General features: G+C 38.7%; 3 protein-coding genes across 3 annotated transcripts; all 3 read left to right on the top strand.

Moving 5' to 3' along the window:
* The first annotated feature begins 28936 nt into the window (after window positions 1–28936).
* LOC110933888 lies at window positions 28937–30258 on the top strand. Its single transcript, XM_022177091.1, has 3 exons — window positions 28937–28994; window positions 29120–29218; window positions 29297–30258. The coding sequence occupies exons 1-3, from the start codon at window positions 28937–28939 to the stop codon at window positions 30256–30258; spliced, it is 1119 nt and encodes a 372-aa protein (XP_022032783.1).
* Window positions 30259–62066: 31808 nt separating this feature from the next.
* LOC110937239 lies at window positions 62067–63595 on the top strand. The gene has a single exon (XM_022179635.2). It carries the CDS (start codon window positions 62716–62718, stop codon window positions 63172–63174), a length of 459 nt encoding a protein of 152 aa, XP_022035327.1. The 5' UTR covers window positions 62067–62715; the 3' UTR covers window positions 63175–63595.
* A 1670-nt stretch (window positions 63596–65265) lies between these two features.
* On the top strand, window positions 65266–66084 carry LOC110935049 (CLAVATA3/ESR (CLE)-related protein 5-like). Its single transcript, XM_022177657.2, has one exon. The coding sequence runs from the start codon at window positions 65266–65268 to the stop codon at window positions 65515–65517; it is 252 nt and encodes an 83-aa protein (XP_022033349.1). The 3' UTR covers window positions 65518–66084.
* The last annotated feature ends 6005 nt before the right edge of the window (window positions 66085–72089 follow it).

Here is a 72089-nt window from a genome sequence, read left to right as displayed (position 1 = left end):
TGGATTCACGACGAATAACAAAGTATAGACCAAGTCGGGCGGCACTTAAACATTCATCGGATTCACGACGAATGACAAACTATAGCCCGAGTCGGGTAGCACTTAAACATTCATCGGGTTGGTTTCAATCGATCGGATAAAGTATCGTACCAGTGATTAGAGTTATTACCCTAATAACGGGCAGAGTTTCGGGATTTAGAAGGTATAATCCCGAGCTACTATTTATTATAATAAAAGCTGAAGGAAAGGAAAGAATTGAGCAGTTTGAAACGTAGCAGTGATCGAGTTAATACCATGTATCCGCGCCAGCGTTTCCCTACGTGAAATTGTGATTTTAAGCGGTAAACTTCGTTTTTGAAAGAAAATTTCGAGCACCGATAAACTGCTCATGGCCTAGCCTTTTATAGCTGATTTTTGGGTTTTACGCGGCCCGCTAAACCCACACTTAATCTTTACGCGGCCTGCGAGGGAGTTTGGATCAGATCGGAAGTTGCTGAGTCATCAGGGTCTTGACACGTGTAACGACACGTGGCCTTGATCGTTATCCGGTAATTGCATTGCTGTCGCGGCCCGCGTAAGCTTGGCCTAACCCTTACGCGGCCCGCGAGCAAACCAAAGATCTTGTTTTTCTTGATTTCTCGAAGCACGAAGGTAATTTGGGTTCGTTTCTCACATTCGGGGTGTATTTAAGAGCGTTTAGGGTTACGTTAAGGGTCCTAGGAGACTCGTTACAATTATGAAGCTTGCTACGTAGATTAATGGTTTTGTTTGTTTTGAAAAGTCTGTCGGAATGAACCGACGGATTTGATATTAACTAAAATTTGTGATTACTTGGACTTATACTAAAACTTGATTACTTGACTTAGAACAAAACACAATTGGGTTGTAAACAATGATTAGAACAAGGATCACGCCTGGTTTGATAGTTGCGAGACCTAGGGTTCCTACACATTTTAACATGATTCAATTGAATTCGATAATTAACGCATTTAGTGTCACGTGGCTTAGATGCCAAAAGCTATCAATGTTACAAGAATGGACCGTAGTGCACTTCTTTACTAAGAACTTGTAAGTCCTAATCTATGATAAGACATAATTACACATATTTATTTCACGAAGTCAACATTCATAACTGAATAGAATATTCGTAAATTCAATACGAACGTAAGTATCATAAACACCAAATATTCAAACACAAATTGTCACAAAATTAAATCAAATACAAAATCTTGAAACCCTAGAATTCTTACATAAATCTACACCGGGGTGAAACCCAAGAGATTAGTTGCTCGTGGTTTGCGAATCACGAACACCGGGGATCACATGAATGTAGACATGATCTTGAGCCCTAAAAATGATGATGGATGATGGTTAGGGTTTTGGTGGATGATGAAAGTGGAAAGGTTATGGAGAGGATAGTGATTGTGGATTGGATGATGTTAATGGTGGTGGTGGATTAGGGTTTTGATTTAGGTTGATGAAGATGGATGTGTGATTATCAAGGTAGGTTAGAGATGGTGTGTGTGAGGTATCTTGGCTCCAAGAATGATGGAATGATTCAAAAGATCGTAACCCCCTTTGTTATCTCCAAAAATTGGGTTCAAAAAGAAAAATGAGCAAAAATCAGCGAAGTCGACCAGGAAGTGGCGTCACCGACGGCCCATCAGGGCGTCGGCGATGCGACGTGTAAAATGGGTATTCTGTCGACACTTTGTTCTACTGTCTATGGTCACTTCCAGCCGATGTAGTGCGTTGCCGACGACCCAGTAGGGCATCAGCAACGCGATGTCCAATATCGCTTTGTTGTTTTGTTCATTTCTTGCTCCTGGTTGGTTCCAAACGCTTCCCGATGCTCCGTAAAGCTTCCGAATAGCTTCTTAAACTCTGTTAGACCTGCAAAACACCATTTCTATCAAAGTAGGCCATTTGAAACCAAAGTTTACGTAAAAACACAAACTTAATACGGTAAAGCAACGGGTTTACAACCGCGTATCATAACCGAGACATACAATTTAACACCCAATAATATTATGAAGGGCTAATTTTTATAAATTAGTAAAAATAATATTAAACATCTTATACCGCTTATAAACCTCCAAGTATTACATCCGCTTGTTAGATGTTACCTACTAAAACACATTATGTGTATATGTATGTAGGGGATGGATCATGAGAAAACTCATTTAATTGAGAAAACTAAAAAACTACAAAAAGTTAGTCTCACATGAACCCTACCCTATATATGGTGGGGTATATTTTTTTTTTTTTTGGGGGGGGGGGTGGTTGTTTAGGTTTTTGGGTGGTGGTGGAGTGGGGGGTTCATTTTTTGTTTTGGGTTTATTTTAATTGTGTTCACATTGGTTCTCATGGTTCTCGCGCTAAAGTTGGTCTCACATGAACCATACTTTATATATACACACATACATTATATAGTGTAAGTATTGCTATGAAACTCCCATTTAGTGAGAAAACCTAACAAACTCCCATGTGTTGCCATGGTTGTTCCGCATCAACACTTTTCAAGACTAATTTCTTTTGTGTTTAAGGGCATTTTGATCTTTTGCACCCACTTGTTCCCTATCATCCATCACCACCTCATCTAATAGTACACGTCACCTCACCCTCTTACCAACTCATTTTTCTCTCTTTCTTGAAAAAACAACAACAGTACCTTTTCTATTTGAAATCACCAGATCTGAAGAAACCATTCTCAAAAACTAAATCTACATCTCTCTCCCTCAAAACTTCAGATCTCTCTCTACCTCAACTCTTCAACAACACGAATCGACACATCTGATCAATAGGCGGCAGTGTTTTTTATTCACGTTGTTTCTGGATGGCGGCGCTTTTTTCTCATGGTGGCTAGGGTTCAAAATCGTTACAGATCCATGTCTGTTCCAGATCTATATGGCGAAGGCAAAATTAGCGATCCGGTATGGCGACCAGGGTTTTCTTAGGATGAAGGTTTGGTCAAAATCATTCTAGATCCATGTTCGTCCCAGAATCCAGCTTCCGGGTGAACGTCCAGCAAGAAAAGAGAGACCCAGCAAGATGAAAACTCTAGATGATGAAAACTTCAATTTCAAGAGGAAAAAGATTCTTGTATCTAGCATTTAGATGATGGAGAAGCTTTCTGGTTCTGGTCAAGAGGAAGATCAAATGGATATGCCTCCTGGATTTTAATTTGCAGATGTGGATATGAACAAAACTGAGCCATGGGAATTGCCTAGTGAGTTTTTTTTTTAACTTCCAAATTTTATTTTCTTTCTTTATTTATATCTTTTTGGTAATCTTATACTCCTTTGTTTTTATTTGAAAAGGGTTTGCGATATGTGATGTTGTTTGATTTTATTTTTTCTTAAACTCCTTTATTTTTCTTTCTTAGTATTTGTTTTTCATAAACTCTTTACATAAACTCATGTTTCCTTGGATTTTTTTAATGATTTATGGGTCTTTTACTGCCTGTAGGTCCCCTAATCCGTATGGATCTTCACAGAATCGTCGATCCAACCTAGAGTGCGAAATCCTCTAGATCAAATTTTAACAGAAATGAGTAGAAGACGAACACGATGCACAATACTTTCAATCCGGTCTTCTATTGATTATCCAACATGAAGTTTACAACTATTCAAGACCCACAAGAAATCTCTCAGCCACTCTCTGTAGATTTCTCACTAAAACTCTCTAACCTTCCTCCCTTAACCCTAATGCACAACATACTTATATACCCATGTTTGCATACTAGGCTTTGGTCTAGGCGAGGCCATTCTCCAAGCCCATTACAACAAATAACTCCCTAACCAATAATGCTAAGCCCAATATAAAATATCCAAAGACTAAATACTTATACTACTAAGTTGTTGTCACAGAATATGCACCAACAGACTCCCCCTTAATAATAGCTTCATAGTGTACCTTTGTCTTCAAATATCTTGTAATCTTTTGGTCTTTGGATAGCGTCAGCTACACAGTTTCTGACATCAACAAACTCCCCCCTTAGCTGATGCTTCCAGTCTCTAAAATTTTCATTCGTTGTAGATCAGTGAACTAGCAATATTTAGTTAAGTAAGTAAACTTTAACTCTTCCATATCTCTCACTGTAATATAGTAGAAGGATCCTACCATGCATCTTCCCACTGATGCGTGCAAGTGTGTATATGTTTTAGATGTATATTTTAAGCCCTTTTTACACTTTTAGCCAAGTTTTAAATTTATAAAACATGATCCACTAACACTAAACACACATATGGGCAAGTGCACCCATCGTGGACGTAGTATAGTGTTGGTAAGATACCGAGGTCATCCAAGGACACAAGAGCTTTTAATACCGGTTTATCCTCAACGTCTAACCAAATCAAAATGTTAGAAAAGATTTTTAAACTAAGAAAATAAAAACTAACTAAATGCTGAAAATAAAAAATAAAAGTAAAAACAGATAGACAAGATGAATCACTTGGATCCGACTCGTGTATTAGTATAACCTTTGATTATTTTCGCACTTTTGCACTTATTTAAGAGATTATCTTAGTTATTGTAGTAGGCCCCTCTTTTGAAGGCGACGTTACCCTCAACCCAGTAGTTTGAATCAGCAAGGATACAATCCTAAAGGGTCGGATTATTGAAAGATAATGAATTAAGTTATTAATGCAAATTATGGTAGGCCCCTCTTTTGGAGGTGACGTTACCCTCGACTAAGTAGTCTGAGTCAGCAGGGATACAGTCCTAAATAGCTGGGTTATAGTATTAATAGTAGTTAACTTATGAGGGGGTCAAAGAGTTTGGATCCCCGCCATCCAATACCTATGGGTATTGAAGGAGATCCTACTAAATTTGACCCAGGTCCCTTGCAGGACCTCTAAACGCTGAACAAGGGCAAGACTCTTACCAAACCGTTCCCTTAACCCCCGACCAGGTAGCCAACATACCTCCATATAGACCGTGGAGATATGAATGGTGAAAATCTTTTATTTTATATAGACAGTAAAATAATGCCAGGACACCACGGACAAACGATAAGGAAAGCTCACCTTCAACATAAGCAACTAGTTATTAAAGTCATTAATACAAAACCAAATAAAAAGTGCAAAAGATTAAAAATAAAAAGTATTATACTAAACACTTGTCTTCACCAAGTGATGTAAGAGACTTAGGCAAACATGGCCTTGATTGTCAAAAACTCTTAGGATCAATCTTGGATCCCGAGACGACTCACACACTCTATGATGGACAATGGATATGGTGGTGGATGATGGTGTTATGGTGGTGGTGGGTGGTGGATGAAGTGTGAGAGAGGTGGTGTGCCAAGGGATGAGTTGCAATGAAGCCAAGCACTCCTATTTATAGGTTGAACAGAAGGCTGGGCACGGCCCCGTGTCCGTTGGGCACGACCCCGTGCCTGTCTGACAGTCTCTCTCTTCATTAATTGTAATTCGCAATTACAATTAATGCGCCTGCAGTACTTTCGCCACGCCCCCGTGTTCACCGGGCACGGCCCCATGGTGGGCAATAGAAGCTTCTACTGGTTAGTCTTTCCTGCTGCTTCTTGGGCACGGCCCCGTGCTGGCTGAGCATGGGGCGTGTTCAGTTCTTCTGCCTTCTCTATTCTGCTTGGGAGGATGCTGTCGAGGGGTCGGGCAATCCACTTATGTTCCTTTTCTTGTATTTATGTTAGATTTAGCTGTCTTTTTGCTTCTTTTGTTAATTTGAGCTCATTTAATCCTGAAAATACAAAAGGAAGACACAAACACTCTTTTTCCAACATTAGTACTTAAAAAGGGTTAGTTTTATGCCTCATTTGATGTAATTTATATGTTGCATTTTACACACATCAAATACCCCCACACTTGAATCTTTTCTTGTCCTCAAGCAAAACTCTTTAATATGTGGCTTACACTCCCAAATGGAATGGGTAGAAGAGAAGGTTTTGGCTTGTCATAGAGTGTCGGGAATCCAAGATCTTTATTGGGTTTTATTTTTATTTATTTACAATCCTATTCATTATAAATTATTTAGAACGTTTCATAAAAGAAATTACTTATTTGGGCATAGCATGCCTTTTTAAAATTCCATTTATATACAAGTTCACATACCTCACGGGAGAAATCACTCACACTCGGCCGAAGGTGTATTTTTTTAATGAATCACTCGAGAGCGGCATGGAACTTATTCCTACCATAGGCCTGCCAAGCAATCAATCCTCCTCCTTTTTAACTTTTTACCTTTTTAAATATCAAGAGGACTTTTTGGGTAAAGGCTTGGGCTAAAGGCGGGTAGTTGGGTTAGTGGTTAGTAAAAGGGCGAAAAGCGTAAAAAGCGTCGGTTTTTGTAAAACATTTTGTTTAAGTGACTTTTTATTCTTAATGAAGTGTTTCTTCAAACAAGCTTTTGTTTTAAGAGCTTTGTTTATTTATTTCTAACTTCATTCATTTTTTTTTAAGTCACACGAAAACCGAGCTTGTTACTAAAATAAAGGGTAAAAATAAAAAAGGGTTTTTGGTGGGTAAAAGAGGTTTTAGGGTAAAGAAATGAAAGGTTTAGGCTCAAAGGGGTTAACTAGGGGGAGTTTTTGGGTAGGTGAAAAGAAAAATAAAAATAATGGTTTTGAAAGAAAAAGGGTTAATCCTAATGCCTCCATCATTTACTTACTTGGGTTTAAGTTGGTAAGGACCGGGAATGAATCGTCGTGGCAAGTTCTAGAGTCGTAAGAACCAAGCGGCTATTCACACAAGAAACGAAAAATGAGCATTTAGCGTAAAGATGTATATTTGTATGCTCAATAAAGGCTCAAAACTCACTTTTTGTGGGAATGGGTTTTTTTCTATGTGATCAAGTGTATATAATCGAATTTTAACTAAGCTTGTCATGCCGTTTCATAATTTTCTTATGTTGGTTCTTTTTATCACGACGCTATCGGTTGTAAATTTGTAAAAATATAACCTTGTTAGTCTTAGAATTCCCAACTTAAACTTTAGACAAGTAAAAAAAATGAAGATTTTTGAAAAAAATTGGGGTGATTAGCGGTTCCAATAGAGTTTTGTGTAAGGCTTGTTATTAGGACTTGCAAAATTTCAAGGTTTTAGCATCCCCCCCACACTTAAATTACACATTGTCCTCAATGTGTCCCAAAAATAATTTTTTAGGTTGATTAGATGTGTAACATGGTGTTAAAAGCAAAAATTTATGTTACTGGCACTCTGGACACGGCCTCGTGTCCGTTGGACACGACCCCGTGGTGAACTGCCAGTAATGAAAACTTACAGAAGATGGACACGGGGGTGTGTTGGCTAGACACGGCCCCGTGTCTGGCAAAAATCTGCAGGAAAGTAACCAAACAGTAGGTCTGGGAGGTGAGCACGGGGGCGTGTCGGCTGGACACGTCTCCGTGTGGACAGTCTGTAAGCCTAAAAATAGGTTCCTTCCTCCGTTTTTTTCCATCCTGGCCTTATGAGTGCTAATGCTTAGCACTCTAAGCCTTGTTTTGTACCTGTTTCATCAATACATACCACACCAAGTAATACCAACATCCTACATTACCATCGTTAATTGTTCAAAGCATAAAGTAAAAGAAAATAAAAGCAGAAAATAAAAGTAGTTAAGGAAAGTAAATTGTTCAACACTTGGCACGCAGGCCACAAACTGTTTTGATAGATAAAGGGACTTTAACCTGTTGGCTCGCCATCAACCCGCTCCTGCTCCTTCAATCCCCTAGTCCATGTCCTCATCGCTGTCATCACCTCCATCCCCATGACCCGCCATATACTCCCGGATGCTGCCGATATCGTCTTGTATATCGTTGATGTTTTGCTCTATATCTCCAACCCGGTGGTATGTATTGTTGGCAAGGTTGTAGGCGTTCCTGGTGCACATGAGGTTTTCCTGCAAAAGATCATGTAAAATTTGGAAGTTAGGAAAACCGCCTCCTTGTGAGGAGGATTGACCCGGATCACCATGGGGTTGATACTGGTAGTGAGGAGGTGGTGCGTGAAGAACTAGGGCCTTCTGCGGGTTCCATGCATGGCGTTGCGTCCTTTGGAAGCTCACTGACCCGTTTTCCGCCTCATAAAGCAAGTTCATGGCTCGGCAAATGTGATAGTCAACTCGTCCCGACCATGGACTTCTTTCAAAGGACCTGGCGATGTGCGTGAAATGCTTGAAGAGGCGGTACACCCACCCTCCAAAGAAGATAGGTGCTGGAGCACGAGCAAGGCGGTTCAAATGCATGTTTTGCAGTAGGAGATAGGGAACATCAAGAGGCTTTCGGTTGTGGATGCAGTGAAGGACAACCAAATCTTTCAACCCTACTAACGCCACTACTGTCATGATGTTGGCTAAGAGAGTAGGTGAGGAGCCTGTGAATGTAGCGATAGAGTGGATCCCTCAGCTTAGTACTCTTGGTGCTGCTAGGGTTGTAGATTCCTTCACCAATTTGAGCCCATGCAGCTTGACGTTCATTTTCGTCCAAATCTCGTAATCCCCCGGTATTTTCCTCATTCCCCGATTCTTCTTCAGCGTACAATCCCACTATTGCTCCGAACTGTGCCATGGAGATCGAGTACCTCGTTCCACCACATCGAAATGCTACCCTTTCATTGTCGAACGGGTCACACCTTGAAGTGAAGGTAAAAGTACTATAGAACTCCATGGTGCATTGATGCACCGACCGAAGCCGAGTGGTCAATGCAACCCTTAGTGGTCCCGTAACGATGTTGTTGAATCGGTCCAGCTGGTTTACCAAGGTTAACAGGTCCGTGCATACTCGTCTGGGGTACTCCTCGGGCCTTGTTTGAAGTAACTCGTATCTTGCCCTAGCATCGAGCTCACTCGAATTGAACCTTGTGAGAATATACCAAAAGTTAGCATGAAACAGTGAGATTTTGAAAAGAAACTGCAAACAGTGGGCTGGACACGGCCCCGTGTTCAGCGGGCACGACCCCGTGTCCAGGCGTCTGTTACTCAAAATCTTCATTTTTCTTCCCGGTCCTGAAAATCTGAAAATTTTTAGCCAAGTAGGAGCGGTTTCCCCCGAAAATGAAACCCCAAGTGCCGTTTTTCCCAAAACAACCCGTTTACCCTTTCAATTCTATCCTTTTCGGTTGAGAAACAAGGGTTTGAGGTTTCAGTGAGAAACCGGGCAAATCTATCAACAATACAAGTGTATTTACTTCCCATTATACTAATCTAAACTAATACTAACAGATTATATCAAAAATTTGGAGTTCGATCCGGATGAACTTGAAGAACCCTAGATTTTTCCCCAAATTTTTGATGTTTAACTACATGCAAGTACCTAATCTAACTACTAATGATGATAGAATCATACCTTGATGTTGTTAAACGTGGAGGTAACGTCGGAAATTTGTGGAAAATCGCCTTGAACCAGAGCGTTTTCGGCAAAACGGGGCGTGTGGAATGAGGTAACTGTTATGAAAAGAGGGTTTTATCCCGACAGTTGCGTCGACACGGCCCCGTGTCTAGCGGACACAGCCTCGTGCCGAGCAAAACTTTAAATTTTTTTTATGTGCTCGTGTGAGTGCCCGTTTTTTTTCGAAAACATGGTTAGAAGACTTACCGGTTTCGATGTATACTCACTTGTTCGTAACATGTCGGGTATGATGTGGATGCTTTTTATTCGTCAATCGTATGAAGTGAGATCTCCTCCTCTTCATCCTCAATGGATCCTCGGTAGAGTTTCAGCCGTTGGCCATTGACTTTAAATGGAATCCCATTTCGAGCTTTAATTTCTACTGCACCGTGAGGAAAAACATGGGTGACGGAAAAAGGTTCTGACCACCTAGATTTTAGTTTGCCAGGAAATAATCGAAGTCGTGAATTAAACAACAGAACTTGGTCTCCTACTCGAAATTCATCAGGCTTAATATATTTATCGTGTAATTTTTTCATTGTTTCCTTATAAATTTCGGAGTTAGAGTATGTATAATTCCTTAATTCGTCTAATTCATTCATTTGACAGAATCGATTTTTACCTGCAGTTTCTAAGTCTAAGTTTACACTTTTTATTGCCCAGTAGGCCCTGTGAGCTATTTCTACTGGCAAATGACAACTTTTTCCATAGACGAGCTTATATGGGGTTGTGCCTATAGTGGTTTTATAAGCAGTTCGAAAAGCCCATAAAGCATCATCTAATTTATCAGCCCATTCCTTTTTATTTAAACCTTCCGTTTTTCAAGTATTCGTTTTAAACCTCGGTTAGTCACTTCGGCTTGTCCATTTGTTTGAGGGTGATATGCTATTGAGACCCGGTGTTAGACCCCATACCTTGTTAAATTTTTTTCGAGTTGATGATTGCAAAAATGGGTACCTCTATCACTTATCAAAGCTTTTGGTGTTCCAAAACGAGAGAATAACTTTTTCAGAAATTTTACCACTACTCTTCCATCGTTTGTTGGAAGAGCTTCGGCCTCTGCCCATTTAGACAAGTAATCAACAACCACAAGTATATATTTGTTTCCTTTTGACGGTGGGAAAGGTCCCATGAAATCGAGTCCCCACACATCAAAAATCTCACAAACGAGAATGCCATTCTGAGGCATTTCGTTTTTGGAAGAAATATTACCTGATCTTTGGCAGCATCACATGTCTTTATAAGATCTTGTGCATCTTTGTAAATGGTTGGCCAATAAAATCCTAAATCTTTCGCGCGGTACTAGCGGCACCATGATGTCTTCCGTATGGACCTTCATGACAATGATGGAGAATTCTTCGTGCTTCGTTACCATGGACACACCTTCGGATGAGTTGGTCGGCACACATTTTGAAAAGATAAGGGTCTTCCCAAAAGTAATGCTTTACATCAGCAAAGAATTTCTTTCTTTAATGATGCGGCCATCCTTTAGTGACTATACCGCTAGCTAAATAATTAGCATAGTCGGCATACCATGGTTCTTGTCTGCTCTCCACCATTTCCAAGGATTCTGTGGGAAATTTTTCGTTGATCTGTTCGTCCCTGGTTGCCTCCAAAGCTGGGTCTTCTAGGCGTGAAGATGATCTGCAGCAGTGTTTTCTACTCCTCGTTTGTCTTTAATTTCAATGTCGAATTCTTGGAGGAGTAGAATCCATTTGATCAAACGGGGTTTTGCATCTTGTTTCTTGAAGATGTATCAGATAGCTGCATGATATGTATAGACTACAGTTTTAGATAGAACAAGGTAAGAACGGAATTTATCAAAAGCAAATATCACAGCTAGTAATTCTTTTTCAGTAGTTGTGTAATTTTCTTATGCATCGTTAAGTGTTTTACTAGCATAATAAATTGGGTGGAAATGCTTTTCTTTTCTTTGTCCCAAGACTGCTCCAACAGCAAAGTCACTTGCATCACACATGATTTCGAAAGGAAATTTCCAATCAGGGGCTATCATGATAGGTGCATTGACTAGCATTTCCTTGAGGGTTAGAAATGCTTGATTGCATTCCTTGTCAAAGATGAAAGGTGCATCTTTTTCAAGTAATTTTGTTAGAGGTCTTGAAATTTTCGAAAAGTCCTTGATAAACCTTCTATAAAATCCGGCATGCCCTAGGAAACTTCTGATTGCTCTAACGGAGGATGGTGGAGGTAATCGAGAAATAGTTTCTATTTTTGCTCGATCAACCTCCATTCCTTCGCTTGAGATTTTGTGACCGAGTACTATTCCCTCTGTTACCATGAAATGGCATTTTTCCTAGTTAAGGGCGAGGTTAGTTTCCTCACATCGGGATAGCATTCATTCAAGGTTATCGAGGCATTGGTCATATGAGTCTCCAAAGATAGAAAAGTCGTCCATGAAGACTTCCATTGTCTTTTCTATCATGTCATGGAAAATGGCTACCATACAACGTTGGAATGTTGCAGGTGCATTACATAGACCGAATGGCATGCGTCGATAGGCGAAAGTTCCGTAGGGGCATGTGAAAGTCGTCTTTTCTTGGTCTTCAGGTGCTATCGGGATTTGAAAGTAACCTGAAAAACCTTCTAAGAAACAGTAAAATTTATGACCGGATAATCGTTCTAACATTTGATCAATGAAGGGCAAAGGAAAGTGGTCTTTCCTTGTTGCTTCATTTAATCGTCTATAGTCTATACAAACTCTCCATCCTGTGACGGTTCTAGTCGGGATTAATTCATTTTTTTCGTTAGTTATTACCGTCATGCCTCCTTTCTTTGGGACTACTTGGACGGGACTTACCCATGGACTATCGGAGATAGGATAGATTAGTCCGGCGTCAAGTAGCTTGATGACTTCGTTTTTAACCACTTCTTGCACATTTGGATTTACTCTTCATTGTGGTTGTATTACTGTTTTGTAGTCATCATTCATTAAAATTTTGTGCGTGCACATGGAAGGATTTATTCCTTTAATATCTACAAGCTTCCAGGCGATCGCATTTTTGTGTTTTTTTAGAAGATTAACTAATTTTTCTTTTTCTACGCTACTTAATTTAGACGAAATAATTACAGGTAAATTACCCCCTTTGTCTAGAAAAGCATATTCCAAACCCTTAGGAAGTTCTTTGAGCTCAATGGGTGGGTCTTTAGTAGACACCTTATTTTGTGGCTCATCTAGCTCAAGAACCTTAAAGGTTTGTTCTATGGCGACCTCTTCTTCAATAAAGTGGTCATCTTCTTCAGTTGTATCGGGTGGCTCATCTTCATCTTCAATTAGGGGGTCATTGTTGCCAAAAGGATATTTCATTGAACGCTCAAGATCTATGCTCCTTTTGAATGCCCCTAATTGAAGAGGTAGATTGTTGAATTTTCGGTTTTTCAAAGCTTCATGAGTTTTTACAAAAGGTTTTCCCAAGACTAGAGGAGCGTCATCGAGGATGACAAAGTCGGTTGGAATAACCAATTGATTTGCTTGAACCAAGACATTCTTAACTACACCGATTGATTTTATTATTTTCCGATCGGATAGAAAAATGGGTATTTGAAGTGGAGCAAAATCACTAATACTTAGCTTTTCAAAAATGTAGTTAGGCATTATGTTAACACAAAGATCTTTATCGATGGTGATATTACTAATAAATGAATTTTGAAAGAAACATGGAACCGGTGTAATGTTAATTTCAAAAGGGTCTTCTTTGATTAGCGAAGTTTGATCATTAGTTAACTTAATACTTACCATCTCTTCAATTTTACTGTTAGTGTTTAGCTCTTTTAAAAACTTAGCATGAGGGGTTACTAAAAAATGATTTTCAAAAGAAGGTGACAAGAGATTAATTTCTTCAAAATTAGACTCTTCTTGTAATTTAACGTTATCGACCTCACCTCTTTCGTTGTTTAACTCATGTGTCGGTTTTTCACTTATTTGTTCTTCCATTTTTAACTCTTCAACTATCGTTTCTTCCTGTTTTAATTCTTCTCTTGCACGGGACTCCTCTTCCCTTGCGCGAGACTCTTTTATGCATCGTTCGATAGTTTTAATGTGTTCTAATATCCTATCGGTCACTTCGGTGATAGAGAAAGGATTGGGATCCTCAAAGCTTGAATCCGGTTGTTCGATCCTTGGTTCCTCATAGGACTTATATGAAGTCGATAGTTGACGGGTGGTCCGTAGGACAACCCTTAAGTGCCTTATAAAGATTAAAATCCCATGCTTTACACGTTTAATTGTTTGAACTTGGTAACTACTAGTTGTTTGGACGTGCAGGTGCAAATAGAGCTTAAAAGGGAAGTGATTTGGAGCATCAATGAAAAAAATCAATTTTTGGAATTGAAGAATTAAGAGGATAGCATGATAGAGGGCGAAATTACGAGAACGTAGGCGAAAACGGTGAAGAAAACGGAGTTGAAACGAAAAAGTTATGCCGAAAACAAGTTTTCATGCTGAAGCCTGCCGTAAGCTACGGCAAGGGCCGTAGCTTACGGCGCCGACTGACACTTTTTGTCACCGTATGACAGTTTAAAGCCACCGTAAGCCATTCCAAGCCACCATAAGCTACGGTGGCCACCGTAGCTTACGGAGCTGACCTACGTAAATGTGTAACTTACACCTTTTAATGGGGATTTATGATGCCCTTTCACCTCTAATCAATCCCATTCGGTTACACAACAATTAGGGACGATTTTCCAATTTTTCTTTTTAACACCATGAAATCTCTTTTCCAATTTTTCATTTTTCAATGTTTTTATATTTTTTTATTTTAACTTAACTTACTCCCCCTAAACACACTCATTAACAAAACTTTTTTTTTTGCTTAGGGAAATTTCTCCCCCTAAAATTTTGTTTTTATGGAGTCTGTTTCAAAAACACAAGTTTTAAAAACACAGTCAGACTCCTACTTTAACCTGACAAAAGTTTTTCACTTTAGAAGTTTAGAATACTCATAACAATCACAGAATTAAATAGTTCGTTACCAAGGTTAACCTACTATTCACCTCAGATGCTTTACAGGAATAACCAATGTTAAACACATCAACCGGTCATTCTTGCTCATCCTGCACAATCTCAACAACTCAGTTAGACTTGAGAACCCAAGCCTTACCGGTTTTGGTTCGACCATGTAAATCCATATAAGATGCTTATAACGAATATCCATCACACCTTACTGGTGTCTTGGATGTTTTACCCGTTGTTGAACAAGTTGATAATTTCCATTGGGTCTTTGATTGCGAGAGTTCCAATAAACTCTCGGATTTTCTGACCTTTGAAAATTATTATGTTGACACCTTCTTCTCCCATTATCATACCATGAATTCTGAAATAATTTTGGATGTTGTTGAACATTTGAGTTACTAAAACCACTATGTTTGTTTTTCTTCTTTGAAAATTTCGATTACCAAAAGTTTGGTATCGATTTTGATATCCAAAATTTCTATTTTGAGACTGATTTGATTTACCACTAAAATGACTAAATTGTGGAGAAATGCTTCTCGGTCTATCAAATCTTCTCGATGTTGAAGGTTTAGATTGAAATTCAGGTTTATTTATCTGAAAACTTGATTTTACACTACTGTTTGACCCAACCTGATTCCCATTCTTAACCGCATCAACTTTTTGTTTACCTTTCTTCAAAGGACAACAACTTGCCACGTGTCCTTTGTTGTGACATTTAAAACATGATCTTTTCTTATAACCTTTCTTTTTATAGGACCCCTTTTTAAATGTTTTGACATTTTCGTCTTTAGTTAGACCCAACAGATTCTTTCAAAGAAACTGGACTAGTAGGTAAGTCCACAGCTATCGGATTCACTACTACTTGTGCAGTGGGTACAAAATCAGTTAGCTCATCTTTATTTGGTAAAAAGGAGTAGTCTTGATTTTTAGAAGATGAAGCTTTACTAAACCCTACTCTTGTTTTATCATTACTCTTTTTCAATTTTTCTTGAATATGAGTCCTGACTAACGAGGATTTTCCAAATTTGTCTAACTTACCTTGAAGTTCTACAATTTTGGCTTGTGCATCAGCCAATTCTGTGCACTTTTCTGAAAGCTCGTTAGTCATTTCTTTCACAGTTTCATGAGCCAAATCAATGATCTGTGACTGTTCGTTAACTTTGCTTGTTAAGCTGCTAATTTCGTGTTCATTTGATTTGAGTTTATATCAAAAGAACATTTGACTCTTTTATCTTTTCTAAAAATGCTAACATAGTTTTGTTTTGCTCCGATAGTTTGTTAACTTTACCATGTAGTTTAGTGCAATTAAGACATGTATGACTTACAGATTCTGATAGTATCTTCACATCTGCTGTAAGTCCATTCACATCATTTAAGCCCTTTGAAACTTCTGCTTCCTTCTTTTCAGCAGTTTCCTTATCAGCTTCCTTCTTTTCATCAACCTCAGCAGATACTTCTCCAATATTCACAGCTGCAAACTCAGCTACTAATGCTTGATCATATGTATTCGATCTTGAAGAGATTTGATAACGTGTTTCCAAAGCTTTCCACAACTCTCTAGAAGTCACATACCTATTAAACGTATGTTTTATTCCACATGGCAAGGACATCTTTATCGCTGCTAAAGCTTTCAAAGACTAAATATTTAAACTACTAAGCTGTTGTCACAGAATATGCACCAACATGATCAAATGGTATAACCTCATAGGGTTATTCCATTCAATAATATGATCACAACACAACTTTTAATCAGTAGCTAACTTAGCTAAAACAGGTTAGAATCGTAAGTCAAAGCAGAAGTCAAACTTTCGGTTGCAAACCAAGCTATAAGCCGGAAATGACGGGTTGGACACGATCTAACATGTCCTAATATGTTTTACCAACTGATATAATGTCAAAAATTGGTGTTTAGACGTTTATAAGCTCATTTTATACATTTTTCGAAAATCTGAGTTTTGACTTTTATTTTAACATAACTTTGACCCGTCATTTGACCAACTTAGCGTGATCTTCAGGAGGTGCCCTCATAAGGGATTATCACCTACCTTATTATGATCACGTAGCCACGTTCGATTCAAACATTGGTTTGACCATAATGGTCATAACCGAAAGTAAAAAAAAAGTCAATTTGCTTGACTTTCGGCTAAGAACTTAGCCTAAGAAAAGAAAAGAGTTATGAAAGAACACTTACACGTGTTCTAGGGGAATATTGAACTCAGTAAGAGGCCTCTAAGTAGAAGCAAACTCCAGAAGAGTGATAGAGAGAAAGAAAAGTGAATGAGCAAGGAAAATGGGTGCATTTGAGGTGCTATTTATAGTTGCAAATGATCCCTAAGGTCATGCCAAGTGTTCTCATGATTCCCTAGTGTTGGACTAGTATCCATTGAGGTGTTCGAAGCAAAATAATGGTGGCAATTCGTGACATAGGTGGCAAACAATGTAGGCTGCCATGGCAGTCTGCCAAAACTGCTAGTTGTACCCCTTACGGACTGTAAGGGGAGGCGGCTTATGGTCCATAAGGACCTAGCGCGCCCACAGATTCAAACTGCTTACAGTCCGTAAGGTAATAAACCTTACGGTCCGTAAGGTCTATCAAAATAAAGTAAAATCAATGCCTTATGTTGGCATGTTGACATAATTGGGTCACTCAAAGGCCAAAAAGTTGGCATGTTGACATAAATGGTCCCTCCACATCTAATCTTCCACAATTTTACACATATAGTCCCTCTTGTCCAATAACATGGCATATTTGAGAGTTGATTGGACACGTGTTGCCATATGATTCGATGTAATTTTTCCGAGGTGTTGCATCCTCACCCTCTTAAAAGAAATCTCGTCCTCGAGATTTTATTCAAATAGATAGGGGTACTTTTGTCACATATTAGACTCAACCTCTCATGTATATTCTAGGCCACGACGGGAATCCCATTTGACTTTCACGATGGGGATCATTTTTCTTTCAGAGCTTCTTAACCTGCCAATCCTCGATCGAAATCAGTTTCTCAATAAACCTCAGGTTTTCATCAATCTGCACATCATGGTGCGACATTGCTAGCAACTTATCGGCTAGATATTTCTTTAAATTAGATATGTGGAACACATCATGGATTCCACTGAGTTCCTTAGGTAGCTTAAGTATATAAGCTACGGAACCGACACATTTAGTTATTTCGAATGGTCCAATGTATCTCGGGCTCAACTTGCCCTTCTTTCAAAATCTCATCAAACTTTTCCAGGATGATACTTTCAATAAAACTTTGTCCCCAATTTGGAACTTAAGAGGTTTTCACCTCTTATTAGCATAGTTCTTCTACTTATCACGAGCAACATTGAACCTGTCACGGATTTGAATAATCTTGTCCGTGGTCTCCAGGACTATCTCGGGCCCTGATAGTTGGCTTTCTCCAACTTCGGCCAAACAAACGGGCATTCTACATTTTCTCCCATTCAATGCTTCAAATGGAGTGGCCTTCATCCCAACTACCATCTAAATCAATGACGCATGCTCTCAGCATATCTTCCAATGTTTGAATGGTACGCTCACTCGCTCCATCAGTCTGTAAATGGTAAGCTGTACTGAAATTTAATCGTGTGCCCAAAGATTGTTGGAAACTTTTCCAAAAATGAGATGTGTATCTAGTATCTCTATCGGATACCATAGATATCGGCACTCCATGTAAAGACACAATATTGTCCACATATAATTTGGCATATTTGAGAGTTGATTGGACACGTGTTGCCATATGATTCGATATAATTTTTCCGAGGCGTTACAACATCACCCGGAAGTCCACTTGTACACTGCTTGAAACAAAACACATAATTAAATATTTAAATGCTAAATGCAAACACCGATAATTATTATCATCAAGTGACTGTATTGTGATTATCACTAAATCTTCCTAAACATCATATGTAAAGTAATGAACGACAATAATACTTTATCCAAGGCATACCATACCAACCTTTAACAATGGAATATGAATGTCACTCAAACTACCATTCATCGTAATCAAATCCGTCTCAAACTCCTACATAGAGAACTCAACTTCAATATTCAACAGACGCCTAAACAACTGCATAACAAAACACCAAAACAAATCACCATATTCTAGTAACACAGCTTAAAATAACAGAAAACTGAATGTTTCAAATAACTCACATTAAAAAACTTAAGAGGAGGCTTCTCAATCTCAATAGTGACATCACCCTAAAGTCCACATGTACACTGCCTGAAACAAAACACAGAATTAAATATTTAAATGCTAAATGCAAACACCGACAATTATTATCGTCAACTGACTATATTGTGATTATCATTAGATCTTCCTAAACATCATATGTAAAGTAATGAACGACAATAATACTTTATCCAAGGCACACCATACCAACCTTTAACAATGGAATATGAATGTCACTCAAAGTACCATTCAGCGTAATCAAACCCGTCTCAAACTCCTACACAAAGAGCTCAACTTCGATATTCAGCAGACGCCTAAACACCTACATAACAAAACACCAAAACAAATCACCATATTCCAGTAACACATCTTAAAATAACTGAAAACTGAATGTTTCAAATAACTCACATTAAAAAACTTAAGAGAACAGCTCCGGCATAGACCTAATATTCAATCGTGATAATTGCGACAACGGAAGCTCTCGCACCAACGACGTCACAATATTACTGTATGGATTCGAAGAATACGACTGTGGAAGAAATTGCTCATCAATTGCTGGTTATTAGGTTTTCAATGTTAGTGATTTGTTAAGTTTTTAGCTGATTTTTGTTGTGTGAACTGATGACTACCAGGTCATCATCACAGCCCAAATGATCTTCAACACCAAACTCTTGACTACTAGATTATCAGCAGCTGATCTTCATCACCACTATGGCTACAATCATATGGTGCTGGAGAAATTTAGGTTTAAAAATCACCAGAGAGGAGGGAAATGTGGCTTCAGAAAGGGGCGGGCCGTTGAATTTCAAAATGGGCAATAGATATGATTAGCATTTTAAATAAATGAAATGATTTAAAAAAAATAAAGTGGGATGTTGATGTAACAATGACATAATAAAAGCTGAGTTGGCTTGTCTAAGAGCCAGCTTTTCTTATGCCAGGCCATATCCTCTTTTAATAAGTATAAAGATAAGAAAACACAAACAAGTTGGTTCTCAAAAGCAAAAAGCTAATATATGACAGAATGATGGCTCATCATAGTATAAAGTTCCAAGATTTATAGTTGATAAAGATAAACTAATATTACCCAGCCGCCATATCCACTTAATATCTTTATCAAAATTTAATCTAGTTCTTCCTTTTCAATAATATGTTTTCAAGAATCTGAATTCAGAAAAGGAGATCGACAGAGATATAGTATATATATTCAGGAAGACCACCTAGCCAGTAATGATAGACTATGATGGGATTCCAATCTTAAAAAAAAGAAGAGAAATATCCATTGTATATGATGTCTAAAGGCAACCTTTACTAGTCACGAGGGCATCACCCATTGTATGTGGCAGTTCGAGAACAAAGATTGACTAATTATCAAAACATAAGAAAATAAACAATGAATAGCATATGCCATATGAATGTACAATTTTGTCTTATTATATAAAGCCTATTTTGTCCCTTTGTTTTTTTACTTTTTTAAGGGTTTTAGAACTTTCCACTAGTAATGGCACAAGACTACAAGACAACATTTAAAAATACTGACAAAGTGACAATTTAAAGAGTGGCAAAGGAAAATATCGTTGATTGACTATCACAAGGTACACATATGGCCAACATTGTCTTTAACCATTTTGGAATGTCTTCCACAAATTTCCATATGCATTCAACCTCTTCTCCACATTTGTTTGAGATGATAAGGCTAGATACAATGGTGGGTCTAACAATAAGTGTTATATGGATTACTTTTAGGATATAATTGCACCATACATATCCACTTATTGACTTGTAATCCTATAATATCAAATATTTAATTTTTTTTTAATAATAGTTGGTTAACTATTATAATTACCTATGTACTGCTAAGTGTATCTCAAGTAATAAGAGGTCGTTGGCCCAATGGCCTTGGTAAATTGTCCTCAACCAAGTGGTGAGAGTTTAAACCCTATTGTGGGTATTTAGGTGGTATATCACTAAGGAGTGCGTGTATCGCCATTCAAAAACTAGTGTATCTGAAGTAACGAAGTAACCTCGTCACTTTTTGTTAATAATAATAATAATAATAATAATAATAATAATAATAATAATAATAATAATAATAATATATTCGTGTAAGAATATCTCTAATACAGTAACAGCCCAAGTAAATCGTGTTAAGAAATTGTCCGCTTTGCCCCCGATGAGTTGCCCATCCAGGAACTCACGGTTTTGTTTACACCAGACGAGTTGCTCGCCCAGACAAAACACGTCTTGATAGAGAAGCTTTCCACTCCTTTATAAGGAAGGCCTCGTTGCCCGGCCCTTGGCTCTGATACCATTTATAACAGATCAAGTAAACCGTTGTAAGATATTATCCGTTTTGCCGCCGATGGGTTGCCCATCCAGGAACTCACGGTTTTGTTTTAACCCGACGAGTTGCTCGTCCAGACAAAATGCGTCTTGGTAGAGAAGATTTTCACTCCCTTATAAGGAAGGTTTCTTTCTCCTCCTCAACCAATGTGGGATTTACAAATACCTATATTTTTCATATTAAAACCTGCATTTAACATATCTTTAGTATGTGTTATAAATAATCTTATGGTGATATCTAACCACTTGAATATCCATATCATACATTATGATAACAAATGGTGAACAAACCACCAAAAATGATTGAATGTGCAGTGTGCTAGCTACCTATTGATTTTTATACATATTCCTTAATTTGGTTTTAATTTAGTTTATTTTATCTTCAATCAAACTCTTTGGCTTTTACTTTTTTGGTCAAACCAAAATATATTAGGAACATTATATGCTTATTATGGGTTGATACCTACTTACTCTACCTATTTAGGTTAGATACGTATATTGTCGAGTCGAATATGACAATTATTAAAATCAATACTTTTTAGGGTAATTGGATACACATATATCCTCTGATCGTCGTATGCACCTTTTGTAAAGCATTGTCAAACCAGTTTGCTTTGACTTTGTGAATCAAGAGAAGTAACTATTAGTAATCATGGTTGCAAAAGTCGCTAGGCGCTCCCTAGTCGGATTCGGGAGTACTCGGGAAGTACTCGGCTTAGGCGGAGATTACTTGGGGAGTAATTGGCCTGCGAGACCAGTACTCGTGCCTCGGCAACCTACCTTGTAGCGAGTACTCGAGGAGTACTCGGAGCCTAGGCGAGACTTTTACAACCATATTAGTAATACATAATAAGATGAAAAAATTACATAACTAAACCATGTGGTGTCTTAGATAGAATAAATCAATGGTTGTTACATTATAATATATAATCAATCAATGGGATGTCGGTATAAACAATTTTCGATATCTCATTGATTCAAATGTCACTTTATTACAGCTTTTTAAGAAATTATGATACAAACAAGAAAGCAACGGAGTACAAACTATGAGTCATATCTCTCTCTCTCACACTTATCTGTGACCTTCACCGCCAACAGAGCACAACTACCACCACTCATCCAGTGGCAACAACCATTCCCATCTCCGATGAGTTCTTCATTTCCTGACAAGACCACCTTCAACCCCCACAATTCAGATCATGACTTCAATTATGGGCGGGACACGTGGTAACTTATAAGTTGGCCAATTATAAGTTAACATGTGTCATACTTATATGTTTCCTTATTTTTGTTTACAGTTGTGACATACTTATTCTTAAATACGTTTTAAAACAGAGTTTCCCTTGTTAACGTAAAAGTCATCTAAGGCTACTCGGTATGGGGTTTGTACCCACATCGTCTTGGACCGGCGACGCACCAAACATCATGCCGCCCCCCACGTCGCGGCTTCTCCGTCTCTTCTTCGCCGTTTGAGACGGTCCAAAAGTGGGGCCCATCATTTATGATTTCGACCGTTAATTAAAAAAAACAAAAATTCCTAATTTTGAAAAAAAACAAACGGTCACAAATTTAAAATATATATATTTACCTTCCATTTTCACTTTCAATCACCAAATTAACTCCAAAATTCATCTCTCTCTCAAATAATTTTTATAAACCTTCTTCCACTATAAACCTTTTTACACTTTTTCATGGATCCGTTCAACAACCCGGACAACCCGAACACTCCGAACAACCCGAATAATCCCAACAATCCGACCCAACCTAATGTTTTCTCGGTTCCGGGATATTATCCGACGCTAGAACCGAACCAATTCTCGCAATATTCATCGAATGCGTTTGCTTCATTCCAACACTCGCCAAACCAATTCGCTCAAATCTCCCAAAATCAAGCCCTTCAACAAATGATGATGCGGGGTGCTTCGAACTTCCCACCCGTTCAACCTCAACCGATCCCCACACCACCCGTTCAACCTCAACCGATCCCGACCCAATCCGAACCCAAAGACGATGTGGAGATTGTTCCCGAAACCCAACCGCCTAAAGGGAAAGGAAAACGAAACAAAGGCAAGCAAGTGGTGGGTGATCAACCGTCGAAACCGAAGGCGACTAAGTGGACACCAATCGAAGAAGAAGCCTTAGCCAAGGCTTTCATTGGCACTTCTGACAACCCGATAAAAGGTTCGTATTTTTTTTAAAGTTTAAATTTTTTAAAGTTTACATTTTTTAAAGTTAAAATTTTTTAAAGTTAAATTTTTTTTTCTTACCCGACAGTTTGTTTTTTTTTAAAGTTGTATTTTTTTTTTGTTAACAGTTGGTTTATTTGTTTATTAGTTTTAAAGTTTTAATTTTTTTTTACAGTAGGTTTTTAGTTTATTAGTTTTAAAGTTTTAAATTTTTTTGTTTATTATTATGTTAACACTTTATATATTTTGTTTGTTTTTTATAGGTAATAACCAATCGGGTGAGGGGTTTTGGTCCAAGGTATTGGCCAAGTTTCTCGTCTTTATGGACTAAGGCCCGTATCGAGATGTCGACTCGGTCTCCTCAAAGTGGCGGAAAATGAACTCGTCCATCAATAGGTTTGCGAGGAATATAATAAATTATATACAAGTGACCGTCGTAGCGGGTGGAACGACGAGGATGTGTTCAAAATGGCGTTGGAAAAGTATAAGGAAAAGAATGGTAATACCAACTTTCCTCACGTTCGCGCGTGGATGGTTGTAAAAGACGAACCAAAATGGAGGCCTATTCCCAACGAGGTGGTGATGGCGAAACGCCAAAAAACATCGGAAACGGGTAGTTTTAGCGCCGGTGGATCGGACGCGAGGTGTCACATAAACTTAAATGCTGACGCCGACTTTGACGAAGAGGAGTACAACGTACGTGAACCGGAGCGTCCAACGGGCCGAGACAAATCAAAGAAGGAGCGGGCCAAGGGAAAAGAAAAGGAAAATGTGGACCCGAACATGGTTGAGTTTATGGAACACTTAAAAATGTACAACGACGTCTCGGCCCAAAAGACGAAGGCGAAGGAGCGGGCCGTCGAAGAAAAAAGTCGTGTATCGGAAGAAAAGTTACGCGAGAAGGTCCGATTGGCGAATGAGAAAATCCGAATTTCCGATGAAAAAATTCGGCTCAAAGAATGGGAAATAATATCGATGAATGTCGAGGAAGAACCCGAGCCGAAACGTTCGATGTTGAAAAAATTACAACACGACATCATGAAAAAACATCAAATTATTTAACTCTATGTTTATTTTTATTAAGTCTTTGGTTTTTTTTTTTTAAGTTTATGTTTTTTTTATGTTTATGTAATGGGGTTTAATATTAATGAAAATATTTTGTTAGCATATTTGTTAAATGTTAAAAAAAATAGAATACTAAAAAAAATAAAAAAAAAACATAAAAAGTGGTGGAGGACTATGACTAGGACCATCCTACCATGCCCTCTAGTTTTGGAGGATGGACCATCTTTGGGAGGAATATGACGTGGCGCCTACGTGGCGGATCATCCTCCAAGAATGGTCCATCACCATACCTTGTAGTCTAAATACCTATGTACACGTCAATAAAGTTGTACACATATTCGAAATCCATTTTTTCCACAATTCAACGCATTTGCTACAATGTGAGTTGTGGTATTGCGTAATCGTTATTTAGCGCATATATTTTTGTAAATTTTATTGTGTTTGTACTAACGATTGGATGTTTAACATGTATTTTCTTTTTCAAATTTTTTACAGTTTTTATCCTAACGACCCGATGTTTAACACGCTAGATCGTGATTTTGGGTTTGGAAACATTACTTTATTCTGCAGTGTAAAGTTATTTTTTAACATTGCATTTACGTTTTCATTCACGATTTGTTTAAAATCAACCCGTCCTCCTGCGGGGTGTGGGTAATCATACTTGTTAATATAGTATGTGACCAATGTATTGTTAGGATTCGATCTCTCAAAAAGCACACACAAACACAAACGAAACTGCAAGAAAAAAATAAACGAATATGAACACGCGAGCTTTATGTGGTTTGGTCGGCTGACCTACGTCTACGGGCAGCAACCAGGATACTTTTATTAGTGCTTTCTGCCCACTCGTAATCGTGATGATGATATTAGAAGTACATGATAAAATATATGATAGATCTAGGGTTACAATCTTAATGAACAAGAAAACTAAAGGGGCCAAGTCTTCTTATTAATTAATCTGCCACATTAATTTATCTTCTTTTCGGCCCAAATCAAGGCTCCACAAACCCAACAATCTCCCACTTGGAGGTTTGATAATCTTTAAACTGCCTTCCGCTACGAACACTTGTATCTCTTATAATCTTCCTCATCTTCCTGGTTGTAGCGGCCTTCTCATCAGTTAACCTGAAGGCCCGTTGAAGCTCCCCCAAGCTCCAACATATCAGTCACGGCCCAACCTGCCCTTGACCCATCCTTAATCCTTACCAGCTCGCACTAACACAAACTGTTGGATCCTGGAACACCTTGAAAACAAACACTCTCCATATTCAGCAAGTAATCCACTAGAGAGATTTTATCAACTGGGACATTGGTTCTCCTGACCCAATGTCGTCTAAGAACTCTGACTGAAGCACAACTCGTGCTCCTACTTCCACGAAAACCTCTTACTGGTCTACCTGAACCTTTCCTCGCTTGTTCATCCTAAATCTGACCGGTGACTCTAGGTTTCTCACTTGCAAAGACAACCTTCTTATGCCCGCAAGATTCTTTGAACCTAACTTTGGTCTTCTTCTGAACTGGGATAGTCTCTCCTTCAGACAGTATACTAACCATGTAAAGCGAACTTGATCTCTCTTCCTCTAGTTATGACAAGATTACCTTTAACAACTTTTCACTGCTCGTTCCTAAATTTAACCGCCCTTGTTCATCCAACTGCCCAACAAAAATCAACTATTTCTTCAAGTTTGGAATCACCCGAACATCCTTTAAAGTCCATGAACCGGCTGAAGTAATTAAATCCATGTAACCCATGCTCATAACATCAAGAACATCATTCTTCGCAAGCCTTACCTTACTGAAATCACCTCCTTTTCAAATTCGGTAATGCTTCACCGCTATGGGTAGTGTGAAATGAAACACCAAAATCCATGACCCAGGAATCCACACTACTCTCCACACTACAAATCAAAGTTTCATCATATGAGTTGTCTACTGCAGCATTAACTTCTTTCCTTTCATTTGGACATTGATTCCTGAATGTCAAACCTCTTTATAGTTCTAATTGGTTACATCATTCCGAGCCCTAGACTGGATATTCTCTTTGTTCTTACTGCTACTACTTCTGTTATTCTTCCTTCCTCTACCAACATGCATTAATTTACCCGATGATCCACCTGAATTTCTTCATCTGACGTCTTCGCCCAGAATAAGATCCCGCATCTTTGCAAACGTGAACTTACTCATATCTGAAGAGCTCGTAACAATAGTTACAGTTCTGGACCAACTATCCGGTAACGAGGACAATAACAATAAGGCTTGGACCTCATCATCAAAGTTGATATTCACAGACACCCAATGAGACAAGATCGAGTTTAGGTTATTGATGTGCGCTGTTAGTAAATCACCTTCCCTTATCCTAGTTTTCATAAGCTCTCGAATAAGATAAACCTTGTTTGTTGCAGATGGCTTCTCATACATGTTCGATAATGTTGTCATCATTCCTCTAGATAAGGCCTGCTTCTGAATATTAAATGAAACATTCTCCTATAGAGAAAGCGTTATCACAGCTCTGGCTTTCTTATCCGTCCTATCCCAATCTGTTTGTGACATTTTTTTCTGGTTTTTCATCCTCAAGCACTGCATCTAAGTGTTTCTGACAAAGTAATGTTTTAACCTGCATCTTCCATCAACCAAACTTCTTCTCAACAAATTTTTCTATCGTGATCTTACCGTCATCATCCATTATCTCAAACTGAGTAATTCTTTACTTTGGATCTCGGTAACGCAGACAGAAAATAATCCTGAACAAGCAAGAAAATAATAACCGCACTAATAAAAAACGCCTGGCTACACTGCCCAAAGCCAAACCTGCAAACCAACCAATATTAGTCGAAGCAACCCAAAGCTTAATAAAAACTAACTAAAAAAATTGTAGACGCAACTTTAGAAATCAAACCTGACCTTTTCTTAAAAAAAACCCTAAAAACGCCAAGAGTGCTCGACGATGAAGACTAACTCTGATTAGCGTGGGAGGTTACATCGATCCGCTTAATGGTTGCGAATCTGGATTCAACCTTTCATTCTAATTAGGATTTTGATTCATCCATTCACATCTTGGGTTTTTAAAGTTTATCTTATTATTATCAATAAATTACGAGATTCCTTGAGGAGGGAGAGAAGAAGAGGAATGACAGGATGTTCCAAATCACCGGAACAACAGAGACAGACATGAAGATAAGAAGGCTAACAGGAACGTGGCGAAATACTATGTCACTAACCTGCCAGTGGGCTGTATGCCGTGGGAGGTCTCTAACTTCCTAGGATTCTTTGGGGAGGTTACCGGGACGTAGATTGCTAGAAAGAAAAACAAAGAAGGGAATAGATTTGCCTTTGTCACTTTCAAGAATGTCAAAAATACGAAGGAGTTGGAGCAGGCCATGAATGGAACGAAGATGGGAAATTTTAAACTCAGAGTCAATATAGCAAAATTTGCTATAGAGAATGCTGGCTTGATGATGGAAGATGCTCAACCAATTAAAAACCCCGAAAAACAACCTATTAAGCAGAAACAAACACAACCAGAACAGCAGCAGGCTTACCAGGGCTTTAATAATTATGTGAGGAAGGGCGGTGCAATGTACGCTAATCTGTTCCGGAAGAAAAAAGACTTGGGGGTACATCAAGCTCCGGTGAGGTTGATGCAGCAAGAACGATATACGTGTCGAAGGACGTTAAGGCTTTCCTCCCACTCCCTTCACGGAAGGGCCGTTATTGGCAGAATGATTGATATCCCCACCCCCGTTAGGACGGATAAAATCCTATACGAGGAAGGTTTCGGTGGTGTGGAAATACAATATGTAGGACGCATTTCCCTGTGCCTTAAATTCAAGGAAGCCAAAGAAGCAACAGATTTTCTTATGAATCAAGAATTATGGAAGAGATGGTTCACTGTCCTGGACATGTGGGAAGGCCAAACATTACCATTTGAAAGAGTGGCTTGGCTGAAGTTGTATGGTGTCCCACTACACTTGGCAGATAACAAGGTTTTCGACGCCGTTGCTGAGCAGTTTTGAATGACTGTCCAACCGGCGCAACTATCGTTAGATGATAGTGACTTGTCGATGGTTTGTGTCGGTGTTCTAGTTGGAGACAGCGATGAAATCAAAGATTTAGGACATTGAATAGGAAGAATAGAAGTTTCAAAGTCTGGATTTTGGAAGAAAACGATGATCGGGTGCCGGAGAGCTTAGGAATTATGGAATACAAGACAGTGGCAGAGGAAGACAAAATGTTCATGGTGGTGGACACTAAAACGGAGGATTACCGGAATAAGGAAGATGAGAAAACACCAGAGGTTGAGTCACCGGAGGTGGAATCTCAGGAGGTGACGTCGGGAAACGAAAAGGCAAATCAACATGGGGATCCTCAAACTCCAACGATTAGTGCATGCAATGAGGTCGGGCCCAAGGCAAGTTTTAATGATGGCAGAGAAAAGGAATTTTATGTTTTTGGGGCAGTTGAAAATAATAAGAATCCTAAGAGGTGCCCCACTATTAAAAGTCCATTAAGAAATAGATCTAAAGAGATTAGTACAAGCCCATCTGTTGAGGGACACCCAGAAAACGCCCAGGCCTTCAATATCAGACCCTTTTGACCTAGATCGTTTTCTTAATAACTGGAAAGTGTTATCACAGACAACAGATAGAAATGAAGAGGGGAATAACCGGAAAGGAAGAAGTGACATCGATCTGAACATCAGGGCCAATTCTCATCAGTCGTTTACTCCGGTGGAAGAGGAAGTTGAGTATTCCCCACTAGTATCCACACAATTCTGGCTGCCAATGGGAATCTCGAGGTTGAATGTGAAGCTACAGTGGAAATTGGTGTAAAGATGTGTGCGGACTTGGGTAATTTTGGGGATCTGGTGAGAGAAACAATTGTTGGTGAAGGTAATAATGTGTGTTATCAATGAATTTTCTATCTTTAAATCTCAATGGCATGGGGGAAGAAGATAAGTTACCTTGGGTCAGGGGGTTGAAATCTAAGCATAAAATTGATTTTGTCTGTATCCAAGAAACAAAACACGAAGATGTTTCTAAGTTCGATTTATCTAAAGTTTGGGGAAACAAAAGATTTGGGTCGGATTCGGTAGGTTCGGTTGGTCACTCCAGAGGTATTCTTTGTATTTGAGACTCGATACTTTTTTACTACAAGGAATATGTTAAGAATACGAACTTTCTAATTTTTCAAGGCCGATTAAAAGGAAGTAATGAAGATCTAAATGTGGCTAATATTTACACGCCCCAAAGCCTTAACGAAAAAGAGGCTTTGTGGGATGCTATTCATTCGGAGATTGTGAATTCTTTCGGGATGTGGATAGTTGTTGGGGACTTTAATGCGGTGAGATTTAAGAAAAAAAGAAGGAACTGTGCTTTCAAAGCTAGATGTGCGAGAAATTTTAATAGCTTTATACACAATATGGGGCTCTTAGAATATAATATGCAAGGTAGGCAATTTACGTGTGTCCGAGACAATGGCAGGAAACTTAGTAAAATAGAGAGAATGTCGGTGTGCCCGAGTTTCTTCAACAAATGGCTTGTGGCTCATCTCTGTGTCCTTCATAACTTATTCTCGGATCATGGTACGCTAATTCTCACAATCAGACTTGATAACTTTGGGCCTAAGCCCTTCAGAACGTATAATTCATGGCTGGGAAAGCCCGGGTTTAAAGAGGTGGTAATAACTGCCGCAAACTCTTTCCTTTTCAGTGGAGACCCGAATGTGTTTTTTACGAAAAAACTCGCTCATATTAGGAATCGGATAAAAGATTGGAGAGACGAAATGGTCAAAAAATATGAGGAGGAAGAGAACTTAGCCAGATCGGAGGTTGAAAAACTTGAAGAATTGCTGGAAAATAGACTACTTTCAGAGGAGGAAGAATGGATGTTTTCAGAATGTAATAAAGTTCTTAAAGAGCTAAGTATGAAAAAGGGTGAAGACCTTAGACAGAGATCCCATGTTAAGTGGGCCATCGATGGTGACGAAAACTCAAGATTCTTTCATGGCATTATCAATAACAGAAAGACGAACTATTTGATTCCAGGAGTTCTTATCAATGGTAATTGGGTCACGAAGCCGAAGAAAGTCAAAAAGAGATTTTTAACTTCTTTAAGAAGAGGTTTGTGGAAGAGCATCAGACTCGGCCTGCGCTGACATGTAATAATTTCAAAAAGTTGGAGGATGAAGAAAGTAGAAGATTGTAGAACCTTTCTCAAACATGGAAATAAAGGAGGCGAGTTTCGAATGTGGGGACGATCAGGCCCCCGGTCCGGATAGGTTTAACATGAAATTCATCAAGCATTTTTGGAGTTTATTCAAAACGGATTTTCGGAGGTTTATGGATCATTCTACAAGGTAAGTAATATTAATGTGGGATGTGTTTCGTCGTTTATTACCTTGGTTCCCAAAGTCAAAGATCTGGTGGAGTTGAACAATTTTCGCCCAATTAACCTTATTGGGATAATTAGCAAGATCATTTCCAAGGTCCTTGCTAACTGCCTCAGAAAGGTGACTGGGAATGCGATATCTGAGTCGCAATTAGCGTTTTGAAAAGTAAATCTGTTCTTGACGGACCTCTTATTATGAATGAAATCATATCTTGGTGCAAAAAGAGTAAGAAAAAGGCCTTCTTTTTAAAGATCGATTTTGAGAAGGCTTACGACAACGTAAATTGGCGTTTCGTGATCGATGTTATGAGACAAATGGGTTTCCGGGATTTATTGTGCAATTGGATTTTTGGGATCCCTAAATCAGCGATATCGTCTATCTTGGTGAACGGCTCTCTCACATTTGAATTTTTTGTGGCAAAGGTATGAGACAAGGGGATCCCATATCTCCTTTTTTATTCTTGTTGGTTATGGAGGCTTTTTCGTGTATGATGGAAAGGACGAGCAATGAAGACGTTTTTAAAGGAATTAAAGTTAAGATAGAGGGTCATATGCTTACGCATCTCTTAACGTAGACGATGCCATTTTCCTTGGCGAATGGCTCACCAAAAATGTTATTAATGAAGCAAGAATTTTACGGGTCTTCCACATATGCTCGGGTTTGAAAATTAATCTTTCTAAGTCCAATATGTTTCGTGTCGGTGTGAGTTTGTCAGAGGTGGAAGAGAAAGCTTTAAAGGTTGGGTGTAAAGCGGAGGAGCTTCCTTACAAGTATTTGGGAATCATGGTCGGGGCGAATATGAATCGAATCAACAATTGGAAACAGGTCTATGATGTGTTGGAAACGCGCCTATCAAAATGGAAAGCGGACTCGCTATCTATTGGAGGAAGGTTAGTTTTAATCAAAGAAGTTTTAGAGAGCCTTCCAAACTATTATTTTTCGATCTATAAAGCCCATTGTAAAGTTATAGATGATAGATGATCTCGAGAAAATGATTAAACGGTTCTTATGGGGGGGGGGGTTCAAATGAAGCTCATAAAATGCATTGGGTGGCGTTGGAAAAAGTGGCTTTATCTAAAGATGAAGGTGGGCTCGGGAATACCGATGTGGCTTTGCTAACCAAATGGGGATGGCGGTATAATCAGCAGAAAATAGTTTACGGAAAAGGATTGTCATTTCTATTCATAGTAGCAAATCGGAATTGGGATTTCATTCCAGCTTGAAGCAATCTGGGTGATGTGTGGAATAATATAGTAAAGGTCCTAGCTAGAACAATAATCGATCAATCTCCGCTCAGAAGTTTCTTTAAAGGAATCCCTGGAAAAGGGGATAGTATTTCTCTTTGGTTAGATCTGTGGGCTGCAAGTGAACCGTTAAAGGAAATCTTCCCCAGATTATTTCAGTTGGAAAAAGACAAAAGACGCAAGATAAAAGATCGAATAGAAGAAGGTACGTATCAGAATGGGTTTGCTGGGCAGTGGAAAAGGCCGCTGGTTGTTGGGCCTGAGATAGATGATTTGGGCCAGCTCCAGATCTTACTGGCCTCGGTTTTGTTGTCCGATCAAAGAGACCGGTGGGCTTGGATGGTGTAACACCTCGTAAAATCACGACCAATGATGTATCGACACGTGTAATGAACCCTAATGAAGTCAAACATTGAAATTTAGGGACTAATTTTTCGAAAAATCGAAAACTTTGATTATGAAAGGACTGGAAGTGTTAGCATACCTAAAATAAGTTTCTAAATAACCTCTCACGATGATTATGCTCACAAATGAGCCACTTGTCGATCGAGTGTAGCCATTTGCGTAATTAATTAAAAGTTTGCGCGATGAAGGATTAAAAGCGTCAACATGTTAATTCTTACCTCTGAGTGACCTTTTAACAAACCGGGAACTTCATGATATTTGATTATACTCTCGGGAATGCCAACTATTGGCCATCTAAGGTTTTTATGCCTATAAGTAAAGTTACACGCAACTTTGCAAGTTAGAGGGACTAAAAATGTCAATATGTTTAATTATACCTCTGAATGACCTTTTAGCAAACCCGAAGCATCGTGATGTTTAATAATACTCTCATAAATGCCTAATATGGATTTGATGAGGCTTCAACGCTATTAAATGATGAGATGCGCAAGTTTGCGCAATAGAGGGACCTAAAGCGTCAACTTTTGAATCTACTCCTTTCGGTGACCATCTAAGCGAACGAGAGTGTAGTAATATTTAATTATATGCTTGGGAATGCCAATTATTGGCCACGGAAGGCTTGGATATCATTAAACGGCATTTCGCGCTACTTTGCGCAATTAAAGGAGTATTTGCGTCAAACTGCAAAAGTATGTCATTTCATAGGATATCAGACCTTCCGGAATATGACCATGAGTTTAACATACCCTATTTATCCTTTATATAGCTTAGATATAGGCTTGGAGGTGTTTAGTGCGCAAAAATAAACTTTTAAGTCATGCGGGGACTAAAAGTGTCAAAAAGTGCACAAGTTTGCATTTTCGCGCATATCTTACGTTCTGTATATATCCGGATATCCAAAAATTTATGTAAACACTAAAATATTTTATTTTGGTGTGTGGCACGATAAAATTCCATTCGTCGCGCAATTTGGATTGTTTTTCGCGTCCGTTCGTGTTCCGTCGTAATTAGACGAACAACGTGACCGTACGACCAAACGAGCCGACATCCGACATGTTTTTGAGCATGTTTCTTGTTCCTTATGTTTGGGAATTATTTTAGAGCCTTAAACATGGCTTAACGGGCCTTAAACGTGCCAAAACGTGACCTTAAAAGCTAACAGGGACCAAATCTGCCATTTATGAAACTTTTGTTGCTGATCAGACTTCAAGGCGGGCCGCGTAAGATCCCTATAACTCTTAAGCGGGCTGCGTGAGCCCATCAGAGTTGCAAAACTGGTTTTTCATACCAGCAGCTGGGTTTCCTTGAGTTGCAAATGGTTTTTAAGTATACTATGGGCTATTTTAGATGCCCATGGTTTACCAAAACAATGGGTAAGAGGTGTACGGTCCAGATCAAAGCTCGTTTATCGATGAACGATCTTAACGGTTCTGAAAAACCTATAAATACCCCACCTCATTTCCTTCAAACCCACACTTGATTTCTGAATTCTCTAAGTTGGAGACCTTGCTCTTCATACCTGAGAATTTAGGAATCAAAACCTCCTTGCTTGGACCCTTTGTAAGTATCCTTTCGTGCTTAGTTTAAGTCGTTTAGCGTTATAACCGAAAAGTCAAGCGTTTTCGATAAACGCATTGACTTTTAAATGGTTGAGCCATGGTTCGCAACGAACATGGCTACGTGACCGTAATTAGGTAGGTGTTAAACCCTCAAAAGGGCACCTCCTAATTACCACGTTTACTTAGTTAAATTGTCGGGTCAAATAAAAGTCAAACGGGTTAGTTTTAAATGAAATTCATAACTATTGATATAAAAGCCATAAAATCAGTTTTCTCACTTTAATAACTTGGTAAATATTAGTTGAACATGCCTAAGCATGATTCAACCCGACAATTCTAAGTATAGGCTCGGTTCGGAACCGAAAGTAGCAAAAGTAGGCTTTTGCTTTGACTTTCAGTTCTGACCAGATTTAGCTTAGATTAGATATGCCTTAGGATTCTGTTAGGACCATATTATAGGTTAGTATAACCCTCCGAGGTTATACAACTTGGTTCCATAGAAATCCTAGTTCATGCATGTTTCCGTTAAATGCCTAAATATTGACCGTAATGCCCTTTTGACCCTAAAACGAGAATTTCAAAAATGTGAGAGGACAATAATCTTTATTACTGATTTATAAACTTGTCCCTAAAATTTGACATCAGTTTGAGGTCTAGATTAGGAGTTATGCTCAATAGCGTAAATGAAAAGCTTTTTATGAATTAAAAGGCATAATTAGCATATATCCTATCTAAACCCAATTTTTAATACCAAACTTTTTACCTACTGATATAAAATAATATTTTGGGATTTTTAAAGATTTTTAATTATTTTTACGCTGAGCATAACATAGGGTTATAGCTTTGATTCGGTAATTGTCGGTTTTGCCCTTTTGGCCCATAGAATGAGTTTTACATAATATTTTGATACCAAACTTTTTTCTACTGATTTTATATCATAAATAGAATATTTTGAACTTTATATACTGATCAAAAATTCAGATTTCTATTTAAACCCGAAAATCGCTTAAAACCGACTTTTACGCGTTTTAAGCGCATAGTATGAGTTAAAACTATTTTTGGCATATGAAACTTAATACCTACTGATGTTTTAAGTAAATTTATATATTTTAACAGTAAAGAAAAGTTTTAAACTCAGATTCTCTAATTTTGACCTTTCAAGCTTATGTGAAATTACCAAAATGCCCCTACGGTGCATAGTTTGGTTATAAATAGTAAATTTCACATATATGCTATACCCTACTATTATAACTTATTAAATTAAGTATTTTTACTGATTATATCAGACCTGTAACTCAGAATAATATTTAATCTCTCTTATAACTTTTAAAATAACCAAATTACCCCTACGGGGCATAAATTGGTTTTAAATTCGTTTGGGGTATAATGGAAGGTATCCTACTGATATCACAACAAATTTAAGGCATATTAACTTAGGAAACCTGTTCATGACTCTTTTGGTTACCCGTTGCGCACTTTTCGCGTTCGGATCGGCTTATGTAACTAGTTTGCATAAATTAGCCGAAACGGGTCAAACCTTATCATTTTTTTCTCAAAATCCAGAATGTGATTAGTTTACCCTTATTACACAGGTATACAAGCTTGTCGGGTCTAAACCACATTCTAATCCGGTTCTCGCTTAATCATGCGTTTTGAACCGTATCCTCCTTTAAAACTAACCGGTCTAAGCATAGGCTTAATTAAGACCCGTTAGGAATCTAATAGGTAATTGAAAACCTTCGTTCCAGATTTAGGAGCCCAGTAAAAGCTATCTGTACTTGCTTGGTGGTATACGGCTGGGATAAACTGTATAAATTTGCTCAGGTAAATACTTTTAACTTATTTTCCCTATACGGGCTTGGGGTACGGTATATAAAATACCGCTTGGTCGGGCATTGAATCTTTAATTGTATGATGGTTAATTCATTGAAATGACCCGTTTAAATTGTTTTGTTTGCTTAAAACCTTTGGGGGGGTTAATGACCATGTCCCGTATATCCTTGGCATCATTCATGTAATGGCCACGACCTAAGCACGGGGTGTAGGCCTACACCTGACAGCTGCATATGTAAAAACTGGTAATCCACTTAAAGGAATCAACCTTGTGGGCATTATACCTGTGGTGTGTCTATTAATCTTTAACCCGGTATACAGGCCGGGCTACTGAACGTATAAGAAACATGTAATTCTTTTACAAGTATTATATACAAATAATTATCCCAAGTTATAAAAAGTTTTTTGCCATGCGCACTCAAATCAATTTTTCTTAAACATTTTCAAAATGAGTCAGTTAAATTGTATTTACTAGTGAAAACTGACGTATTTTCCAAAAAGGCTAACTGCAGGTACTAATCGGAATAGGCTGGCTACTCCTAGCATCAATAAAGAGTCTCGCAAGCTTAGATGCCTAAAGTCTGTTGTGTGACAACCCTCACCAAATCAGGTATCCGTACGAACTAATTAATATTTAATTAATGCTTAATTACTGTGCTTACTTACAGTTGTGATTAAACTACTACTTGATTTCTGATACGTACACATACATGCATCATACTTTATTGCTGTCACTCCATTATTTACACTGAACTATAGTGACAAACTTGATGCACGAAAGCACAGTAGCACAATGAACGGATAACCCAGTAAACATGCTGATATAGCCAGCACTAGACAGACACTGTCTCTAAGGCCAGAATGAGCCGAAAATATATTACTACACTAGTAGGGAGTGTAGGGAGGTGAGGATTGTTAAACTGCGTCACTAGGTGATAGCTATAGTGCCGGGAAGTGCCAAAAACCCACCTTAAATGCAGAATTCTGCATCCTTTTATAAAATTCAACACTGTATTATACTAGTAAAGCGTAAAAACATCGCAGAATGGCCCTGTATACTTTCCTAAGTGCCGGGAATAAATTGTGATACAAAAACATATATAAAGGACCCTTTTTAGTCTAATCAAACACTTTAACGGGACAGTACCTAACTGGATAACCGGACATTGCCCGGGACACCAAATTTTTGTCAATAACATTGTTTTATTATATTTGGCTAGTCATGGTTCCCGTTTGCCATGACACCCACTAAAAATAATCAAACTAACTTATAACATCACTTTACTTACATTCTAACTAATACTTACCATTTAGTTCAATTTTTACCTCAAGACCCCCCCCCCCCAACCGTAATTTCGGTCCTTGTGGACCCCCCATATCAATCTCACCATACTCACTATCTTCTACTAGATTTTAATCCATTATTTTATTTGATCTTTGGCTTGTGTATGTAACCATATTATGTGAATGATCTATAAGAGCATGGCACTTAGATATTCATCATTCCTCATAAGATTTCACCTCTCACTTCACTACTCTCTCTCTCTTTTTCGGTCACTCCCAAACCGCCACCATCACCACCCTAAACAACCATCATCTTCCAAGTTTCAAGTCCCATTCAAGGTTAAAAGTTGATACAAAAGAGCTTGCTTTGTGTGGAGCTTCATAAGGGCCTTGTTCTAGCTTGATTCATCATCTTTTCTCATCATCTTTGCACTAGAATTCTACCCTAGCCTTGTGCTAGTAGTAAGTCTCGGTTTACCCTTGATCATCTTACTTTTTATGGCTAATATTTGTAGAATGATGTTTATTTCACTAGAACACTAAATGGATTAAACTAGAAACTTGAAACATAAAAGTTACATAATGTTTACATAAGAATGGGTCTTGAAGATGAAATCTTGTTGGATGAGGGTTGGTTAATACATATATGATGATTGATCGTCGAACTCTTGATAAAACCGTTGTTCGGACACTTGTTGACATGATTTAGTAACATTTAAGATATAAAAGAACATGCTGAGTTACTTTTTCAGCCGATTTCATGGGGCCGTAAACAGACGATAATAAGTCGAAAAACAGAATTTCTGAAGCCTAAAATATGTGTTTTCGAAAAACGAAGCAAATGGCACTGGAATCATAATTTTTCGAGATCGTTTATTATTTTAAAAGTCTGTTTTTATGACAGCAGCTAAAGCGGAGTTTTACTGCAGTAAAATGGGCGACACGTTTTCAGTTATAACTTGAAACCTGAGTAGAACCAGCCCCTGAAATTTATACCATAGATGATCGCTGATGTATTTGTGACCCTCCAACTGGAATTTCGTAAATCGGACATACGCTGAATTTTAAGCGAATTATTTTGTAGACTGCAATCAGAAGGTAACAAATCTGATTGCAGTCCGGTAAACGATTTTCTATAAAATACTGATAATGAACTGGACCCCGATATTTTTATACAATAATATTTGGTTCATGTATAACGTTCTATAAAAACTTGGGAATTTTTGGAATAGGTTAACTATTGTATTTAAATATCCGAAAACAGTCCAGTTTCATGTTTATTAAAACAGAAATGACAAAGGTAGGATCTTGCATATCTGAATGTAAGGGTTGATTGTTGATGATTATGGATTGATTTCAAAAAGAAAATGATGTGTGTATTAGCACGGACACCCCCGTTTTTAGGGGAAACTCTGACAAATTTTTCCAAAGAAATCCCAAGACTTAGAAAATTATTTTCTAACAAGTGTATACAAAGGTGTTTAACTTTATTTATTTTTTCGGAAATAAAATTTGTCATAAATTTTATTACAATATACCTTCCATGTGGGACTTAAAAATGTATGATCCGAACTACCAAAACACATGTACAAATACCCCCATCCTTGGGAAGGAAAATACTTATAAAATAAATAAGAAATGTGAATACGAAATAGTTACCTAACTATTTTTCCAAAAACGTTAAACCCTAAGCCAAGGCACGGCCATTCGTCTAATAGATATTAGTACGTTGTAGGTGGTCGTACTGCAGATAGAGTCTTGAGTTGCTGATTCTGAGGACGCACTACTGTGAGTTCATGTCCCCCTTTTCTCTTAACTGTTTTCAGTTTTTAAACTGCGGGGGTTAAATACATGTTACTATGATTACGAGTACTTTTTACATGGTATGGTTAGCGTATGGAGGGTTACTACTTAGATCATGTGAGTGAGTAGGCGGGAACTGAAGGCCATTAATTCTCAGTGTAGGACCAAGGGTCAGTAGCGGTAGATCTATCTGGGTGTAGCGAGCCCAGCCCCAGGCCCAACAGAACGGACCTCGGGGTGACTTTGAGCCCGACGCAAAAATTTGCTAGGTTTGAGTCTTCCTACTGCACTTCACACATATCAATGGCCTTGCAAACCATTGGTGATCTCTTTATTTCCTTATTTGCTACATACCAGGGATTTTATACTTACAAAGGTTTTACATACTCATCTTACATGAACTCGCTCAACATTTTTGTTGATTTTTCCAACTTACATGTATTTCAGCGAATTACGGATCTGGCACGATATGCTACGTTTTCACGCTGCGTAAGAGTTATGAGGTCATTCAAGTTTAGGGATTGTGACTTTTACCTGGACGAGTCGCAAGTCTTAAACAGTGTTTATTTTATGTTTGTGGTTGTGTCTTAAGAACAATGTTTTTATTTTGTAAACTCAATGCATGTGTCAGCATTTTAAAACAATGTTGTGGTATTTTGTTTTTAAGACTTTAATCAATGGATGATCTGCATGGTTTTACTTTCATATAGCTTGTTGTGATTAAGCTATGGTATTAAGAAGTCACACCAAATTAACCCACGCTTCCGTAAAGCCAGGGTGTGACAGCTTGGTATCAGAGCTTTGATCATAGCGAACTAGGATTCCTTCTCGAGTCTAGACTATGGTCATTATGGCTATCACGAAAACATTTTTACATTGAATACATTACATCCAGATCCCGGATACAAAACGTTTTTACAAACAAAAGTTGAGCACTTTTCCTTCTTAAAAGTTATGGTTCAGTCGGGGAGACTGAGGGATTCAGTCGGGGAGACTGAGGGATCAGTAGGGGAGACTGAGGGATTTATTCGGGGAGAGTGAGGGAGTAGTCTGAGAGACTAGGAGATTCAGTCGGAGAGGCTGGGAGGTAGTCTAGTGGGACTAGGAGGATTACTTGCTTGCTTATTGGTGACTAACACATTTATTTGATTATATGATTGATTGTTTGTGCATATGTGTGCTTGTGATTACAGACATCATGCCCTCATCTGGTACTGGAGAGTCGGACACTACAGACCCCATGGCCATAGTATCAGACGACATAGTTTCATCGGAGCACGAGGTGTATACTTCAGATACTACCAGCACGGACGATGACGACTTCCAGCCCTTTGCGCTGCCCGATGTCGTAGTAGAGCCCGCTGATGGCCATCTTGTGGGGGATTTGCCGCTCACGGTGATCCCTGCTCCTGTGCCCCTTGCCACTTACCCTATTGTTGATATGCCCCTCGACGTAGTCGCTGACGACGACGTCGACTTGTTTGAGGAGGACCCACTCGAGGATGACTTTGAGGGCGAGGCCCATATTGCTACTGGTGATCTTCTACTTCTTGCTGATGCCTCTGCAGGTGAGACTCCCATTCATTCGCCTGTCCCAGACTCCTTTGAGTCTGTGGCATCTGCACCTTCACATGCGCAGGGAGTGCAGCACCATTCGCATGACACAGACCCTGATATGGCATCATCCGCTGCACCTGCACTTGCCCCTAGTTTTGAGTTCGATCATGATATTGATGATGATTCAGATCCTGTTTTCCCACCTGGATTTGACCCAGACCATGATATTGAGTTCGTCCATCTAGATCAGCCCATGGAGGATCTCGTAGCCCCTGTCGATCCTGTGTTTGCTGATCCAGCTGATTTTGAGATGGAGTTTGTCGATCCGGAGCCTGCTGTGGCCCCTGAGCCCGTAGTTGCTCCTGACCCCGCATTTGAGCATGACCCTATTCATGCTGATGCACCTGCTGTTGCTCCTTTGGTTGATGATGTACTTGTTGATGATCATCCTGTTGTTGTTCCACAGTTGGTGGATGATCATGTTGCTATTGATGCTCCTCATGTTGCTGACTTTCCTGCTGATCCTGTTGTTGCGCCTATTCCTGATCCCATGCCAGTGATGTTCGACCATGCACCTTTCGCGACCCATATCGATCCCAGATACGCGCACACCCGCAATGGTTGGATAGACGATGATGATGATTTTCCACCTTTTGTAGTACCAGTTACACCTATTTTAGCCCCTATTTCGGTTCCGATTGATGTTCCTTTGATTCCCTCACATACTATAGATGTTCACCGTACTGACTTACCTATTACATTTCTCCAGGACATACCTCCGCCACGTCCTGGAGAGGGCTCTTCTCGTCAGCCATTTGGTCATATACCTTTCGTGTCAGGAGGAGACCAGTTTGTGCCTCAGATTTCTCATCATACTTTTGTTCCCCCTGTTACACCATCTGCTATACCATCCTTCGCTCCATCTAGTGAGCCGTTCCTCTGGACTTCGCTACCCATTATGCCACCATCTGATCCTTATCATCCTTACCACGTGGGGTATTCTACATAGGAGATTCTCAGATCTTTCATGATACAGCAGGAGGCACTGACCCGTCGCGTGCAGGAGCTGGAGAGACCTCAGCGACTCCCGTGCCAGTGCCAGACTCCACCTACAGTATCACACCCTCCTCGTCCGTTATCTCCCGATTCTGCTGCTCGTTTTTGGACTCCGGAGCAGCAGATAGCTTATCTGTTGCGATCTCATCTCGCTATGGAGGAGGATTGGCTTCATATGCGCCGTTTGCTCTTTTCTCATTTTCCCCGTCCTCCACCGCCATCAGCTTAGGCCTTTTTGTACGACGCGGGTAGACTTTTGATGAGAGGACGGCGATTATGCAGACTTTACAGCCTTTTTGGAGACCGCATTTTGGATGATTATGACTTTTGATGATTTGTATATTGGTTGTTATTGACACTGATTTGATAGTTTTGGACTAGGGCAATGTGGCCCTTAGTCATGGATGTTGTATGATACAGTTGTGTACCTGTAAAACTTACATTGTGGTCTCGATTTATGACAGCACAATCACGGTATTCTCATCATATGTGATGTTTGATTGATTGTTTATGTTCTATAACATGAGATGTTATGTGGTTGATTTATTTATAGCATGAGATGTTATGTGTTGATATTGTTATTATACACGTATGATCCTTTATTTATTATGGCCTGACCTACGTGAACACATCTTTTAGAAGATGCCTCCAAGACGCCAGACACACATGCCTACCAACGAGGCAGAACTCCAACAAATCATTGCTGCCGCCATTACACAGTATGCCGCCTCGCAAGGAGGAACCAGCGGAAGCAATTCGAATAACAACGGCAATAACAATCTGCCTCATGGTAATGTTAAGTCGTTGAGACCTACTATGATACATTTGGATATCTTCAGCACGTTCGCTAATGCCATTTGTATATTCTAACGCATGTGCAGGGTGCACATACAAGTAGTTTCTTGACTACAAGCCTGTAAACTTTGACGGCACCGGAGGTGCTGTGGCTTTTGTCAGATGGGCCGAGAAGACGGAATCTGTTCTCCGAATGAGCAAGTGCGCTCCAGACCAACAAGTGACTTACATTTCTGGGCTGTTTTTGGACGGAGCCCTGTCCTGGTGGAACTTACAAGTGCAAACTCTTGGTGAAGCCGCAGCTTACGCGATGACATGGAATGAGCTAAAAGAGCTTATGCGAAGAAAGTATTGCTGACGCGCGGAGATTCAAAAATTGGAGACTAAGTTCTGGCATCTTAAGATGGAAGGACCCAAAATCGCGGAATATGTTCAGAGATTCCACGACTTGTCACATGTGGTACCCTATATGGTTACACCGGAATTCAAACGCATCGAGCGCTTTATTTGGGGTTTAGCTCAACAGATCATGAGTATGGTCACTACTTCAAAGCCTGCGACAATCACCGAGGCAAGCGATCTGAGCGTAGCTCTTACTGAGGAGGCTATCCGCCAAAACAAGTTTTCAAGTGTTGAACCAAAGAAGAAAGAGACTCACGTAGAGTCATCTGGCGAGAACAAAAGGAAGTTCTCGAACTTTAAACAAGGAACAAGCGACGTTGGCAAGAAAGGAGAGTCAAGCACACCGGTCCAAGCTGCAACCGGTGCTGGAAAGAAAGGAAAGGGTTATATGGGCACACACCCCAAGTGTACCACCTGCCAGCGTCACCATTCTGGCCGGTGTGGGTCAAAAGTATGTGAAGCATGTGGAAAAGTTGGTCATTTGAAGGATAATTGTTGGGCTAGTGCAGGCCGGGGAGGCCAAGGAGGTTTTGGAAATAGGAACAATAATCGTGGAGGCAATGGAAATCGTGCACAAGGAAACAATGGAGGAAATGGAAATCGAGGAAACAATGCAAATCCAGCTGGTAATGTGAATCGAAATCAAAACAACGTGCAAGCTGGGAATGGAGGAGGAAATGGTCAAAGAATGGGTTGTTTTAACTGTGGTGACATTGGGCATATTAAGTGGAACTGCCGGGAACTAAACCAAGCACGAGGAAGAGTCTTTAACATCGAGGCGAGGGAAGTGCGCCAGGATCCCAATGTTGTTACTGGTACGTTCCCTATAAACCAGCGCTTTGCATCCGTTTTATTTGATACTGGTCCCGATTATAGTTTCATATCATTAGAATTTAAGAATATGCTTGGGTTAGCTGCTAGCAAATTAGATATCCCGTACTCAATCCAATTGGCGAATGGAAAGTTAGTAGAAGCCAATGAAGTGGTCAGAGGTTGTGTAATCGAGTTGGGAGAGCGTGAGCTTACTTTGGATCTACTACCAGTCAAGTTGGGAAGCCTCGATGTGGTAGTAGGAATGGATTGGTTGTCAAGCAACAACGCTGAGATTGTATGCCACGAAAAGGTCATTCGCATCCCAACAGAAGATGGTGAAGCAATCGTAGTTCATGGGGAGAAGCAAGATACGCCTTTAAGAATTATCAGCTGTTTGAAAGCCCGAAGGTGTTTACAAAAGGGATGTGTTGCCTTCCTGGCACACATCGTGGATAAGAAAGCTGCTGAGCAAAGATCGAAGACATCCCTGTCGTAAAGGAGTATCCTGAAGTCTTTCCAGAGGACTTGCCAGGATTGCCACCCCAGAGGCAAGTGGAGTTCCGCATTGACTTAGTTCCAGGCGCCGCGCCTGTGGCTAAGGCACCTTATCGACTTGCCCCGTCTAAGATACAGGAATTGTCGACACAACTTCAAGAGTTGTTAGACAATGGATTTATCAGACCAAGCTTCTCACCTTGGGGAGCTCCGGTCCTGTTTGTCAAGAAGAAAGACGGTAGTTTTCGTATGTGCATCGACTACCGGGAGTTGAATAAGTTGACTATCAAGAATAGGTATCCTCTGCCAAGGATTGATGATCTATTTGACCAGCTGCAAAGTTCAAGCTTTTACTCGAAGATTGATTTGCGATCAGGTTACCATCAGCTGAGGATACAAGAGGAAAGTATCCCGAAGACAACCTTTAGGACTCGTTATGGACATTACGAGTTCCTAGTTATGCCGTTTGGGTTGACAAATGCACCTGCAATTTTTATGGATTTAATGAACCGCGTCTGCAAGCCGTATCTCGACAAGTTCGTGATTGTGTTTATCGGCGATATTTTGTTTTATTCAAAGACGAAGGATGAACACGAAAAACATTTAAGAGCCATTTTGGAGTTGCTGAAAAAGGAAAAGTTGTATGCCAAATTCTCTAAGTGCGAGTTTTGGCTACGCGAAGTCCAATTCCTTGCACATGTAGTGAATGGGGATGGGATTCATGTGGACCCCACCAAGATTGAGGCGATAAAGAATTGGGAAACCCCAAAGACGCCAACCGAGATTCGTCAATTCTTAGGTTTGGCTGGGTATTATCGAAGATTTATTGAGGATTTTTCAAAGATCGCTCAACCACTGACACTCCTCACGCAGAAAGATAAGAAGTTTGATTGAGGAATCAAACAGGAAGAAGCGTTTCAGCTGTTGAAAGACAAGCTTTGCAATGCGCCGATTCTAGCACTACCAGAAGGAACAGATGATTTTGTGGTATATTGTGACGCCTCGCGTCAAGGATTGGGTTGCGTGTTGATGCAGCGCCAGAAAGTTATAGCTTACGCTTCGCGCCAATTGAAAGTACATGAAAAGAACTATACCACGCATGATTTGGAGCTAGGCGCAGTGATATTTGCATTGAAGATCTGGAGACATTATCTATATGGTACGAAATGTACAATCTTCACAGATCATAAGAGTCTGCAGCACGTATTCAACCAGAAAGAGCTGAATATGAGACAAAGACGTTGGGTCGAGTTGTTGAACGATTACGACTGCGAGATCAAGTACCATCCAGGGAAGGCGAATGTGGTCGTCGATGCCCTAAGTCGAAAAGAAAGGATCAAGCCCATAAGGGTTAGGGCTTTGGAGATGATTATTCAGATAGATCTTTCTCTACGCATTCGTGCCGCGCAGAAAGAAGCACTTAAGGAAAGAAACATTGAAGAAGAATATCTCCGTGGGATGGAGAAGCAGTAAATACCAAACGAGGAAGGAACGCTATGCTTCATGAAAAGGATTTGGGTTCCTCTGTTTGGTGGTTTGAGAAGGGTTATTTTTGATGAAGCACACAAATCGCGGTACTCTATCCATCCAGGAGCGGATAAGATGTACCAAGATCTTAAAGATTATTATTGGTAGCCTAGGATGAAAGGCGACGTCGCTGTTTACGTTAGTAAGTGTTTGACGTGCGCCAAAGTAAAAGCGGAATACCAGAAGCCTTCAGGACTTCTGCAACAACCTGAGATTCCCAAGTGGAAATGGGAACAAATTTCCTTGGATTTTATAACGAAGTTGCCAAGAACGCCAAGAGGTCATGACACTATTTGGGTAATAGTGGACCGATTAACGAAATCTGCGCACTTCTTACCCATCAGAGAGAAAGATAACACGAGCAAATTGGCTGAAATTTACATGAGAGAAATCATTGCACGTCATGGAGTGCCTCTCTCGATTATCTCTGATACAAACAGAAGGTTTGTGTCAAGGATTTGGTAGTCCTTCCAAGAAGTTTTTGGCTCACAATTAAATCTGAGCACTGCATTTCACCCACAGATCGATGGATAAAGCGAACGGACGATACAAACTTTGGAAGATAGGCTGAGAGCATGTCTTATGGATTTAGGTGGTAGCTGGGATAAACATTTACCATTGTTCGAGTTTTCATACAACAACAGCTACCACACCAGTGCTGGTGCCGCGCCATTTGAAGCCCTATATGGCCGCAAGTGCAGATCACCGCTTTGTTGGTCTGATGCAGGTGATAGACAATTGGTTGGTCCCGACGTGGTCCAGGAAACCACAGACAAAATCACACAGATCCGAGATCGCATCAAGGCGGCTCGCGATCGACAAAAATGCTATGCGGACCGAAGAAGGAAACCTCTAGAGTTTGAGGTAGGTGACATGGTATTGTTGAAAGTATCACCCTGGAAGGGTGTGGCACGCTTTGGGAAGCGTCGAAAGTTGAACCCGCGGTATATTGGTCCATTCAAGATTCTGGAAAGAATTGGTTTAGTAGCATACAAGTTGGATTTACCTGCCGAGCAGAACGACGTTCACGATACATTTCATGTATCAAATCTAAAGAAGAGTCCAACGCAAGATACTGTTACCCTTCCCACAGACGAGATTCATATTGACGACACGCTCCATTTTGTTGAAGAACCCGTTGAGGTTACGGATTGGAAGGTGAACAAAACCCGCCGAAGCAGTGTCAAACTCGTCAAAGTTCGTTGGAACGCAAGACATGGTCCAGAATACACTTGGGAGCGTGAGGACCGAATGAAAGAAAAGTACCCCCATTTATTTCCCAAGACCCCTGTAACTGGAAGCAGAGCCTAAAATTTCGGGACGAAATTTTTCTAACGGGGGGAGAATGTGACAACCCTCACCAAATCAGGTATCCGTATGAATTAATTAATATTTAATTAATGCTTAATTACTGTGCTTGCTTACAGTTGTGATTAAACTACTACTTGATTTCTGATACGTACACATACATGCATCATACGTTATTGTTGTCACTCTATTATTTACACTGAACTATAGTGACAAACATGATGCACGAAAGCACAGTAGCACAATGAACGGATAACCCAGTAAACATGCTGATATAGCCAGCACTAGACAGACACTGTCTCTAAGGCCAGAATGAGCCGGAAATATATTACTACACTAGTAGGGAGTGTAGGGAGGTGAGGATTGTTAAACTGCGTCACTAGGTGATAGCTATAGTGTCGGGAAGTGCCAAAAACCCACCTTAAATGCAGAATTCTGCATCCTTTTATAAAATTCAGCATTGTATTATACTAGTAAAGCGTAAAAACATGGCAGAATGGCCCTGTATACTTTCCTAAGTGCCGGGAATAAATTGTGATACAAAAACATATATAAAGGACCCTTTTTAGTCTAATCAAACACTTTAACGGGACAGTACCTAACTGGATAACCGGACATTACCCGGGACACCAAATTTTTGTCAATAACATTGTTTTATTATTTTTGGCTACTCATGGTTCCCGTTTGCCATGACACCCACTAAAAATAATCAAACTAACTTATAACATCACTTTACTTACATTCTAACTAATACTTACCATTTAGTTCAATTTTTACCTCAAGACCCCCCCCCCCCACCGAAATTTCGGTCCTTGTGGACCCCCCATATCAACCTCACCATACTTACTATCTTCTACTAGATTTTAATCCATTATTTTATTTGATCTTTGGCTTGTGTAAGTAACCATATTATGTGAATGATCTATAAGAGCATGGTACTTAGATATTCATCATTCCTCACAAGATTTCACCTCTCACTTCACTACTATCTCTCTCTTTTTCGGTCACTCCCAAACCGCCACCATCACCACCCTAAACAACCATCATCTTCCAAGTTTCATGTCCCATTCAAGGTTAAAAGTTGATACAAAAGAGCTTGCTTTGTGTGGAGCTTCATAAGGGCCTTGTTCTAGCTTGATTCATCATCTTTTCTCATCATCTTTGCACTAGAATTCTACCCTAGCCTTGTGCTAGTAGTAAGTCTCGGTTTACCCTTGATCATCTTACTTTTTATGGCTAATATTTGTAGAATGATGTTTATTTCACTAGAACACTAAATGGATTAAACTAGAAACTTGAAACATAAAAGTTACATAATGTTTACATAAGAATGGGTCTTGAAGATGAAATCTTGTTGGATGAGGGTTGGTTAATACATATATGATGATTGATCGTCGAACTCTTGATAAAACCGTTGTTCGGACACTTGTTGACATGATTTAGTAATATTTAAGATATAAAAGAACATGCTAAGTTACTTTTTCAGCCGACTTCATGGGGCTGTAAACAGACCATAATAAGTCGAAAAACAGAATTTCTGAAGCCTAAAATATGTATTTTCGAAAAACGAAGCAAATGGCACAGGAATCGTAATTTTTCGAGATCGTTTACTATTTTAAAAGTCTGTTTTTATGAAAGCAGCTAAAGCTGAGTTTTACTGCAGTAAAATGGGCGACACGTTTTCAGTTATAACTTGAAACCTGAGTAGAACTAGCTCCTGAAAATTATACCATAGATGATCACTGATGTATTTGTGACCCGCCAACTGGAATTTCGTAAATCGGACATACGCTGAATTTTAAGCGAGTTATTTCGTAGACTGCAATCAGAAGGTAACAAATCTGATTGCAGTCCGGTAAACGATTTTCTATAAAATACTGATTATGAACTTGACCCCGATATTTTTATACAATAATATTTGGTTCATGTAAGACGTTCTATAAAAATTTGGGAATTTTTGGAATAGGTTAACTATTTTATTTAAATATCCGAAAACAGTCCAGTTTCATGTTTATTAAAACAGAAATGACAAAGGTAGGATCTTGCATGTCTGAATGTAAGGGTTGATTGTTGATGATTATGGATTGATTTCAAAAAGAAAACGATGTGCGTATTAGCACGGGCACCCCCGTTTTTAGGGTAAACTCTGGGAAATTTTTCCAAAAAAATCCCAAGCCTTAGAAAATTATTTTCTAACAAGTGTATACAAAGGTGTTTAAGTTTATTTTTTTTTTCGGAAATAAACTTCGTTATAAATTTTATTACAATATACCTTCTAAGTGGGACTTAAAAATGTATGATCCGAACTACCAAAATACATGTACAAATACCCCCATCCTTGGGAAGGAAAATACTTATAACATAAATAAGAAATGTGAATACGTAATAGTTACCTAACTATTTTTCCAAAAACGTTAAACCCTAAGCCAAGGCACGGCCATTCCTCTAATAGATATTAGTACGTTGTAGGTGGTCGTACTGCAGATAGAGTCTTGAGTTGCTGATTCTGAGGACGCACTACTGTGAGTTCATGTCCCCCTTTTCTCTTAACTGTTTTCAGTTTTTAAACTGCGGGGGTGAAATACATGTTACTATGATTACGAGTACTTTTTATATGGTATGGTTAGCGTAAGGAGCGTTACTAGTTAGATCATGTGAGTGAGTAAGCGGGAACTGAAGGCCATTAATCCTTATTGTAGGACTGAGGGTCAGTAGCGGTAGATCTATCTGGGTGTAGCGAGCCCAGCCCCAGGCCCAACAGAACGAACCTCGGGGTGACTTTGAGCCCGATGCAAAAATTTGCTAGGTTTGAGTCTTCCTACTGCACTTCACACATATCAATGGCCTTGCAAACCATTGGTGATCTCTGTATTTCCTTATTTGCTACATACCAAGGATTTTATACTTACAAAGGTTTTACATACTCACCTTACATGAACTCGCTCAACATTTTTGTTGATTTTTCCAACTTACATGTATTTCAGGGAATTAAGGATCTGGCACGGTATGCTACGTTTTCACACTGCGTAAGAGTTATGAGGTCATCCAAGTTTAGGGATTGTGACTTTTACCTGGACGAGTCGCAAGTCTTAAACAATGTTTATTTTATGTTTGTGGTTGTGTCTTAAGAACAATGTTTTTATTTTGTAAACTCGATGCATGTGTTAGCATTTTAAAACAATGTTGTGGTATTTTGTTTTTAAGACTTTAATCAATGGATGATCTGCATGGTTTTACTTTCATATAGCTTGTTGTGATTAAGCTATGGTATTAAGAAGTCACACCAAATTAACCCACACTTCCGCAAAGCCAGGGTGTGACATGTTGAACAATGTTTCATTTTATTTTCGAGATCCGTTTGTGGATCTTTTTACAGCCGTATTTGTAATACTTGATATTACTCTTTATCGGATTATAATATATTCATCTTTTGCTTCAGCTGTGCATTTAAATTGTGTTGTTTGACTATGATGATATCAACTATGTCACGATACTCCCCACCAGGCCCACCGGTAATACGTGGAAATATCAGGGTGTGACAGGTTAGTATCAGAGCCAACATTGAGTGAATTAAACACTAGCCTCTTGTGTTTAATCTCAATGACACAGTAGCACATTCCTTGACCTTCTGAGTCTAGACTTAACATAGGAATACTCTCATCTCTATTCGGAGAGTTATTGCTTTCAATTCTATATATTTTAATTTGTCGCCAAGCAAAGAAGCCGTAATGGAAATTCTCCCCATTTGAAGCCTAGGAAAGGCCGAGCTTCGTACTGCGACTAGGATTAACGTGCAACCATGGAGAGAACATTCAGAAATAAAATGAAGAAGAAACTCCTTTTGCTGAAATTCGTTTCCTCAGTAAGTCCTTATAAGGGCATTTTTATCTTTCAGTCCCTTTGAGGATAACATTATTCCTTTCAAGTCCCGTTCAGGGCAATTCTGTACCTCTTTTAAAAATCATTGGGATGTTTTATCTAAATTTCATTTATATCATTGTATATGAATATAATATATGAAATAAATTAAAATAACATTCCTTTTATAAGATCTACCATTATAATAAAATGGCAAAATCTAAAAAGAACAAGACCTAGCCCATGTGTCATTTTAAGAACAGGGCCAAGATGGCAGTTCCTCAATTAGATTCAGATCCCTACTAACATCTCAATTTAGGATTGTTCTGCGTTAAATATTAAAAAGAATCTTAAAGGTAAACCTAGCCTATATGACAAGGCCAAGATGGTAAAACCTAGAGTAGGGTTCGCGCGGAAAGTGTGTTTTTCCTAGAAAGTCTAGGAAGCGATCTGGTCCATCCGATTGGTGTGTTTAAGGGTTGAGATTAAATCAATGGCAATCTTGTAATATTTGAGTTTAATTAATTGATTGTTTTAAATGAGTATGGGCAATTTTGTCAATGACCGTGTTTTAAATCAATTAGATAACCGCCCAGTTCCTAAATTCAAGCGATTTTCCCTCTCTCTCTCTCCAAACCCATCTTGGAAACCCCAATCCCTACCAAAAATAACTACAATCATGGAAGAAGATAACTTTAGAAACGATGGAGAGCACCGGATCAAATTAAAACACTTCTCCAATCTCCACCATCTCCGAGTTCATCATCACCATTCAATTATTGTTCTTATCATCTCCGTTTTCTTGATGATGTGTTTTAACAGCAAGCAAATTAATACAGTTGTGTTTTAGCAGCAAGCAGATTCATACAGTTGTGGTTTAGCATCCAGATTCATACAGATGTGTTTTAACAGCAAGCAGATTCATACAGTTGTGTTTTAGCATTCAGATTCATACAAATGTGTTTTAACAGCAAACAGATTCATACAGTTGTGTTTTAACAGCAAGCAAATTCATACAGATGTGTTTTAACAGCAAGCAGATTCATACTGTTGTGTTTTAGCATTCAGATTCATACAGATGTGTTTTAACAGCAAGCAAATTAATACAGTTGTGTTTTAGTAGCAAGCAGATTCATACAGTTATGGTTTAGCATCCAGATTCATATAGATGTGTTTTAACAGCAAGCAGATTCACACAGTTGTGTTTTAGCATTCAGATTCATACAGATGTGTTTTAACAGCAAACAGATTCATACAGTTGTGTTTTAACAGCAAGCAGATTCATACATATGTGTTTTAACAACAAGCAGATTCATACTGTTGTGTTTTAGCATTCAGATTCATACAGATGTGTTTTAACAGCAAACAGATTCATACAGTTGTGTTTTAACTGCAAGCATATTCATACAGATGTGTTTTAATAGCAAGCAGATTCATACTTTTGTGTTTTAGCATTCAGATTCATACAGTTGTGTTTTAGCATCTAGATTCATACAGATGCGTTTTAACAGCAAGCAGATTCATACAGTTGTGTTTTACCATTCATATTTATACAGTTGTGTTTTAACAGCAAAGAAATTCATGCAGTTGTGTTTTAACAGCAAGCTGATTCATACACTTGTGTTTTAGCATTCAGATTCATACAGTTGTGTTTTAACAGCAATCAGATTCATACAGTTGTGTTTTAGCATTCAGATTCATACAGTTGTGTTTTAACAGCAATCAGATTCATACCCTATGTTTTACCATCTTTATATTGTGGGATCTATAAAAATAATTGACTTTAGCCCTGTAAACTGTTAAAACACAGCACCAAGAACATGCTGATAAATTCCAGTAATCTTCTGAACAATGGAATATGCGATGTAATGTGACATGGAATTTTAGTTAATGAACACATTGACTTCCAGATTTGAATTCGAAAATAATAAAAATTCCGAAAATCATGGAATTTTAGTTAATGAAGATACATTCCAAAAATAAAATTAAAATGTGAAATTACATGATAGCCCTTCTACTTAAAATCCCTCAATGACACATGTCCAATTCTTATTCCTTCCTAGACTTTCTAGGAAAAATAGACTTTCCACCCAACTCCTACTCGTAAAACCTATTCAAAAGATTCAAATCCTTGTTAACATCTGCAACATGTTAACATTCCTGGCAGACGCGGTTCGATAAAATCGCATAAATCATCCTTATACTGGATTCTCCCAAAATCCTTTCTTATTTTTTTGATTTAAGCATCCATTAGGGATATAATACTTAAGGGCCATATCCATTGTCATATAAGACAAAAGACAGTCGTAGCCTAGAACTTCCTGTCAAGAAAAGGCAATGAACAACGTTCAAAGCTTAAATACCTTAATTCTACAAAATCATGGTTTATAATTTAAAGTTGCCCTTGTGACTTGGCCTTTTGTGCCATAGTTATATTTTAATTAAATCTAGGATAATTATAATGAAAATCCTGAATAAAATAAATATCATTCCTTTCCTGCCAGTATTCATATTAAAAAGAATCTTAAAGGGTATAACCTAGCTTGAATGTCATTAAAGACCTGGCTACGATGGTAAAAGCTGTTTAAAAGAGATTCAGATCCTTGTTAACATCTGAAAACATGTTAACACTCCTGACAAAGGTGATGCGATAAAATCACACTTGTCATCTTTATATTAGGAACTTCCAAACCCTTATTTAGCATAATGATCATTAGGAATCATGGCTAATAAACGTCGAACATGATGTACACATCAAAACATCCATTTGGGATGTATGCCTACGGGCAAAGATGTATAAATGAAAAAGATAGTTTTATTTCATAACTTCTTGTCAAGACAATGAACTGTGAAATTTTCCGATCCAAAGGAATCATTGATTATGTTTTAAAATTCCTTAGTGACAAAGTCTCTGTGCCATCAAAAGTCCTTTGGAATAAACCCTTGTGCTATATAGAATGTCGGTACGACATTGACAGTCATGATTTATGTCCCCTGTCTAATAAATATGAAGGATTATATTCCATTTAAGCGCCAAAACTGAATTATTTAAAAACCTAGGCAAAACATAATCAAATAAATTAATACTATCTACTGGCCTATATAGTTTATTTGCACCATGGCTATTTAGTTATCAAGTTCGACAATTCACTATATAATTAAACAAATTATTACTACTTGGTTTGTAGCCTTCAAAGCTTCACCATGGTTGACTCCTCTGAAGCTCACAATCATCAAGTTGATCAGAATGATGATGCAAGACTGAACTTAACGGGCACCGAGTTACAGGCTATGATAGATACAGCTGTAGACAAAGTCGTGGACCGTGTGTTAAAGGATCATAAGCGAAAGTGCGATAATACCCCAAATAAGGGTTATAAAAAGGGTAAGACCGGTTCAAACTATAACCAGCCCAAGCCAAAGGAGGCAAAACCCAAATGTAAAACTTGCGGGAAGAGGCACTCCGGGAAATGTTTCTATGAACAGACCAGGGGATGTGTCATCTGTAAAGAGATGGATCACAAGACCCATGAATGCAAGGATTTGAAGGACAACCAGCAGTCAGGTGAAAAGACCAGATGCAAAACCTGTAGGAAATACCACCTCGGGAAATGCAGATTTGAATCTCAGCCTTCACCTTGTGGAATCTGCAAGTCCAAGGAGCATAAGACCTTGGATTGTAAGAAGTTGGAAGATGCGACCTGTCATGGTTGTGGCGAAAAGTGGCACATAAAGACTCGCTGCCCAAAGAAGGCGACTAAAGGAAAAGGCACTTTAAATTCACAAGCTAAGCCTTGTGGAATTTGTAATAAGAAAGGGCACAAGACTTTGGAGTGCCAAGACATAAAGGACGCAACTTGCTATGGTTGCAATGAAATAGGGCACGTCAAAACAAATTGCCCAAATAAAACCAAGAAGCCTGGAGAGGCTAAAAAGACCAAAGCTGGAAGCTCTCAGATGAATGCTCAAGAGGCTATTCAGGATGACAATGTCACAACAGGTACTTTCTTTATCAATAACGCTCATGCTAGAGTATTATTTAATTCAGGTTCAGATAAGTCTTTCGTAGACAATGGATTTTGTAATTTATTAAATCTGCCTGTTAAAACTCTAAGCGTTAAGTATAAAGTAGAATTGGTTGATAGTACCTCAGAGACTGCTTCAGCAATATTAGATGGATGTTTTATATCCATTAGGAATCATTCTTTTCCGATGTCCTTGTTTCCGTTAAAATAGAGGGACTCGATATAGTAATAGGAATGGATTGGTCGTCTTGTAACCAAGCCCATATTGTGGGTAATAAGAAGCAAGTAGTTATCAAGACTCCTTAGCGAAAGTCTCTGATAATTCAAGGAGACACCGGGTATGGATTGCCCAGGCACTTGTTGAATTTGGTATTTAATAAGCTTCGAGTATTGAAAACTCAGAACAGACATACAAAAGTCGCGATGCTAGAAACGCGACAAATGTTAATGGTGCATCAGATGTGAACCTCAATGTTAATGAAGTTAGTCTCCAAAACTGCAGTTAACGCAGCTATTAGAAAGGCTATGAGAAAAGTCATGAAAAAGTTTCAAAGTCTGCTTATTATAAATCCATTATGGATCTACCTCAGCTACTCACATTATATAGATTAAGGAATAACCAGTCAAAGCTGAGACTGCCCTAAAACTTGTCAAAGATTATGCAACTAAGTTTAAAAGGATTAAGAATGGAGGCGCTTAACCCTCCTGATAAATGATTAGAGGCATTTCACATCAATTAAGACACCAGATAAATCCCTTATTGTAATTTTATTGCTACGAGTTATGTTTGGTTACAGGTGCTGCTAAGTCTCTCATAAGACCATAAGCTTAGTAAACTTTTAGAAATTTTCCCGTAAGAACCCCAGATATTAAGTGTAAGGTAAAACTTACAGGCGAAAACATAAGAACCATTTCTTCTGTTCCTATCAGAAGCCTTCAGGCGTAGAATTTTAGAAGTATCCTCTCTCTAGAGGAAGTGCATCAGCATACATAATGGATATCTCTTTGATCTCTATCGATTGTGAATACCAGACGGTATGATAAAAGCGCCAGAGGAGGATTGGTGTATCTTGATATGTTCCATAGATTGCTTCCATGCATGAGCAGTATGGAGGTTTAATGCATGGGACCACAAAAATATCCCGATGGTCATATGGTACTAAAGTCAACTAATGGTATTCAAAGAAGATATCCAGAATGGAAGTTTCCAAGTAAATATTCCCGATTAAGGAATCGTGGACTTGTAACATAAATGTGTCACTTATTTGACACAAGCAATGATGGATGAACCGGAGCCTGTGATTCGGAAAATCTCTGTAACCTCCTTATATCTTGATTATCTTCTCCTAAGATTACCATGTTTACCTCCTGAGAGGCAAGTAGAGTTAAGATTTATATCTCATTTAGGGTTGTATTATTATGAAATCTCCAAGACGGCTAGTACCATCATTGGAAGAATCGAAACCCTGATTAAGTAAGTTTTAAAATAGAGGATTCATATAGCCTAACTCAATATTCTGAGAATTCGGAATAATTAATTAAGAAAAAACGGTTCATTTTGCTTATGCATTGATTACCGCAACCGTAATTAGGCAACAATTAAGAATCGCCATCAGCTGCCCAGGATCGTCGATTTGTTCGACTAACGGAAAGGATTAGCTATTCCTTAATGTTTGTTTTAAGCAATGGTTGGAATAACCATCTCACCTTAAGATAAGCTTTTCTATAATAATTGTCATATAAGTATCAAGGCTGCTCCTTTGGAGACCTTGTATAGATGAAATGTTAAACATCTAATGTTGGACAGAAGATTGGTAAGTCCAATTATCAGGATCTGAAAGTTTCCTTGGAAACAACGAATAAGATCATGCAAATCCATAATCATCTGTAAGTTGCCAGTATTCGGCAGAGAATCAAGGATTAATGAATGTAGCAACCCTCCTAAGTTTTTGTTAAGGAATAAGGTTCAACAAAAGATATCACCCTGGAAGGGTGTGCCAATTTGTTAATTATCAGGCTAGTTAAGCTCTGAATATATAGAATCATTGGAAGGAATCGAATGTACCAAGATCAAATAGCTTATAAGCTAAAACCTAATTAAGGAGCTTGGCGGAACTCGCAATGCATTACACACTAATGATTTAAGGACGTGTCACCAATAAGTCGAGAAACATTATCACGTAATGATATGCAGATTTATGATATGATGAGAAACCTGCATCCACTTAGGATCGACAGGTTAAGAAGCTCCAAAAAGGATACATGTACCTATTATAAGGGTCAACTTGGGAGCTTGAAGAGGCTCCAGATATGTTATAGAAGTTAAGTCCATTATGCAACAAAAAGTACTTCCAGCATTTTAGCAAATCTCGAGGTCGAGATTTCTTTTAAGGGGGTGAGGATGTAACACCTCGTAAAATCATGACCAATGATGTATCGACAAGTGTAATGAACCCTAATGAAGTCAAACATTGAAATTTATGGACTAATCTTTCGAAAAATCGAAAACTTTGATTATGAAAGGACTGGAAGTGTTAGCATACCTAAAATAAGTTTCTAAATAACCTCTCACGATGATTATGTTCACAAATGAGCCACTTGTCGATCGAGTGTAGCCGTTTGCGTAATTAATTAAAAGTTTGCGCGATGAAGGGTTAAAAGCGTCAACATGTTAATTCTTACCTCTGAGTGACCTTTTAACAAGCCGGGAACTTCATGATATTTTATTATACTCTCGGGAATGCCAACTATTGGCCGTTTAAGGTTTTTATGCCTATAAGTAAAGTTACGCGCAACTTTGCAAGTTAGAGGGACTAAAAATGTCAGTATGTTTAATTATACCTCTGAATGACCTTTTAGCGAACCCGAAGTATTTTTATGTTTAATAATACTTTCATGAATGCCTAATATGATTAAATGAGGCTTCAATGCTATTAAATGATGAGATGCGCAAGTTTGCGCAATAGAGGGACCTAAAGTGTTAACTTTTGAATCTAGGCCTTTCGGTGACCATCTAAGCGAACGAGAGTGCAGTAATATTTAAGTATATGCTTGGGAATGCCCATTATGGGCCACGGAAGGCTTGGATATCATTAAACGGCATTTCGCGCTACTTTACGCAATTAAAGGACTATTTGCGTCAAACTGCAAAAGTATGTCATTTCATAGGATATCGGACCTTCTGGAATATGACCATGAGTTTAACATACCCTATTTATCCTTTATATAGCTTAGATATAGGCTTGGAGGTGTTTAGTGTGCAAAAATAAACTTTTAAGTCATGCAGGGACTAAAAGTGTCAAAAAGTGCACAAGTTTGCATTTTCGCGCATATCTTACATTCTGTATATATTCGGATATCCAAAAATTTATCTAAACACTAAAATATTTTATTTTAGTGTGTGGCACGATAAAATTCCATTCGTCGCGCAATTTGGATCGTTTTCGCGTCCGTTCTTGTTTCGTCGTAATTAGACGAACAACGTGACCGTACGACCAAATGAGCCGACATCCGACATGTTTTTGAGCATGTTTCTTGTTCCTTATGTTTGGGCCTTATTTTAGAGCCTTAAACATGGCTTAACGGGCCTTAAACGTGCCAAAACGTGACCTTAAAAGCTAACAGGGACCAAATCTGCCATTTATGAAACTTCTGTTGCTGATCAGACTTCAAGGCGGGCCGCGTAAGATCCCCATGACTCTTACGCGGGCCGCGTGAGCCCATCAGAGTTGCAAAACTGGTTTTCAAACCAGCAGCTGGGTTTCCTTGAGTTGTAAATAGTTTTTAAGTATACTATGGGCTATTTTAGATGCCCATGGTTTACCAAAACAATGGGTAAGAGGTGTACGGTACAGATCAAAGCTCGTTTATCGATGAACGATCTTAACGGTTCTGAAAAACCTATAAATACCCCACCCCATTTCCTTCAAACCCACACTTGATTTCTAAATTCTCTAAGTTGGAGACCTTGCTCTTCATACCTGAGAATTTAGGAATCAAAACCTCCTTGCTTGGACCCTTTGTAAGTATCCTTTCGTGCTTACTTTAAGTCGTTTAGCGTTATAACCGAAAAGTCAAGCGTTTTCGATAAACGCATTGACTTTTAAACGGTTGAGCCATGGTTCGCAACGAACATGGCTACGTGACCGTAACTAGGTAGGTGTTAAACCCTCAAAAGGGCATCTCCTAATTACCACGTTTACTTAGTTAAATTGTCAGGTCAAATAAAAGTCAAACGGGTTAGTTTTAAACGAAATTCATAACTATTGATATAAAAGCCATAAAATCAGTTTTCTCACTTTAATAACTTGGTAAATATTAGTTGAACATGCCTAAGCATGATTCAACCCGACAATTCTAAGTATAGGCTCGGTTCTTTACCGAAAGTAGCAAAAGTAGACTTTTGCTTTGACTTTCAGTTCTGACCCGATTTAGCTTAGTTTAGATATGCCTTAGAATTCCGTTAGGACCATATTATAGGTTAGTATAACCCTCCGAGGTTATACAACTTGGTTCCATAGAAATCCTAGTTCATGCATGTTTCCGTTAAATGCCTAAATATTGACCGTTATGCCCTTTTGACCCTAAAACGAGAATTTTGAAAATGTTAGAGGACAATAATCTTTATTACTGATTTATAAACTTATCCCTAAAATTTGACATCAGTTTGAGCTCTAGATTAAGAGTTATGCTCAATAGCGTAAATGAAAAGCTTTTTATGAATTAAACGACATAATTAGCATATATCCTATCTAAACCCAATTTTTGATACCAAACTTTTTACCTACTGATATAAAATAATATTTTGGGATTTTTAAAGATTTTTAATTATTTTTAGACTGAGCATAACACAGGGTTATAGCTTTGATTCGGTAATTGTCGGTTTTGCCCTTTTGGCCCATAAAATGAGTTTTACATAATATTTTGATACCAAAATTTTTGCTACTGATTTTATATCATATATAAAATATTTTGAACTTTATAAACTGATCAAAAACTCAGATTTCTATTTAAACCCGAAAATCGCTTAAAACCGACTTTTACGCGTTTTAAGCGCATAGTATGAGTTAAAACTATTTTTGGCATATGAAACTTAATACCTACTGATGTTTTAAGTAAATTTATATATTTTAACAGTAAAGAAAAGTTTTAAACTCAGATTCTCTAATTTTGACCTTTCAAGCTTATGTGAAATTACCAAAATGCCCATACAGTGCATAGTTTGGTTATAAATAGTAAATTTCACATATATGCTATACCCTACTGTTATAACTTATTAAATTAAGTATTTTTACTGATTATATCAGACCTGTAACTCAGAATAATATTTAATCTCTCTTATAAATTTTAAAATGACCAAATTACCCCTATGGGGCATAAATTAGTTTTAAATTCGTTTGGGGCATAATGGGAGGTATCCTACTAATATCACAACATATTTAAGGCATATTAACTTAGGAAACCTGTTCATGACTCTTTTGGTTACCCGTTGCGCACTTTTCGCTTTCGGATCGGCTTATGTAACTAGTTTGCATAAATTAGCCGAAACGGGTCAAAACTTTTCATTTTTATCTCAAAATCCAGAATGTGTTTAGTTTACCCTTATTACACAAGTATACAAGCTTGTCGGGTCTAAACCACATTCTAATCCGGTTCTCGCTTAATCATGCGTTTTGAACCGTATCCTCCTTTAAAACTAACCGGTCTAAGCATACGCTTAATTAAGACCCGTTAGGAATCTAATAGGTTATTGAAAACCTTCGTTCCAGATTTAGGAGCCCAGTAAAAGCTATATGTACTTGCTTGGTGGTATACGGCTGGGATAAATTGTATAAATTTGCTCAGGTAAATACTTTTAACTTATTTTCCCTATACGGGCTTGGGGTACGGTATATAAAATACCGCTTGGTCGGGCATTGAATCTTTAATTGTATGATGGTTAATTCATTGAAATGACCCGTTTAAATTGTTTTGTTTGCTTAAAACCTTTGGGGGGTTAATGACCATGTCCCGGATATCCTTGGCATCATTCATGAAATGGCCACGACCTAAGCACGGGGTGTAGGCGTACACCTGACAGCTGCATATGTAAAAACTGGTAATCCACTTAAAGGAATCAACCTTGTGGGCATTATACCTGTGGTGTGTCTATTAATCTTTAACCCGGTATACAGGCCGGGCTACTGAACGTATAACAAACATGTAATTCTTTTACAAGTATTATATACAAATAATTATCCCAAGTTATAAAAAGTTTTGTGCCATGCGCACTCAAATCAATTTTTCTTAAACATTTTCAAAATAAGTCAGTTAAATTGTATTTATCAGTGAAAACTGACGTATTTTCCAAAAAGACTATGTGCAGGTACTAACCGGAATAGGCTGGCTACTCCTAGCATCAATAAAGAGTCGCGCAAGCTTAGATGCCTAAAGTCTGTTGAACAATGTTTCATTTTATTTTCGATCCGCCTGTGGATCTTTTACAGCCGTATTTGTAATACTTGATATTACTCTTTATCGGATTGTAATATATTCATCTTTTGCTTCCGCTGTGCATTAAAATTGTGTTGTTTGACTATGATGATATCAACTACGTCACGATACCCCCTACTGGGCCCACCGGTAATACGTGTAAATATCGGGGTGTGACAAATGGGTGATAAATCGAGTGTATTCAGTGTGGGATCGGTTAAAAAATTACTAGTTAAAAGTGAAAGTACGGGTAACAATTTCAAGTTCAGTTGGTATGGCTGCCCGCTAAGTGCAACATTTTTGCTTGGCGGGTCAGATTGGGCAGCACTCCGTCTGTGGATGCTCTTAGAAGGAGAAACGTTATTATTCAAGACACGAGACTTTATGTTTGTAACGATGAAGAGGAGTCTATCGACCACCTGTTTACAGGATGTTTAATCGCGACAATCCTGTGGCAAACTATTTGCAGATGGTGCGGTGTCCAACAAATTTTCGCTTTCTCCTTTCGGGACTTGATGGAGGTGCATGAACACTTAGGCCTAAAGGAGCCAGAGAAGTCTTTTGTTCGTGGTATCATTATCATAGGTTGCTGGTGTATTTAGAGATCTAGGAATGAAGCGAGATTCTCAAACAAGTCGGTCAGAATGGACAAGATCATTAGTGAAGTGAAGTCAGTTTGGTTTCTTTGGGCTAGGAACAGATCTAAGTGTAAGGATTTATCTTGGGAAAATTGATGTAAATTTGTAATTATTTAATATAGTTGTTGTGTTTGGCTTCCCAGTTTTTAGGTTGGTAGCGTTTTTTTTTTTTATAGAAGTTTTCTTTAAAAATAATACCTGACCTTTTCTTATGGATCCTGTTCCGTTTTTTTTTTTTTTAATTGCCGAACAAAAAACACAATAAAGAATTAATTCTTTGTTCTCCTTTTCTCGAATGGAAAAATGGTGGTTGGGATTTAATTTATTGACCAATCAACAAAAAGAAATCAACGGCAAGCAATTATTTGGTTATTATCTCTTCGACGGCGGCAAAAGAAATAACACTTTTGGATTCTTATTTGTTGTGGGAGCCACAAAAGAAACAATGATTCTTTACTTATCTACAACAAATAAAACGGAACATACGGCGATAGCTGACCTCGGCGGCGGAGATGTCGACGACAATCCTAGATCGAACCAAACTCTCTCGCTTTCTGTTTGTGTAACGAGACGTGGCTGTGATACTACTTGTTAGGGTTCGATCTAGGGGGGGCAATCTTGACCCAAAGGCATTAGTATGGGTCATTCTGGGTGTTTTTTATACTACTATGGGTGGTTTTGGGTGAAGTAATAAAAGTTAAAGGGTCAGACCGGGTCAATTTGAAAACAGAGGATATTTATGACGGGTGAAGTTGGGTTGGAAATTTATAAAGAACGGGTCAGAACGGGTCATCTAGGTTTTCTGAGAACGGGTCGATCTCTTGGTTACGCTGCTTCTCTTCTTCGCTATTCTCACCGGATCTCTTGGCAATCCTCCAACAAGCAAGGTGATTCTGATATTTCTGTTGGAGTAGATCTCAAAGCCGATGATTCCTTCTCTTTCACATCCACGGTTTGGTTTCTTCATTCCCTGTGGTCCGATTTATCTTGATAATGATCTTTTCAATTGTAAAGTTATGATTTCTCAAATCAATTTGATATCCAATCGGAGCCTATTTGTAAACACCACAATCAGTTTGATATTCAACTGTATTAGTTACATTAATCAAATGCTTCTTCGTTGGCGTATCATCTTTTCAATTGTAAAGTTATGATTCTTGGTGGGTTTTCAGTTGTTGGTGATTCTGTTAATGATGGTAGTGTTGCTTTAATCCCGGATTTGGCGGGAAAAGTTGAGAAAACGAACCGGTTGCGGTCGGAGTTAGTTAGAAATAAGTCGAAAAAGTCTTCGCATTCGAAGTGGATGCAAATGTTTATGAAGAAAACAAACGAACAGGAACACGAACAAGAACATGTTGGGTTCTTGGCATTGTGGTTGTCTAGGTTTGGTTTTCCTTCGGGTGATCAAGATTCGGTAGGGAAACATGTGATCCCGATTGCGGTGAGACTATCGCAAGGGGTTAAACTGGCTATTGCACCTGCGGTTCTTGCGTATATTTATCATAATTTGACAAAGTTGAAAGAACAGTGTGTGGACTCGAGTTATTCGAATTTAAAATTGAGTAGTTGTGTTAATCTTTTGGGAATTGGTTCAGATTTGGGTGTATGAAAGGTTTCCAGTTGTAGGACCAAAAGGGCCCAATGAGCTTAGGCCTAGTGAGCCAAGATTAACACGTTCGCACGTTTTGAATTCGAATGTTAGTTTACTGTTGTTGCGTTTGCATATGATCAGTCTTGAGAGTTTCATTTGGAGACCGTATGCTGTTGATCTGCAAAACTGGAAGCAGCCGTTATATTACCAAGATTCTGAACAGATTATATCCGATTCGCTGGTCTTAGATGATGATTTGCAGTTTTTTTTTATCTTTTTATAGCGCCTTGTGAGCTAGTCAACAGTGACATTCTGGACATAGATTCAGTCATTTTAGCAACCAGCAACATCCCATTTTGGCTTCATGTAAGGATCAAAATTCAATCTTTAACTATTTGGATAATCTTTTTGATTAAATGATCATATTAACTAGCTGAAAGTTTCTTTGCTGAAAGTTCCCAAAAACATAATTATTAGGATTTGGCAATCAGTCTTGGCACCAGTCAGTGATACTGTAAGTAAAAAAAAAAAGAATGACCCGACCCGACCCGAAACCCGTTCTGACCCGGACCTGACCCGACCCGAAACCCGTCCTGACCCGGACCCGTTCTGACCCGGACCCGTTTCGACCCGAACCAAAACAACCCTTTTTTATAATTGACCCGTTTTGACCCGAACCCGTTTTGACCCGAACCCGCTTGGACCCATGACCCGACCCGACCCAACCCGACCCGTTTGCCAGGTCTAGTTCGATCTCTCAAACAACATACAAACGAAACTGCAAGAGAAATATAAGCGAAGATGAACACGCGAGATTTACCTAGTTCGGTCGGCTGACCTACACCTACAGGCTCCAACCATGATACTTTTATTAGTGCTTTCCGCCTCACTCGTGATGAGGATATTACAGGCAAAGGATAAAATATATAGAGATAGATCTATGGTTATAATCTTAATGAACAAGAAAACTATATGGACCAAGTCTTCTTATTAATTACTCTGCGACTTTAATTTATCTTCTTGTCCGGCCCAAATCAAGGCTCCAAAAACCCACATGTATAATCTAACTTATAATAAAAAACTACAAATAAATTTTATTTATATTTGTTTAATATATTTCTTGTATATTAATATTAACTAATAAACAATATATATGGATATCATTTATTTTTATCTTTATCTTTGTCAAAAATTAATAAATAACTTTAATTTTGTAATTTAGACCCTTTGTTTTTTTTTTTTTTACTTTTATCCTAAAGTTTTTCATTTTTTTGCATTTTAATCCCAACTTTTTTTTATTTTCAATTTTGGTCCACCATACTTTTCATCTTTCCCATGTTTTTCGTTTCGTTCTAAATTTTGTGAGTTAACGCACCGCAACGTGCGTGTGGGGTTCAACATTTTTTCGTATATTTTTTCCCGTTTGACTGGCCCGTTACGTCACATCTATTTTTCTGCGTTTGACAAGTTCGTTTAACATGTGGGTCCTGGATGGACTTGGTTTATCTTTTTCTATGTTTTTCGTTTCGGTTTAATTTTCTCAGCAGCGAGCGTGCGTGATTCAAAGATTTTACGTCTGTTTTTCGCTCGGCGTTAATTTTTTCCCGTTTTTGTTTATTTTGTTTTTACGAGATTTTCCGGTATTGATGGTCGCTGACAATGATATAGTATTGCTACTACTTAACACCGTTTTATAACAACCGCTGCAACGCAAGGGTTTGATACTGGTTTGTAATATTGAAGGATGATAGGCAAAATCATAGAACCTCCTTAGTATGTTTATTTCTTCCTTCTATTTCCTTACAGATTTTCCCAAATCTACGGCTTTTATATATTTTATTCTTTACAAACTAATAAAGCTCTTTGTTTTTATTGTCTTTTTTCTCTCCTATATCCATACCACATGACAAGGATAACCAAACAACCTCGCTGTCAATGCAAGTCATTTTCTATGAGGACAAAGTGCATGATATCTTAGTATAATTTGTTGGCACTTCTATCAACTATATAAACTCAGCGATTCATAAGCTGTTACCACATTCCATCTTCTCGTATCTTCTAAGAAGTTTACACCATATTTGGGCTTATTGATTTCACTATAGCCTAAACATGGCAAAATCAACTTCACTCGTTTTCTCAATATTGATCATTTTACTTCTTTTTGCACATTTGAGCAAATTAGAAGCAGCACCTTTTCGCGGTGTCAATAGTTTAGACAGCAGCGAGATCTTCAGTAAACTGGGATATGATATACATAAGTTGAAGCATGACGACAACCGGAGATGGCTGACAGGGACAGACCAAGTAGTCCCAGGAGGTCCAGATCCACAACACCACAAGAAAAGTCCAAATATGTCCTAAACCTCTAACTTTTGGATTTCTTGGTGTTTTAAAGAACGGCCAACTGTTTTTAGGTTTCTTTCTTTTGAAACTAGTTGTATAAATAGTCAGGGTAGCAAACTCACGCAAAAGCTAGCAAATAATTTTTTACTTTGCTTGTCCGATGAGCAAACTAAACTGTTAGCTTTTGAATGAGTTCGCTAGCCTCTGCCTTTATATACAAACACTTAAGTCACTCTCTAAACCACCTAGAAATCCAAAAAAGATCTCTAAACCTCTTATTTGGTACAGACCAAATATCACCTTTCCAGTGTTTTTCGCTTACGTATTATCTACCTGTTACGTATTTGATTATGTATCTTTCCTTTTCTCCACACATCTTCTTATTTTCTGCGCTTCAGGTTCAGTATGTAGTGTGTTTTTTAATGCAGCAGGAACTATATTTTCAGGCATATATTTTGTAGCTAGAGAAATGAAGACATGTAATCCAGTTGGCAACAATGCCAACTTACATTCTCTTTCTATCTAGCTGAAAAGACTTGTGACTGATTAGAGTTGATTGTCAATGTAATAGATAGCCTGTTGTAATATGGCGGCTTCTTAGTGTCTTGCTAAGGGGTGTGCTTTTATTGTGATTAATAAGATGTCTGTCTCCTTTGTTTCGAAAAAAAAGGACTTGTGACTGATAATATAATTTCTCATTTTATGTGTTTCTGAATGAATTGGTGTAGTTTGAATATAATAAGTATAATGTAACTGTCATTTTTTGCTTCTATATTGTTACATATGCCACAAGTTAATATCTTGACTCAAAAAGTAGCTGTTTTCCTCTAACCCAAACGCCAAATCAACTTTGAACCTGCAAAATGTATTTGAAGGTTGATAAACCACACCACAAATTAACATCTTTATGAATTAAACACCTCGCTTGCGGTATGCGCATATAATGTATATATGTATGGGGCCATCGGGGGCAAAAGTGAAAGTGCATTAATTTTAACGTTATTTTACTAATTTCGTGAAAATAACGTTAAAAACTGAGGACGGTTAATCATGCATCATGTGGTGGCGTTGATAGCTGAAAAACAAAAGCGTACATGCACTAATCGGTCTTTGTCTCGATTGCTGAGTGTTATGTGTCTTATGTCCAAGGCTTGATGCAAAACTACTATCGAGCCGGGGGTCTCACTGGAAGCAATCTCTCTATTTTTACGGGGTAGAGGTAAGGCGGCTGTCTACATCTTACCCTCATCAGACCCTACTTTTGCTTTGCTATTTGTGGGATTTACTGAGTATGATGATAATGTCGGGTTGTGGAGGATTTGACTAGAGAGTGTCAAAGCTACTGATAACCCAGATGACCAAGTTAACTTGTCTGGATTATGCCTCAAAAGCAACTGATAACCCAGACGACCACCAGATAACTCGTCTGGGTTATGCCTTAGCTACAACTGATATCCTAGATGCCAAGATAACTCATCTGGGTTGTGGCAACTGATAACCCAGATGTGGGTTGTGAAGTTTTTTGTCTAGAGCTGAGGTTTATTTGTTACTGTAGCTTAAAGTCAACAACCCTAATTGTATCCCCTATAAATACTTCTCATTCATGTACTGTAACGTTTGAGCATCTAATACAAAGAGCAAACTAGTTATGGAGAGTGGACGTAGATCAAGCTTGATCGAACCACTATAAATCCTGTGTTCTTGTTCTTGTGATTTAGTGTGTGTGTGAGTGAGCCGTTGTGTGTGTCTGTTCTTGTTGATTGTGTGATATATCCCTAACAACTGGTATCAGAGCTCAGGCTCTCGATTGATTCACACAAACTAGTAACAAACAGAGGTGAAGAGGAAGATACCTGCAAATCGCGACTAGGGTTTTAGAAACCCAGTAGCCGCCGCCACCGCTGTTCATCTTCCCGCCACTAGCACATCCGTCGCCGCCTAGGTTCCAAATTAGAGACCATCCTTGCTAGAAATCGCATCTAGGGTTTCAAAATCGAAGGTCTAGGGTTCGATTTTGCTTGGGATCCGCTGGATTTCAGAAGGAGAAAGAAGTTTTTTTTGTTGTTCTGTGAGAGCAGGTCGTTCAGGAAGAAGAAGACACACACAGACGTGTTCTTTTTCTGTTCCTTTTCTTTTAAGGGAATCAAGTTTCTCTTGTCTGCAAACAGGCCCCTCAACTTTGACAAGGATCTCATCACCTATCATTATTTGTTCAATCGCCATTTTAAAGCTTGAAACAGATAAGTATTTGTTTCCGTTTGTTGCTTCCGCTAGTATAATTATCCTTTAGCAATACGAACTCGTTTAGTTTGTAGCAGTTGATAATTATTTGTTAAAAAACGGCAGAAGATAGTAAAATCAAGATTGACAAATTTGATGGTAGTGATTATGGATTTTGGAGAATGCAAATAGAAGATTTGTTGTATCAAAAGGGTTTGCATTTGCCTATGTTGGGACAACAACCAGATGCCATGTATGATGAAGAATGGAAGTTGTTGGATAGACAAGCTTTGGGTGTGGTTAGGCTTTCTTTGGCAAAGAGTGTTGTGTATTACATTGTCAATGAAACAACTACTTACGGTGTATTGAAAGCTTTGTCCAACATGTATGAAAAACCATCTTCAAACAAAGTATTCCTCATCCGACAATTGGTTAACACCAAGATGAAGGAAGGCATGTCGGTTACCTCTCACATAAACGAGTTCAACTCGATTATCTCTCGTTTAGCCTCAGTTGAAATAAAGTTTGATGATGAAGTACAAGCGCTCCTCCTTCTATCATCTTTACCCGACAGTTGGTCAGGCACAGTCACAGTTGTTAGTAGTGCATCCGGCACTACCAAACTCATTTTTGAGAGTATTCGTGACTTGATTATAAATGAAGATATCAGACGGAGAAGCAATAACGAAACTTCCAGTTCAAGTTCTTTATTGCACACAGAAAGTAGAGGAAGAAGAAACGATAGAGGAACTAATCGAGGTAGGTCAAAGTCCAGAAAAAGGGGACAGTCAAAGAACAGAAAAGACATTGAATGTTGGAACTGCAAAGGAAAAGGTCACTTTAGAAGCCAATGTACAAAACCAGCTGCAAAGAAAGAAGTAAACAATTTATCTTCTGAAGAATCAGGAGATGCTCTCATATGTTGTGTTGAGAATTGAGTAGAATCCTGGATTATAGATTATGGTGTTTCTTTCCATGCTATCTCATGCCTAGATATGGTCAAGAATCTACGAACAAGTAACTTTGGTAAAGTTCGTTTAGCCGATGACCAAATCCTTGATATTACGGGTATTGGAGATATAGACTTGAAGACCTCATTGGGAACTATATGGACATTGAAAGATGTCAGGGTTATTCCTAATTTGAGGAGAAAGTTGATTTCAGTTGGTAAATTGGACGATGAAGGGTTTCATGTTCACTTTGGGGGTGGACAATGGAAAGTGATCAAAGGCAACTTAGTGATTGCCAAAAGAAAGAAGCAAGGCACTCTATACATGGCAGAGATTCATGCCGAAGGTGTTCATGCCATGACCACCAGTCCGAGTCCATCTACTTTATGGCACAGTCGACTCGGACACATGAGCGAGAAGGGATTGAAGATGTTGGCTCAGAAAGGGAAGTTTCCAGACTTGCAGAAAGTGGAAACTGAATTTTGTGAATCTTGTGTCCTTGGTAAAAAAAAGAGAGTCACTTTTATGAAGACGGGGAGGACATTGAAAACTCAGAAGCTGGAGCTTGTTCACTCGGATGTATATGGACCAACATCAGTTTCATCTCTAGGGGGCTCGAGATACTATGTTACCTTCATTGATGATTCAACATGCGAGGTATGGGTCTATTTTCTTAAACATAAATATGATGTATTTGATGCTTTTAAGATATGGAAATTTGCTATTAAAAATGAAACTAATTTGAAGGTAAAGTGCTTAAAGTCGGACAATGGTGGTGAATACATAAGCAAGCAGTTCACTGACTATTGTGCCAAGAAAGGGATAACGATGATCAAGACGGTTCCTGGAACTCCTCAGCAGAATGGTGTAGCTGAGAGAATGAACAGAACACTGAATGAGAGGGCAAGAAGCATGAGGTTGAATGCAGGGATGCCCAAAACATTCTGGGCAGATGCAGTTAACACTGCAGCCTACTTGATCAACCGATCTACATCAATTCCGTTGGGTTTCAAACTGCCATAAGAAATGTGGCAAGGAAAGGAGGTAAGTCTCGAACACTTAAGAGTCTTTGGTTGTAGTGCTTACGATTTGTTAGAAGATGGTGACAGGGATAAGTTAGACTCAAAGTCCAAGAAGTGCACATTCATCGGTTATGGGTCAGAAAAAATGGGTTACAGGCTTTGGGATAATGAAGGCATAAAAGTAATCAGAAGCAAAAATGTCATCTTCAATGAAAACAAATTGTACAAAGACAGAAACACCAAAGGGCCAGAAGTTCAAAAAGAACATGTTGAATTCGAAAGTGGTGAGACAAGAAAAGAAGCTTGAGTCGACATTCCAGAAAATGGGGATGAGTCAAGCGGAGGAAGAAGAAGCTACTCCTTCAACTCCAAACTCCCCAGAAACACCTCAAGTTCAACCAAGAAGGTCGTCTAGAGCCACTAGACCGCCAAACAGGTACTCACCATCAGTCAACTACATACTTTTAACAGAAAATGATGAACCCCAGTGTTACTCTGAAGCTATGGGGTTGAAAGATTCATTGCAATGGGAGCTTGCAATGAAAGATGAAATGAAGTCGCTTGAGAAGAACAAGACCTGGCACTTGACAAAGCTTCCATCTGGGAAGAAGGCTCTTCAGAACAAATGGGTTTTCAGGGTAAAGGATGAACATGATGGTTCCAAACGGTACAAAGCAAGATTAGTAGTCAAGGGATTTCAACAGAAAGAGAGAATTGATTTCAATGAAATATTCTCTCCAGTGGTGAAGATGACTACCATCAGACTTGTTCTCAATATTGTAGCAGCAGAGGGCTTGCATCTAGAGCAGCTAGATGTCAAGACAGCTTTTCTACATGGTGACCTAGAAGAAGACATCTACATGACACAACCAGAAGATTTTCAGGTTAAAGGCAAAGAAAACTTAGTGTATAAATTGAAGAAGAGCTTGTATGGTCTCAAACAAGCGCCCAGACAATGGTACTTGAAGTTTGATAACTTCATGGGAAGAGTTGGTTACAAGAGATGTGACAATGACCATTGTTGTTACATCAAGAAGTTTAGGGGTTCTTATATCATTCTACTACTCTATGTGGATGATATGTTAATTGTCGGTTCAGATATGTCAGAGATCAAGAAGTTGAAGAAACAAATGTCTGAAGAATTTGAGATGAAAGACTTAGGAGCTGCAAACCAAATACTCGGGATGAGTATTTTCAGAAACAAAGAAGATGGTTCTTTGACACTATCTCAAGAGAAGTATATTGAGAAAGTGTTAGAGAGATTCAGTCTTAAAGATGCCAAGATCAGAAGCACACCTTTGGGAAGTCACTTTAAGCTTTCTAAAGTTCAGTCACCTAAATCAGATGAAGACAAAGCAGAAATGGCTTAAGTTCCGTATGCATCTGAAGTTGGTAGCCTCATGTATGTAATGGTATGCACGACACCAGACATTGCTCATGCAGTGGGAGTTGTTAGTCGGTTTATGTCCAACCCGGGAAGAGAACATTGGGAAGCAGTTAAATGGCTGCTAAGATATTTAAAGGGAGCTTCAAAAGTGGCATTGCAGTTTAAAGGGAAAGAGGTTATTCAGAAGGGTTTTGCTGATGCGGACCTTGGCGGGTGTAAAGTGTCATTCAAAAGCACCACAGGGAATGTCTTCACAGTGGGAGGCACTGCTGTAAGTTGGATGTCCAAACTTCAGAAAAGTGTTGCCCAATCAACCACAGAAGCAGAGTATATGGCAGTTGCTGAAGCAAGCAAAGAGCTTATTTGGTTGAAGAATTTTCTCAAAGAGCTTGGCAAGGAACAAGTTGATTGTGCACTGTTCTGTGACAATCAAAGTGCAATACACCTTGCAAAGAACCCTGTCTTCCATTCGAAGACGAAACATATACAGTTGAGATATCACTTTATGAGAGATCAAGTCAGTGATGGCACTCTGAAGTTAAAGAAAATCAAAGGAACTGAGAAACCAACTGATATGTTGACTAAGGTTGTCACCTTAGAGAAGTTGAAGCTTTGCATAGCTTCAACTGGCCTTCAGGTTAACTGATGAGAAGGCCGCCCACAACTAGTAAAGATGAAGAATTTACAGAGGTACTTATGAATATGAAGTTGCATGGAGTGCAGTTTGAAGTCGTCAAAGCCTCCAAGTGGGAGATTGTTGGGTTGTGGAGGATTTGACTAGAGAGTGTCAAAGCTACTGATAACCCAGATGACCAAGTTAACTTGTCTGGGTTATGCCTCAGAAGCAACTGATAACCAAGACGACCAGATAACTCGTCTGGGTTATGCCTTAGCTACAACTGATAACCCAGATGCCCAGATAACTCATCTGGGTTGTGGCAACCGATAACCCAGATGTGGGTTGTGAAGTTTTTTGTCTAGAGCTGAGGTTTATTTGTTATTGTAGCTTAA

This window comes from Helianthus annuus, chromosome 4 (genome assembly GCF_002127325.2).
Source record: "Helianthus annuus cultivar XRQ/B chromosome 4, HanXRQr2.0-SUNRISE, whole genome shotgun sequence".
Taxonomy (NCBI): Eukaryota; Viridiplantae; Streptophyta; class Magnoliopsida; order Asterales; family Asteraceae; genus Helianthus; species Helianthus annuus.
The sequence above is the reverse complement of the archived record's forward strand: the minus strand, read 5'-3'. Positions and strand labels throughout refer to the sequence as shown.

Coding starts and splice junctions, on each gene's coding strand:
- LOC110933888 (XM_022177091.1), top strand. CDS start 28,937: ATGTGTGCGGACTTGGGTAATTTTGGGGATCTGGTGAGAGAAACAATT. Junction 28,995..29,119: donor AGAAACAATTGTTGGTGAAG/GTAATAATGTGT, acceptor TCTGTATCCAAG/AAACAAAACACGAAGATGTT. Junction 29,219..29,296: donor TTCGGTTGGTCACTCCAGAG/GTATTCTTTGTA, acceptor TAATTTTTCAAG/GCCGATTAAAAGGAAGTAAT.
- LOC110937239 (XM_022179635.2), top strand. CDS start 62,716: ATGATTCTTGGTGGGTTTTCAGTTGTTGGTGATTCTGTTAATGATGGT.
- LOC110935049 (XM_022177657.2), top strand. CDS start 65,266: ATGGCAAAATCAACTTCACTCGTTTTCTCAATATTGATCATTTTACTT.